This window comes from Pseudochaenichthys georgianus, chromosome 11 (assembly GCF_902827115.2).
Source record: "Pseudochaenichthys georgianus chromosome 11, fPseGeo1.2, whole genome shotgun sequence".
Classification (NCBI taxonomy): Eukaryota; Metazoa; Chordata; class Actinopteri; order Perciformes; family Channichthyidae; genus Pseudochaenichthys; species Pseudochaenichthys georgianus.
This window is the reverse complement of record NC_047513.1, coordinates 14953537-15024974: the sequence shown is the minus strand read 5'-3', so window position 1 is coordinate 15024974 and position 71438 is coordinate 14953537. Positions and strand designations below refer to the sequence as shown.

Here is a 71438-nt window from a genome sequence, read left to right as displayed (position 1 = left end):
CCAGTTTCACCCACTGTCTCTGCCACCTCCCCCCATGCCTGGCTCCTTCGGTTTGTATCCCTGTATGTAAATAAGGACTGGTCATATAGTACCAGGTGATTCCCTACCGCCACGATCATTTTCTCCTCCATTTTTTGACATATGGGAAATAACTGCGGTCTGGCTCTCCCAACATACACACCGTTTGATTGGCTAGCGATTGTACTGTCAGATTTGCATACGCAGGATTTGATTGGCTGACGCCTCCGTTGAGGCGGCAAAAGTAGAACATTGCTCTACTTTTGCAGCGAGCACCGCGAGAGAAGCTACGCTTTGCTCCCACAATGCAGTTCGGCGAATCGTGACGTCACCCCATTCAAAGTGAATGGGCAGAAGCGCTGAGGCGGCAACGCACGCCGCCGTGTGTAGGGGCCGTAAGTATGTAAATAGTGTTAACAAAAATGTGATCATGGCATTATTTACAAAGGCTTGCAAAGCTTTTTAGCAGTGTTCATTTATATTGAAATATGATGGGATTAGTTTTGTTTCATAAAGATAAAGCAACACTTTCTCAGAATCAAGCAAAACTAAGAGTTTAAGAGAAAAAAACCGAGTCAAGCTAAATTAATTATAAGTTGCAAACATTTGTGTAATCATGTAAACTATAAGTCTTTTTTCTTTGTTTTAACATGTCTTTTTGTTTGCAGTTCTTGTTTCTTCTTTCTCAATTATCAGACTTTTGCTCTCGCTGCAGCTCTCTCGTTTGCGCTCCCTCATTTTTTGTTTTCGATTTTGACACAAACGTCCCAGGTGGGCGGGACTTTCAGGGGTGCGTCCCCATTGGCTACTCAGTTTTTGAGTGACAGCCCACTACACCACAGATCATACAGTGCAACTCATGCAGCAAACTCTGGAGTCCACTCGGCCACGTTAGTGTGGGGCAGAAGTCGAATAGTCCATTTAGCTTAGGAACCTTCCTAACGGAGTGAAATTACCCGGAAGTCCCTCAGTGGCAGCCATGATAAGTGCCGTTCGAATTCTCTAGTCTAGATGATAGGAAAGGAGGTTTCAAACTTCCTTTATAACCTCCTTTAGCTTAGGAACCACTGGACCTCCCTAACCGAAAGGAGAGGCGAAAATGCTGCCCCACAATGCCTTGCAGCCGCAGCATTTGCGTCACACAACAGTCGGCCCTTCACGGAAACAAACGATTATGACAGAGAAATTATATCATGAAAGTTACGGTGCTTATTAAGCATTTTAAAACGTATGTGGTAAGTTGCTAAAGTGCTTTGTTTTGAACGTTCATCAGTATTATAATCAATAAGAGAAATATGAACGTTAGTTTTTACTGAAATGATAGTCAACATTTCACTGAACTGTGTGGGGTTTGTTCAACTTTTAAAAGATGTTTGAATGGTGATGTACACAGATAGGTGTTAAGGACTAACGTTTATAATAAATACATTTGTATTGATTTTAAGATATTTTCATATTTCACAATCATACGTATTGGGATCATTTGTATTAATGTGGACCGGAGGGAGAGGGTGACGAGCATAAGTTTCACTTTCAATTTTTATTTCAATTCCAACTTTGGTCATGAAGAATATGTTTCTCTGTTGTCCACGTTCATAAAGCAAAGCGACAGCATCAGAGCACGGTGCAGAGTCTCTAGATGAGTCCGTCGTTCTTATTAAACATCCATGTTGTAGTCCGCTGTATAGAAAACTGTAGTTTCCATAGTTTCCCCACAGCAGCAGACGCACAAAATGACGTCCGCTGGCGCATCATAAACACGTTGGATAGTGAAAGTGCATTCGGATTCTCTAAAGCAGTGGTTCCCAACCTTTTTTCCCAAGAGCCCCCCCCCCAATGACTCTTGTTGGAAGGGCCGCCCCCCCCCCCCCCCCACACACACACACACACACACACACACACACACACACACACACACACACACACACACTCACGGGGGGGAGGGAGCAACAGCAGTAATTAAAGTTTAAAAGTCTCAAAAATGCTACAACTACTGTCACAAACTGGATGAATGTGAAGTATTGTGTTAAAGGAGGATGAAAGCGTAATTAAGGAGCACTATTGGAGTGACTTTGATGGTTATGGACTCAGGATTAATTAATTTGGATTCCCGCTGTATGAAGAAATTAAAGTGGAAATGGATTAAACTGTTTAAAACACATGCTCAAAGTAAGCCGGATTTTGCCGATGTGTTTATGTGGATTCAAAATCGTAAATAATCTAAATGGAGGAGACCGATCTGATCGGAGCAACTGTGACAAATAATTCAACTGAAACCGGCATGGACAATGACTATGTTTTAAAAATGCGCTTATCCAGCAAAGCCTGGTTTGGACACTTTACGGGCAGAAGAAGAATTTCTATCAAAGAAAAAATTATACATTTTTGTATTTTTATGCCTTTAATAGCTACTAACTTGAATTTTTATTCAAATGAATTAATCAATTAGGGTTAGGGTTATTGTAATGAAGATTTGAGGCGAAATATCATATTTAGACTTTTTTTTTTTAATGCTGCATTGTTATGGATCTAAAGGTAGAGAAAGCTAACTTTCATAGCACAGCTTTTCTTTACTTAACACTTAACACAATAAAGAAACAGACCGTATAGTGCAGCACAAACAACACAAATGATCAATCACATATATTTTCACTTGTAGTATTATAATAATTGAAATGCTGGTTCTTCTGGGGGTGTTCAAGCCACGCTCAGCTACCGCACCGCAGCTGCACTGTACAATCAATGGAGGACTGGGCTGTCACTCAAAAACTGAGTAGCCAATGGGGACGTACCCCTGAAAGTCCCGCCCACCTGCACTGTAAGACCTAACAGTACAAGCTCCTTGAAGAATATGGGTTGTTTTAACCCAAACATTTATAAAAGTTATTTCACCGCAAATTTTCTGAAGACTATGAACTGATTTGTAATATTGTGTATACAGTATTCATCCACTTTGGGTCATATTGGGGATTGTACTCAAATGTTTTTACTGAATCTGTCTGACGTCATCACGTATGTGCTCCGCCCCCGACGTGCCTCACTGCCTCACTGCTCTCACCCGCGATCGTTCATTTGAGTCCGCCATTATAGCTCCTCTCGGATTAAATCACTCAAACTCAAACTTCCAGAAGTATACTTTGCCCACCGTGCCCTCGAGTCTCACTGCCGTAATTTGACCGCGCTACCGCGGTAAGTTACGTCTTGCCTTTGCACAGTATTTAAATGATTTGTTATTAATTTCTTCATCTAATGCTCTTTGTGTCGCATGGTGTGTTAGTTTGATTTGAGCTCTTGTTAGCTAGCCTAGATTTAATATCTGCCTCACTTGAAAAATGATTTAAACCTGTAAGACAGTATTTTATATTGCTTTAAGTTATATCTCAAAGTGGAACGTTTGTGTTGCAAAAGTTCTCCGGAAAATTCAAACCGCAAATGGCGGGAGTTTTTTTTTATTTGAGCTCTTGTTAGCTAGCCTAGATTTAATATCTGCCTCACTTGAAAAATGATTTAAACCTGTAAGACAGTATTTTATATTGCTTTAAAGAGCCTGTGACAGCATCCCAACAACTGTTGTGCAATGAAATATTGGGCTACTAGTAATCTCGAACCGTCAATTTAAAAAAGAAAAAGCAATACCATTCCGTTAAATATCAATAATTTCGAACATCGCGGGGAAATTCCTTCGACTCATTTTGAAGTTTTGGGGGAAGCCGGAAGTGACGTCAATGCGGGAACGCTTCGAGAGCCAAACACGGACAAAGTGTGTTGTCATGCGTAGAAATTGTGAATTACTGAGATTAGGCACGTTAATAACGTTTTAATGAAGTTGACTACAGTATATTCATATTTGTCAGTGCTTTCATGTCAATTCGGCGACATAAACATAAATGATCGTGGTGAAGATGATGATTACATTAGGATTAAAAATCGGTAGTGAGAGCTACTGAATTTCCTCCCATCGGATGTGATATAAAAACAAATCGATTATTTTTGTAGTTGTAAACTCAAGTGGATGAAACTACACTTATTAGTGCTTTCATGTCAATTCGGCGAACATATGATACATTAAATGATCATGAGAATGATGATTACAAATCGTTTGTTTGTGCCGGTCTGCATTTCCTGATGAGAAAACAAACCGATGCTTTTTGTAGTTGTAGTACACCAACATGGATTAAACGTGTGGTTTTTTTACCACAATGTTGGGGAAATTAATGGATAAAATGCACGGATTATTATTATTATTATTCCCACTCCGATCGGGACAATAGGTCCACCGTTTCCCCGCAGCGAGGCTCCCCCCGTTGACAGTTTACGTGAGCACATCCCCCATAGGCGGCGCGTGAGGCTCAGGTTTGAGAAGGCTAAATAACTTTTTTTACCTGACGCTGCCCGCCTCCGGCGTCTATAGAAAAGAGATCAACTCAGTGTGCGGAGTTTAAATCTCTCAAGTCATATTACAGGATAAAGGCAATACAGTTTAAACTGCCGTATGCAGAGAAGACGCCGACGTGTCGCACTTATCATTCATAGTACATCATCAATCAGATCATCGATCATATAATATCATAATATATAATATATTTTCTTATCTGAGTCAGCTTCTCCAGCCGTATCTGGCCGTGCAACACTTACAGTGTCACATACTGTATGCAGAAGTATTATTTTAAGCAACACATTATGTTGACGAAACACTCGAGACAAATGTAATTAAAGTCAGATCCACTCGTGTCTTAGACGTGAACGCGCTCTCAGCTGGAGAGAGAAACCCTGGCTTGATTTACCGAGTTGATAACCAGCGTCGTAGGACCGCTTAGCGAGATCTCGTTTGTTAGTTTGTTGTTGTTAGTTTGTTTGTTACTCAAACATATCCAGGGTATGTTGAACTGGCTTCGTAGTACAGGGCACAGGTGACTAGCAGCGCTAATGTTAAAGACACAGACATTATACATTATATTTGTATTTTACCAGGATGCAGTGACACAAATATTTACATATTTACATTTACTATCTACAGCACCCGCCGCCCCTGACATCCCCCACTCCCCCCGTTGACAATTTACTAGCGGTACCGAAGTGGGCCGGTCGAGAGTCCCGGGATGATTTTTAGTCCCATCCCACCACTGGCTACATGACCATATGATCGCCCATATTGACGCACCTCATTCCTAAACTTCTAACAGATACAACATAAACCGATCCTTCAGCCTCATATGAGCTCTCAGATACATTCAAAAGTAAACTGTCATCGCTGTCTGAGCTTGCTGCTGTGTGCGCCATCGTGCGTTTACATGCAGATGCTGGGATCCTGAACGGTGCAGCTGGAGCGCCGTGCCCGCAATGACGTCACACATCATTTGGCGGGATTTGAAGAATCCCAGAGAAGATCCAGAAAATTGTCAACATTGAAGGGCAGATTAATGGTTATCAAAGTACAAATATCCAAAATCAGTTCAGTAACGGTTTTCAAGGCGACAATATTTACTCAAATTGATGGGTTTGGATGATGGGGGAAACTCGTGTCACAGGCTCTTTAAGTTATATCTCAAAGTGGAACGTTTTTTTTCTTCTCTTGTTACTGCATGCAATGTATGGTCATATTTTATTAACTTAGAGGCATAGAGAATTTAAGTTCATTTCATCCACTACAATTACCATAACCGTGCGTTCTGCATGTTTGTAAAAGCAAGCTAACTTGAAATACTAGACTATTCATTTTACAATGGGTTTCAAGTTAGCTTGCTTTTACAAAACATGCAGAACGCACGGTTATGGTACAACGTTAGTGGAAAAAAAGCGCGCCGCCTGCCGCCATTTTATGCTCGAAAATAGTGTTTCTCTGATCATTTTGTGAAAACTTTGCAACCCAGCTAACCTTCCATGTTTTTTCTCTTTAGGAGCAACTGGCAGATAAAGGGCTTCTTCAGCCTGGTAAGCCTTGCAGTGGATAAAGTGTAACGTGCTTTGGGGGGGTGCTAGTGGAGCTAGTGGAGCTAGTGGAGCTAGTGGAGCAGCGAAACGGGTGCGCTTAGGAGGAGGAGGGGGGTGAGGGGAGGGGGAGTGTGTGGATAACACTATGGCTTGGAGATGCAAACTTTGTGCTGCTGTCTTTAATATAAGGGCACAGTTAATTGAACATTATCGCTTGAATCATAGCAACTGTTCCTCGGTAACTCCATTGCCTTGTTTCTATGATGACTGTATCTGCACATTTCAGTCAGTAAATGCATTGAAAATACATTTAACACGGTTGCATACAGTTGAGCCTAGTGAAAATCAGATGGTTTTGATTGATTGCAAAATCAATGCAGACTACCTTTGCCCTGCGGCGCAATGAAATCATAAATGAAGAGTTACCTGTTGGAGAGATCCTGGAACGCTGGCCTGCCTTGAGAATGGAGTCACAGGTGAAAATATTTTATTTGTTACAACTATATAATTATTTTGTTGTGCCTTTGACATGTTTACTCAGATGTAGCATGTCATGTTTCTGTTTATCTCTGCTGCCTTCAGTCCACATATACATTGTACTCTGAATTAAATAGTCATTTTATATTTTGGCAGATTTGTGCAGAGTTTCATAGAATAACGAACTTCAACCTGAAGAACCACTTTTACGCGGAGTTGGATCGGCATGCCCCCCGTCTGTTGAGCTTGTTCAGGAAGAAGGCGGCACGCAAAGGCAAAGTGTCTGAAGTTCTGGATCAGCTCTTCACCGCCTATGACCTCCAGGTGAGTCGGTTAAGCCTCTTGGTGTTTTATCATACTAGAGTGGATTTTCTGTGTGTGTGTTGGGGGGCGGGGGTCAGCCTGATAGATTTAGATTTATTATTAAGATACTTGTGTTTGGGGAGGGAACAGCAGTGTTAATGTTATTGCACCTTGTTGTTGTGCTAATGAGATACAGGTGGGATCGCAGACGCCTCAATTGCTTCAAAATGTGAATCTCTTCAGTCATAGAAGAGCCCTTGTGATATCAATTGTTGTGTGGCTATGCTGTTTAGCATCCAAAGTAAAACAAAGATATGTTTTCGCACTCAAGGATCAAGGTGACGTCCATAGCCGACGTGCTGCTGTCCTCCGTGGTCTGCCTGGATTTCTGCATGAGGATGACTCCAGGGGCCTATACTACGAACCTGGTTCAACCTAACCTGGATATGTTTGAGTTAGCCGGTTGGCCTAATCCAAAACATACGCGCTCTCGCTAAACTGTACTACGACGCTGGTTATCAAGTGGATCGCTCAAGCCAGCCGTGTCCTATCTAGTTAGGTGCGCGTTCACATGAAAGGGGTGGTATTTGGAGCATTCGACCAATCACAAACATGGAGAAGCGTACTGACAGCACAGCGTCATACTTCCTGAATGAAAAGTGAACTTTAATACTAGTCAAAAATGAAGAAGTTAAACTTTAAACATCCATGACTTAAACACTTTATCCAGGATCAAAGCCACATAGCTGCACCTGCAAGGTGAATACAGCTGGTAAAAGAAAAAGTGTTTGAATGCGTACATTAACAGGTTTATGATATCACTGCCCCGTCTAAAACACGATCTGACTTCAATTACATTTGTCTCGAGTGTTTCGTCAACTTATGTGTTGCTTAAAATAATACTTCTGCATACAGTATGTGACACTGTGAGTGTTGCACGGCCAGATACGGCTCAGCTGACTCAGATAAGGAGATATATGATACATTATGAAGTGATATGCCGCGGACTGTACTTAATGTACTCTGATCCGGTTACTTATGTTGTGGCCGATATTTAAGTAAGCTTTCTTAACGCTAATGTTATAATAGGCAGATTGCTCTGAAGATGGAGGTGATATTCTATTCATGTTCACGTTCACACAGTCGGTGATTTTTGCCGGCCGTCTTTCCTGCGACGGCAGTTTTTCTGTATTTCCTTTCTCCTGTAATATGACTTGATCGCTTTAAACTCCGCACACTGAGCTCTGATTGGTCAGCAGGCGGTGCTTTCACTGAGTTGAGCTCTTAGCCTGCAACCTAACCTGGTCCCGACCAGGTTAGCTGCTTAGCATATATTACCATGGAGATCTAGCCTGCTAAAAAGAGAACCAGCTTCGGATGACCGGAAAGCCGGAGTTTTCCCTGAATTTAGCCGGCTAAGCGAAAATCCTGCTTCGCAGTATACCCCCCAGGTTTCTGAGACTGTGGCATGTAAGTCAGCATAATAACTGTTTTGAATGTATGTGACAGATCATCAAAAAATATAGTTTATCTTATAAATATACATACACACACACATGCACACAAACAGACACACACATATAGACACACACATACATAGACACACGAACAGACATACATGCATACACAGACACACACATACATAGACACACACACACACACACACACACACACACATACATAGACACACACAGACACACACACACACACACACACACACACACACACACACACACACACACATAGACACACGAACAGACACACATGCATACACACAGACATACATAGACACACACACAAACAGACACACACACACACACACACACACAATCAAGAGAGGGCTTTCTTTCCTGCAGCATCAGTGTTTAATACAAAATAATCTCTAGTGTTCCCCATATATTTTTGTATGTGTAGTAGGGAGAGATTATACTGTAAATACATATTCAGTTTCCAGTTTATTAGGTACAACTAGCTACTAGTAACACAGTCTAATACAGTGATGCAATAAATAATACCCTTATGAAGGTTATACATGTTTTTTCTGAAGAAAGAATTTATGTCAACTGATTGGTTATTTTAGAGGCTGAAGTTTCTGGTGCAATGCGAATAGGCGTTTCCTTAAACCCACGTTATGCACAAAACATTAGGTTATTTGATGTGATATGTCACTGATGTATTTTTCAGCAAACATATTTCTGAGATAGCTAAGGCAATTTGGGGTAATCGGTAACGTGTATCTGTTCTTGTCATCAGGTGGAGCAGTCTGAGGATCCAGAAGTAGATGACGTCGCGGTCGGACTTCTCCTGATCAGTGCCAGGTCGACAAATGCCATGCTCTTCTGCCCAGAGAAGATCGCTGTCGTCATAGAGGGGGACAAAGTTATGGAACTCCCCACACTAGCTGAGGCATTCATCCATCTTTTCGCACTGATCTATGCCCTCCATCTGAGTTACCCGAAAGAATTGGCAAACACTTTCGACTTCATCCAGAAAGTATTGATGGGCCTGGATGAAGGGAACATGAGGCCCAGGGTATTGAGCCTAAAAAATGAGCTTCTTACATTTTAGTCATCCTATAATATAACACACACACACACACCACACTCCCTTGTGGCTGGATGCTGGCATTGTGCCCCATACACACCACACTCCCTTGTGGCTGGACACTGGCGTTGTGCCCCACACACCACACTCCCTTGTGGCTGGACGCTGGCATTGTGCCCCACACACACACACACCACACTCCCTTGTGGCTGGACGCTGGCGTTGTGCCCCACACACACACACTCTTTAAATCTGAGATATGCATTGTAATATGTGTTACTGTTCAAGTTTGTTTGTTTGTTTGTAAATGTTAAAAAAGGATGGACAACATTTTGATACCTTACAATAGATATTTTACACACACACACACACACACACACACACACACACATTATGGCAAAAATCATAATCACGATTATTTGGGTCAATAATTGATATCACGATTATTTTGACGATTATTCATTGACCATTTATTGAACTTTAAAACAAATAATATTTTACCAATAAACAAGATCAACAAATATGTTGGAGCGCACTTCCAAAACCTTACTAAACATAAATTATTAATATGATAAGTACAAATAAATTAGACCAAAATTAATTAAATCAAATATGATGCAGTGTACTGTCACAACCTACTGAAAACTCCTTAACATATAGCCAACATTTTGGTAAAACATATTCAACATATTCCACTCAGTTAAACGTTGAAGGCTGGCCAACAGTCATGGTCCAGAAGTAACAGGAAATAAATGTTGAACTACAATTTAAGACCAAATAAAAATGTTTAGGCCACCATGGCAAATGCTGGTAGGGCTGCTCATGTCATCTCTTAAAGATTTTTTGCAAGAAACACCAGCCTGTTGACATGGTCTGGTTTCAGAGATGAGCGCACAGCGCAGGCAGGTGACAATACCTGTACTGAAGACCCTCAGCCACGCCCCGACACATGGGGTGACGCCGGCCAATCACAAAGCTTTGATGCGTTCAAGTGCATTATTCTGGCACAGGAAGATTATGTTACAGGACATTAACGATAAAACAGAATATTGTTGTTCTATTTTTAGACACATCTCGCGATCGACTGGTTGGGCACCCCTGGGCTAGACCATAGGTCTGTTGTGGTAGCAAAGTAGTCAGCTGAAGCCACATCTCTCTCAACTTCCCCACGGCATTTGTCATATAGTGCAGGCAGCGCAGACCTGCTGAAATAATACCGAGGCGGCATCGCGTAATGCTTGTCCAACGTGTTGACAAGTTGCTTGAAGCCCTGGTTGTTAACTGGGCACATATCTTTAGCGATGTGAAATGTAATGGCAAAGTACTTGCAAATAGTGTTACCCTTCTTTTTAACGAGTTGCTGCTCTTGTTCTGACAACTTCGCTCGCGCTGAATACTCACAAGTCAACCCATGTCACTCCCACGTGGCCGAGTGGGCTTTTAGGGAGGGGCGAAAGCGCACCCATCAAAATAATCGTATTTTGTCAATTATGCTGTTTTCATAATCGTCACAAGCCATAATCGTAATCGCGATTAAAATACGATGAATTGCACAGCCCTACATACAATACATATTACACACACACACAGTTCTCTGTTTACATCCTGCACTTTAAATATGTTCATTGAAAACTGTGTTACTGTTCAGCTTCAAGTTGAAGGACTGTTTCCCATTATTTTATACTTTTAAGAAAATATATCATAGATATTTGTCAAGGCCTTAGCACTGTTTAATTCTATTTTGTATTGAAAAGTTAGTTATTTGCTATAATTTATCTATATTGTTTGGTAAAGTTTGTCAATTAATAAAACAGTAATTTGCATTTAAATTGTCAGTGTTAAAGTGCTTTTTAATGTTTAGTCAAAATGTTAACTTAGGGATTTTGAGTTACAGTTAACTAAAAATGTCGATGTAATCGGTTTCAACAAATGTTTTAAGTATTCGACATTCCGTTTTGAGTACTACTCAATTGAAAATAGCTAGTTGAAGAGATATGAAAATGTTCAAGTTAAAGATAATTGATCTTTATATGTACAGTGTTAACAAAAATTATTAGTTTAAATAACTTAATATATCCATGTTTCTTTAACTTAAAACAATATGTTTGTGTCACTATTACTAGTAAATAGAACTCAATTGATAAGATTATACTTTAACTTAAAACATTTAAGTTAATGTACTCAAAAATGTCGATGTAATCGGTTTCAACAAAACGTTTGAGTTCTATTAACTTGTCAGGTTTTACAGTGTGGGATGTTTGTGTCGGAATCTTTATATATATACAGTCTATGGTCAGAATTGAACACAAAAAATGAGGGAACGCAAACGAGAGTAATCCGTGTATACCGTCCAATTGTTTTTCTTTATTAAACACGGAAACGGAAGAGTGTTTGAGAGGCCTTTTTGCTTTTCACCTTACTGAATGGTCTAATGGTCAGTGCAATGGGGGGCGGGGCGAAACTGACGGAAGTGATTTCAAAACAAAAGCGGTGATAATATTATATATATATTTTTGTATTCAAATTAATTAATCAATTAGGGTTAGGGTTATTGTAATGAAGATTTGAGGCCAAATATCATATTTAGACTTTTTTTTTTTTTAAAGACTTAAAAAAAAAAAAAGTCTAAATATGATATTTGGCCTCAAATCATCTGAGGCCTGGCGCGCCCCCCAGGTTGGGAACCACTGCTCTAAGGTACCGCAGTCTCTTCTCCTAAGTCCTTTCGAATTCTCCTATCCACTATCCGTGACGTTTCACTCAGAGGTCAAGGAATAGGAGATAGGGTTAGAATTTAGGAGCTGATTTTTAAACTATCCGACCGCAACCTCGGTGTCTCCTGGAGAGTTTTCATGAAAATATCGGACTTATTTTATGGATTGCTATGCATTATACTTGTGTTGTGTAGTTTATACTTTATTCCAACTTTAAATATGTTAATACCTGAACACACTTGCTGTTGCTGTAAAATAATTTCCAAATGTGTTTATTTATTTATTTTATAGATAAAAAAACACATCTATGTATGTTCAAGCTATAAGGTGATACACAATATAAACTGTATACTGTTATTTTTTCAAAGACATGTTACATTTCAAAAGCATATATTGCTATGTTTAGGACAAACAATTAAAGACTGCTTTAATTTACCAAATTCTACAATATAAAAGTGGCAGATTTGCTTTATTCAACAGAGCAGACCTGCATACCAACACAATTAGGAACATGCTCACATCTTACTATGTTGGTCTGACGAGCTGAAGCATTCATACATGATAAAAACGGTGTTGTCTCATTCTATATCATGTGAGAAAATGATATACATTTAGCATAAAAAATTCGACATACTATTCCTAGCCTGAGGAAGATATGAATAATCAACAGATTTGAATGGAATCTCTAACATTTTCATGTAGAATAAAGACAAAAGAGTGATTATACAAATTATATTTATTGAAATTTGAACCAGAAGATGAAGTCTCAAAGATTTTTTTAAATAAAGGACATAAAACAAAAAGGTGGATAATAATAACATATATTAAATGCATATGTAAAGACATTTGGTCAATTGAAATTACACTGAGCAAGTGATAACAGCAACGCCCAGCGTGGATGAAGCTGGTGCAGGTCTTTCTTCATGCCCCCCCTCCGTGTCCCCTCAGAGGAAGTGGGAAAACGGGATAAGACCTCTGGACACCACGCTGTCTCAATGATCCACACTGTTAATATGAGAGGAAAATAAATGTTATAGGAAATGAAAAATATGAAGTTAACAAATAAAACACAGCTCAGGGGCATCATGGACGGTAGGTTTTCCTACAAAGTTAACTCAGCCTCCATTGATTTTCATATCAAATTAGCATGTTAATAAAATAAGCTATAATGGCTTATACTTGCATATCTGAACAGAATCATGAAAGCCTGTTGGCACACGAGTCCGTTTGAGTGTGTGCGCCGGTGTCTGAACGCTCACTCACTGCTAGCTATGTACTGTACCTGCTGTTAGGCTACTTAGCCTGTTAACCCTCTGGAGTCTAAGGGTATTTTCTCGAATTTTTGATGTTTTCTTAAATCCCCTTTTAAATGTATTTCTTCTAACATGGCACCCCATGTGTTAAATATCAAAATGTTCAGGACAATCTCTGGTATTGCTATATATGCAAATTACTCACCTTAGAGCACTGTTTGATGAGATAAGTAGCTCAAAAGCTTAAAATGTTACATCCGATTTTCGGAAAATCTTCAAAACTCTTGTGAAAACACAAATTTACTCATGTGATCGAAATGTTTTGGTGTTTTAGATTTGGTTACCAAAGTCTTAGGATCACAAAAGCAGTGAAATATTTGAATTACACTGTATATAAATGTGTAATTCATGTCTAAAAGGAAAAAAATGTAATTCGAATTTTGAGTAAAACAAGTGTTTATCACTCTACTTTCACCACAGCAGGGACTGAGATACATTAGGACTGAATAATGACTTCATATTACATACCAAGGTTCATGTGATGTGTAAAAATACAAATTGAGCATTCAACCTTTTTTTTTCAACCAACAATTTATTATAAATATGTTTTTTTCAACCAACTATTGATTATATAAATATAAGAAACTGGAAAATCTAACTATTTACAATATTGAACATCAGAACTTTCAACCAACTATTCATTATAAATGTCAAGACAGTGTCAAGGTCTTTGTCTGTCTTCCAAGACAGTGGGTCTGGCTGCTGTGTAGGTGGGGGTGATGGTGCATGGGCTGCTGTGTAGGTGGGGTGTACAAGTGCTATACGAGACCTCCACGAGACCTCCTTGCTGGCTGGGTTGAAGGTGATGGCTGTGGTGGAGCCTTTGTGCTGAGGTGTATCTTGACCTGGTGGCAGCCGCAGATGGAGGTGGAGGCTGCTGTAGTGATGCTGGTCTGCTGGTCCTTGGTGGTGATGGCTCTGGTGAAGGCCCTTGAGCCACAGTAGATCTTGACCTGGGGGCCGGCACAGATGGATGTTCTGGCTGCTGGATAAACGCCGCCTGTAGGCCACTAGGCCCAGACAGCTGTGAAACATCTTTGTAAAACAAATAAAAATGTAGGACAATAATTACAACTAATTTCATTGAAATAAAGTTCAAGTAAAATGTTGCTCAAGCACAAATAACAATGCACACATAAAAAGAAAGTTTGGGAGGTTGGAGAAGGAGTCTCTCTCGATCACACACACACACACACACACACACACACACACACACACACACACACACACACACACACACACACACACACACATAGGTATTTCCAGTTACTTTACATTCAGTATAAAATCACAGACACACATATACATAGGCTATATCTGATTACAAAGTCTCATCTGTACAGGACGGTAAAATAATAACAGGCACACATAAATAAATCTATGACAAAGTCTCATCTGTACAGGACAGTATGATAAAATAATCGATGGCAAAAACATGTCACTGTAAATGTCTCCGTTGTGGGACGAATAAATGATTAATTTAATCATCTACACATGTAATCTCACTTTTACGCACCAAAATAACGTTAACACAGAGTAAACGTTTGCTAATGGAGTCTATTTTGTCCCAATAAAAAGTTCATGACTATCGATAAAAAATATATATCAATAATAATAATAATAATAATAATAACTGAGATTTCTATAGCGCCTTTCAGGGGATAGGGCAAGCACAAACAAAACAAAACAAAGGTCAGACAGACAAAACAACAGATCGATTTAAGGGCCGAAAGCCTTGATAAACAGATGGGACTTCAGGCGTCCAGTGTGGGGATGTTGCGAATCTCCGCAGGGAGAGCGTTCCAGAGGGTGGGGGCTGCCACACTGAAGGCTCTGTCCCTGAAGGTTCTCAGTTTGGTGCGGGGGGTGGTGAGCAGGCCAGAGTCTGAAGACCGCAGGTTCCGGGGTGGGGCATGTGGGTGGAGGATGTCCGATAGGTACTGGGGGGCAAGGGCATGGAGGGACTTGTAGGTCAGGAGGAGGACTTTATAAGTTATGCGGAACTTGACCGGCAACCAGTGGAGGTGGATGAGGGTGGGAGTGATGTGCTGCCACGGCTTTGTGTGTGTGAGGACCCGAGCTGCACAGTTTTGGACATACTGGAACCTGTCCAGGGTTTTGTTGGGAACCCCGAACAGGACACCATTGCAGTAGTCCAAGCGGGTGGTGACAAATGCATGCACCAGGGTCTCGGCAACCGACTCCGAGAGTGACGGTCGGAGTCTGGCAATGTTCCGCAGGTGGTAGAAAGCCGATTTGGTCACTGATTTGACATGGGAATGGTAGGAAAGGGTGGAGTCGAGGATCACACCCAGGTTGCGGGCTTCAGGAGATGGGGAGATGGAGCAGCCGTCGACCTCAAGGACGAAGTCACCAACCTTCTGGAGCAGTGCCTTGGGTGCCACAACCATGAGCTCTGTTTTACCGCTGTTCAGCTTCAGATAGTTTGAAGACATCCATGTCTTGATGTCATGCAGGCAGTTGATGAGAGACTGAGGGGGGAGCTGGGAGGATGGAGTGGTGCTGAGATAAAGTTGGGTATCATCAGCGTAGCATTGGAAGTTGAGTCCATGATGTCGGATGATCTGGCCGAGGGGGAGCATGTAAATGGTGAACAGGAGGGGGCCAAGCACAGAGCCCTGAGGTACACTGTGGTGGACTGGGGCCAGGGGTGAGTTTGAGCCACTGATGGAGACAAACTGTTTCCTGTTGTGGAGGTAGCATGTCAACCAGGACAGCGCTGTGCCAGTGACACCCAGGAGGTCTGAGAGGCGGGTGAGGAGGATGTTGTGAGAGATGGTGTCAAACGCTGCAGAGAGGTCCAGGAGGATGAGGATGCTGAGGCGGCCAGAGTCAGCAGCAATGAGGAGGTCGTTGGTGATCTTGATGAGGGCGGTCTCAGTGCTGTGTTGCTGTCTGAAGCCGGATTGGAAGGGCTCATCGAGCTCATGGTTGGACATGTACAGATGGAGTTGTACGGCGACCACTCTTTCCAGAGTTTTGCTGACGAAGGGAAGGTTGGAGATCGGCCGGTGGTTCTGGAGGTCGTCGGGGTCCAGGCCAGGTTTTTTGAGTATGGGGGTGACTGAGGCCATTTTGAAGCTGGTGGGGACTATACCAGAAGCCAGAGAAGCGTTGATGATGACCACCATGTAGGGACAGAGGGTGGGTAGGCAGTCCTTGACCATGGCTGTGGGCATGGGGTCCAGGGAGCAGGTGGAGGTCTTGGCCGAGTTGACCAGTTTGGCCACTTGGAGAGCATCCACAGGGGAGAAGGAGGAGAGGTTGGGGTGAGAGAGGCGCAGCGCTTGAGGTGCGTTACCAGGTGCCTGAGATGCAGGCAGGGGGGAAGGGCCAGTCACCAAGAGCTGCCGATGGATGTCCTCGACTTTCGCTTGGAAGAAGTCGAGGAATTTGGAGCACAGATCGGGAGCCCCTGAGGGCTGGGGGGCGTCAGGGGGCCGTAGTAGGCGGTTGATGGTGGGGAACAGTCTTCTGGGGTTGCTTTACTGAGCCCCAATGAGACGGGAGTAGTAGTGTGTCTTGGCATGGGAGAGAGCTTCCTTGTATGTTTTTATAATAAACCTATTGTTCATTTTCGCGGTATTCCCCACACATTGCCAGTACACTATTACTGTAATATTTACACTTACCCATGTCCAAATGGATCCTTGTTGTTGTCTTTGTGTTCTTCTTCTTCTTCTTCTTCTTCTTCTTCTTCTTCTTCTTCTTCTTCTTCTTCTTCTTCTTCTTCTTCTTCTTCTTCTTCTTCTTCAGAAGAGTCGAAGACTTCAGGTTCTGAACATCTGAGGCTCTATCTTCACTGCTGCTAGCGAAAAAAAATTCAGACCATGATGTCTGCCGGCTGAGATTTCCTTGACGGACACACGAATCCACCAATCCCACACAGTGTAAAGTCAAGCTGCTTTGAGCGGCCATATTGGCTATTGTGCCCTGGTTACAGTCTCACAGGAGATACCGCTGGAAAGCTACCCTTCCAGCGATTCCGCGGATATCTGAATCATGTTTCTACTCCTTATAATCGAAAATATATGATTAATTACGTAAAATTCTGCGCACCTGGACGCGCCGGCGCATCCACCGACTCCAGAGGGTTGTAGTAGTAGTAGTAGAACCTTTATTTATCCAGGAAAATCAATTAAGAAAAATTCTTATTTACAATGATGACCTGACAGGAGGCAAAGGCTTCCTGAGGGGATGGGGTTTGGGAGGAAATAAAAAGACACACTCCGGGCACTACAGAACCCAGGAGACAACACAAACACATAGAGCAAAGATGACAGGCATAGCAGTTAAACATATAAAAACTCTAAAACAATATTGCTGTGATTCAATCAGTCATTACAATCAGCATCAGGCAAAGCAGCTACATGTGTGCACCAGGGTGTCTATAATAGTGACATTGAAGGTGCGGGGGGAGACAAAGGTTTTCATTTTTAATGTTTTTTGAACGGTATTCCAGCTATCTGCCGCTGCAAACTGAAAGGCGGAGCGGCCAAAGGATGTATGGGCTTTAGGGATCTTTAGCAGGATGCTTGTAGCTGACCGGGTGTTGTGCGTTGGGGGTGTGCGGAGTTTCAGTAATTGTGTGAGGTAGAAGGGAGTGAGGCCTAGGAGCGTTTTGTAAACAAACATCAGCCAGTGGATGTTGCGTCTGGTCTCAAGAGAAGGCCAGTTAGCCAGAGAGTACAGGTCACAGTGGTGTGTCCTGTAGGGGGCATTGGTGGCGAAGCGGATGGCGGAGTGATACAGAACGTCTAAATGATCGAGAGCTCCTTTACACGCCGAGCGGTAGATGGTATCACCGTAGTCGAACAGAGGAAGGACAGTCATCTGGACCAGAGAGAGTTTAGCAGATGAAGTGAATGAGGAGCGATTCCTGTATAGAAAGCTGAGTCTAGCTTTAACCTTGGTCTGAATTTTGGAGAGATGTTCTTTGAATGACAGATTACTGTCAATCCAAAATCCAAGGTATTTATAAGATTTAACTATTTCGAGGTCCCGGCCATCGGCGGTCACAATAGTGCCAGTTTGGGAGGCACCACTGCGGCCAAACCACATGATCTTGGTTTTAGTGGTGTTCAGGACCAGGCCAAGGGCAGAGAGATGTGACTGGATTCTCTGAAAACTATCCTGAAGAGTTGTCAGGACAGTATCCGGGGAAGGGCCAGCAGTGTACAGAATCGTGTCATCAGCATATAGGTGGATAGAGGAGTTGCCCACTGATTTCTCCATGTCATTTATATATATTGAGAATAGGATGGGTGCTAGAATAGAGCCTTGTGGTACTCCCTTAGAGATGGATAGGGGCTGTGTCATCAGATTTTCAGATTTTACACACTGGGTGCGCATGGACAGGTAGTTTTCAAACCAGGCTATCGATTGGTTAGTGACACCAATGCTTCTAAGCTTTCCCAGAAGCAGTTGGTGATCTACAGTGTCGAAGGCTTTGGCAAGATCGATGAAAATGGCAGCACAGTATTGTCTGGAGTCAAGGGCATTGATGATATCATTTAGGACTTTGAGAGTCGCCGTCTCACACCCATGTCCTGCACGGAACCCAGACTGCATGTCAGATAGTATGTTGTAAGTCTTCAGAAACCATGTTAGCTGTTTGCAAACTAACTTTTCGAACACTTTCGCTATACAGGGTAGAATGGATATTGGACGATAGCAGTTGGGGTCAGCATGGTTTCCCCCTTTAAACAAAGGTTGCACTAAAGCTGCCTTCCAGGCAGAAGGTAGCACTGCTGTCTGTATGGACAGATTACAAAGGTGGGAGATAGCTTCTGCAATAATCGGGGCTGCAACTTTAAAAAAGAAGGGGTCTAGCCCATCAAGACCTGCAGGTTTGTTGGGGTCAAGTTTGCTAAGGACCTCCAGCACATCGTTCTCACTAACTTCCTGTAGGCAGAAGCTGTGACGTGGGGCTGCGCTAGAGGGGCTGGGTGGCGGAGTGTTGGTGGGGGGCTTAGGAGGCGCTATAGAGCCAAATAGGTTCCCACATTTAACAAAGTGCTGGTTAAAGAGCTCTGCTATGCGTTCATTACCGGTGACTACTGTGTCCTCAATAAAGAGGGAGTTAGGGAGATGAGAGGATGGGGTTTTATTCTCCATCTCTTTCACTGTTTTCCAGAATGTCTTTGGATTGGATCCACAGAGGTTGAATTGATTATGGAAGTAATCAACCTTGGCTTTGCGGATAGCCTGTATAGATGTATTTCTAATTTTCCTGAATGATAGCCAATCGTCGTGGGATTTTGAGTGACGAGCCCTGCGCCAGGTGGAGTTATTGAGGTGAAGCAGTTCAGCTAAATCACGGTTAAACCAAGGACTGCATCGGTTTTTTATCCTCATTTTTTTTATGGGAGCATGTTTATTGATTACCATACTAAAGGAGTCATAAAAGAAGGACCATGCAGCATCGATGTCAGGGATCAAGCTAATTCTGTCCCACTTGATAGCAGCCAGGTCGTAGAGGAAGGCTTGTTCGTCGACATTTTTCAGTATTCGTCTGTGAGTGGTAAGAACTGGCTGTTTAATTATGCCACCATTACGAATGCAGCCAATAAGACAGTGGTCACTGAGATCGCTACAGAAGACGCCAGTTTTGTACCTGTCAGGGTTATTTGTGAGGATGACATCAAGGAGGGTGGCTTTTTCTGGATTTTTGGTGTCATACCGTGTAGGAGTAAGGATAATCTGCGAGAGATTAAGAGAGTCCCATTGTTTTTGGACCTGCGCAGGAGGGTTGAGCATGTCCCAGTTTAGATCCCCCAGTAGTACAAACTCAGAATGAGTGTGGGGTGCCAGGAGGGTTAAACCCCAAAGACCCCGCCGGCGGGCCTTTTTTCACGACACTGTGTCTCAGGGCTTCTTAATATTTAAAAAACTATGAATGTGTCATCATGCCGTCCTAACGGGAAGAAACTCAGCTAACTGATGATACGAACCATTTTTACCGAGACAAAACACAAGTCTAAATGAGCCCTGAGCGAAAACGCACTTAGCACAAAACTCTACGTATAAATCGATCGATATACTTATCGGATCTGCACAAACAAGCTTAGCTAACATGCTGAGATTCCACAGATTATAGAAATATAAGTATCATCACTGAGCGATCAGAACTCGCTACAGGGGAAGCAAATACAGACAACACACAACGTAGCACGGAGATATGCTCACCTTTAGCTGTTATTCTGATATTAGCTGCTTATGGTAGCCACCAGAGTGTATCGCAGCTTCCGGTGTTGGCTACGCGTCACTCTCACTCCTTATTTGGTAACGTGTGGAACTTCCCCTCGATTCTATTGGCTCTAGCGGTTAAAAAGAGATGTCAATCATCAAAATCGACCAAGGGGGGCCAGAGATAGGTCAAATCCGCCCAAATGACCCCAGAAATGGTTTTTTTTGGTTAAATCTCTATATAAAGGTCAAATGTCACTTGTTTTGCATCAATCTTGATACAGAGTAGTTATTATATGTTATAGTTTGGATTCCTAAAGCTTTTAGTCTACTATCCCATTATTCAAGGGTGGTTTTCACTATAAGTAATGTTTTATCATTGCTTTGAGAAAAAAGATTATTAATTTACCCCTTTTAGAAGTGAAGTTATGGTCATTTGTTCTGGGAATGTCATTTTCGAGCCTGAGACCTGGAAAACAGGCTCGGGGTTTAACTGGCTTAGCTTGCATTGTTATGGATCTAAAGGTAGAGAAAGCTAACTTTCATAGCACAGCTTTTCTTTACTTCTCACTTAACACAATAAAGAAACAGACCGTATAGTGCAGCACAAACAACACAAATGATCAATCACATATATTTTCACTTATAGTATTATAATAATTGAAATGCTGGTTCTTCTGGGGGTGTTCAAGCCACGCTCAGCTACCGCACCGCAGCTGCACTGTACAATCAATGGAGGACTGGGCTGTCACTCAAAAACTGAGTAGCCAATGGGGACGCACCCCTGAAAGTCCCGCCCACCTGGGATGTTTGTGTCAGAATCTTTATATATACAGTCTATGGTCAGAATTGAACACAAAAAGCGGAGCGCAAACGAGAGTAATCCGTGTATACCGTCCAATTGTTTTTCTTTATTAAACACGGAAACGGAAGAGCGTTTGAGAGGCCTTTTTGCTTTTTGCTTTTCACCTTACTGAATGTTCTAATGGTCAGTGCAACGGGGGGCGGGGCGAAACTGACGGAAGTGATTTCAAAACAAAAGCGGTGATAATATTATAAACAAAAGGAAACAAGGTGAATTTAGCGATCACAACGAAAACGGCCAAGACACATATTGAGCCCAGAAAATGGATGTTATTAAGGGCTGTAAATATAATAAGCCTCTGTTTAAAATTGACAACATTGTTAGGAGATTTAAACTACAGCGATTCTGCACTGCGGTCACTCCGCCGCCTCTCGAGTTTGTTTTTTCAAATCAGCTGCTCTTCATTCCTGCTATATTTGACGAGTGATACAAATATGTTTTACCACAAGTTCTTAAGAAAACTGACACTGTTAGCTACTAGTTTGACTTCTACCAGAAATAAAATGAAGTACTTTACTGTGTACTTTGTGAGTAATCCTCTGTCAGAGTCCCCTCCTTAGTACATAATGCATGTTTTTCTGCTATCTTTGATGAATGATACAAATATAATTTTACCATTAGTTCCTAATGAAATTGATACTGTTTGACTTTGTATTAGTGAGCCTACTACTTTCAATACATTGAAGTACTTTTACTGTGTATTTTTTGAGAAATACAAAGTCCCCTGCTGAGAACAAAATCAAGCCACTTCTGCTAAGTTTGATGAGGGAATTCTTTTTGTTGCCATTAGTTCTTCGTGAGATTGATCCTGTTGGACTCAGTACTACTGAAACTACCCCCACAAGTACTATGAAGTACTTACTGTGTACTTTTCCAGTAGGCTACTCCTCTGTCAATGTCCCCTCCTGAGAACAAGAATGCATGTTTCTCTGCTATTTTGAATAAGCGTTAAAAAACCTTTCTTCATGAGACTGATATTGTTGGACAGAGTATTTTAAGAGGATGGTAGACTGCACACTGACCCACTCTGTCACTCTTGTTGGCCTCTTGATGATGCTGCTGTCTTTTAATATATGATTATTTCTCAGCCGCTAATTCGTCACAGATTCTTCAGTCTCATCAGCCTCATCCTTCCATCAGTCCCAGTCAACGCATCAGCCTCCAGCACACTTCCAGTGTCTGACTCCATATGATATTGTCCTGATGCTGTAAGGGTGATGCCCAATGGTGATGCCCCATGGTGATGCCCCATGGTGATGCCCCATGATCACACAATGACCCCTCTAGAGTCTGAGTGCCAAGGACCTCATATTATGTATGTCATTAATGTTACATCACCCATTATAACAATTTGCTTTCCTTTTTTCTCTTCTCTTAACTGAATAGCCCTGTCTTTAAGTATAATACAATGTAAAGTCCTTTTCCTGCACAATTTTAAGGCTTCAAAACAGGCATTTTTACTGTATGTGTTTGGAGAAATGACACAATCAATGGCCCAGAATTGTACTTTATAAACTCTGAATCTTGTGGTGCTTGAAAAAATACACACTGGCTAAGCCGGCCAGGTTATATATATGCCTTTTTTGGAGCCCTTTTTTGAAATATTTATTAAAATGTCAGTAGTTATTTAAACAAACCACTATCTGAGAATAATACAAGCAACCATAAAACACTCTTTACTAGAGCCATTGAAGCCCATGAAGAATTTATCCTTTCACAAATCTTTTCAACGTAAGTTAAAATTTAAAAAAAATTTGATATAGCTTTACGTTCAATTTCAACTATTTTAGGCAGAAAAACGTATATTGACTAACCCTTTTTTAATAATTTACTATAATTTAGAAGTAAACTTATTTTTCATTTTATATTTAAATTTGAAATGTTTACACACAATATTATTAATTTATACATTTTTATCAATTTTTTAAAATGATGAATCCATTTATATTTCCTTGAGGCTGGGGAAGATATCCAGCATGTAGTTCAACATGCAAATGTTCTAATGCAAGTAAGTATAAGTATAACATGGAAAAGTAAATAAAATACGTTTCATAGGAGGATGTGGATTTATTTTCTCTCACCTTGTAATTACACAATCAAACAATCTATAATTTAGTTGAATTGGACACATTTTTCGAAGGTCTATTGATTGACATGCAATGACTGGGACTGAAGGAAGAATCTGCGAGGAATGAACTAGGAGCGGGTGCGCTGCCAGAAGGGTGGCAGTGAAAGCGGAGGGTCTCGACGGACCAGACCCGGGCGACAGAAGCTGGCTTCTGTCGAAGCTTTTCGGGCATTCCTGTGAAGGATGGGGACATTGAACCAGAGTGGTCAGTGTTCAAAGCCTCTATTGCCGAAGCCGCGGCGGGGAGCTGTGGTCTCAAGGTCCTAGGTGCCTCAAGGGGCGGTAACCCTCGAACCTCCTGGTGGACACCGGTGGTCAGGGAAGCCGTCCGACTGAAGAAGGAGGCCTTCAGGGATTTGTTATCCCGGGGGACTCCCGAGGCAGTTGCAAGGTACCGACAGGCCCGAAGGGCAGCAGCCTCATCCGTGGCCGAGGCAAAGCAGCGGGTGTGGGAGAAGTTCGGAGAAGACATGGAGAAGGACTTTCGGGCAGCACCAAAGTTGTTCTGGAAAACTGTCCGACACCTCAGGAGGGGGAAGCAGGGAACCATCCAAGCTGTGTAAAGTAAGGATAGGACGTTGTTGACCTCAACTGATGGAGTGTTAGGGCGTTGGAAGGAACACTTTGAGGAACTCCTGAACCCGACAACTCCGCCCTCTATGTTAGAGGCAGAGCTGGAGTATGACGGGGGATCAACACCAATCTCCCGGGGGGAGGTCACTGAGGTCGTCAAACAACTCCACAGTGGCAAAGCCCCGGGGGTGGATGAGATCCGCCCGGAAATGCTGAAGGCTCTGGGTGTTGAGGGACTGTCATGGTTGACACGTCTCATCAACGTTGCGTGGAAGTCGGAAACAGTACCGAAGGAGTGGCAGACCGGGGTGGTGGTTCCCCTTTTTAAAAAGGGGGATCAGAGGGTGTGTGCCAATTACAGAGGCATCACACTACTCAGCCTCCCCGGGAAAGTTTACTCCAAGGTACTCGAAAGGAGGGTCAGGCCGATTGTCGAACCTCAGATTGAGGAGGAACAATGCGGATTCCGTCCTGGTCGTGGAACGACGGATCAGCTGTTTACTCTCGCAAGGATCCTGGAGGGGGCCTGGGAGTACGCTTATCCGGTCTACATGTGTTTTGTAGACTTGGAGAAGGCGTATGACCGAGTTCCCAGGGAGTTACTGCGGGAGGTGCTGCGGGAGTATGGGGTGAGGGGGTCTCTACTCAGGGCCATCCAATCTCTGTACTCCCAAAGCGAGAGCTGTGTCCGGGTCCTCGGCAGTAAGTCGGACCCATTTCCGGTGAGGGTTGGCCTCCGCCAGGGTTGCGCTTTGTCACCAATCCTGTTTGTAATATACATGGATCGGATTTCGAGGCGTAGTCGTGGGGGAGGGGGTCTGCAGTTCGGTGGACTAAGGATTGCACCACTGCTTTTTGCAGATGATGTGGTTCTAATGGCTTCCTCGGTCTGCGACCTTCAGCACTCACTGGATTGGTTCGCAACCGAGTGTGAAGCGGCTGGGATGAGGATCAGCACCTCCAAATCTGAGGCCATGGTTCTCAGCAGGAAACCGATGGACTGTCCACTCCAAGTAGGGAATGAGTCCTTACCCCAAGTGAAGGAGTTCAAGTATCTCAGGGTCTTGTTCTCGAGTGAGGGAACAATGGAGCGTGAGATGGGCCGGAGAATCGGAGCAGCGGGAGCGGTACTGCAGTCGCTTTACCGCACCGTTGTGACGAAAAGGGAGCTGAGCCAGAAGGCAAAGCTCTCTGTCTACCGGGCCATTTTCGTTCCTACCCTCACCTATGGTCATGAAGGATGGGTCATGACCGAAAGAACGAGATCGCGGATACAAGCGGCCGAGATGGGTTTTCTCCGCAGGGTGGCTGGTGTCTCCCTTAGGGATAAGGTGAGAAGTTCGGTCATCAGGGAGGGACTCGGAGTTGAGCCGCTCGGAGTTGAGCCGCTCCTCCTTCGCGTCGAAAGGAGCCAGTTGAGATGGTTCAAGCACCTAGTTAGGATGCCACCTGGGCGCCTCCCTAGGGAGGTGTTCCAGGCACGTCCAGCTGGGAAGAGACCAAGGGGTAGACCTAGGACCAGGTGGAGGGATTATATCTCTTCGCTGGCCTGGGAGCGCCTTGGGATCCCCCAGTCAGAGCTGGTTGATGTCGCCAGGGAAAAGAAAGTTTGGGGCTCTCTGCTGGAACTGCTACCCCCGCAACCTGACCACGGATAAGCGGGAGAAGATGGATGGATGGATGGATGGATGAACTAGGAGCAGAGAAATAATCATATATTAAAAGACAGCAGCATCATAAGAGGCCAACAAGAGTGACAGGGTGTGTCAGTGTGCTGAAGGATAGACTATCCAGGCCAGACTCTAAAGACTTTCCAAGGTGTAAAATGCTGCTGCCGGAGTACTGACTGGAAGTATTGCTGATATCATGTCTACCATCCCCTTAAAATACTCTGTCCAACAATATCAGTCTCAGGAAGAAAGGTTTTTTTTAACGCTTATTCAAAATAGCAGAGAAACATGCATTATTGTACTCAGGAGGGGACATTGACAGAGGAGTACTGGAACAGTACACAGTAAGTACTTCATAGTACTTGTGGGGGTAGTTTCACTAGTACTGAGTCCAACAGGATCAACCTCACGAAGAACTAATTGCAACAAAAAATAATTCCCTCATCAAACTTAGTGGCTTGATTTTGTTCTCAGCAGGGGACTTTGACAGAGTATTTCTCAAAAAATACACAGTAAAAGTACTTCAATGTATTGTAAGTAGTAGGCTAACTAAAACAAAGTCAAACAGTATCAATTTCATTAGGAACTAATGGTAACATTATATTCTTATCATTCATCAAAGATAGCAGAAAAACATGCATTATGTAGGCTACTAAGGAGGGGACTTTGACAGAGGATTACTCACAAAGTAGCTACACAGTAAAAGTAGGCTACTTTATTTCTGGTAGAAGTCAAACTAGAACCGAGTCCAACAGTGTCAGTTTCCTTAAGAACTTGTGGTAAAACATATTTGTATCACTCGTCAAATATAGCAGGAATGAAGAGCAGCTGATTTGAAAAAACTCGAGAGGCGGCGGAGTTGACCGCAGTGCAGAATCGCTGTAGCCAGGGCCGGCCCTCGGCATAGGCAGTATAGGTGAATGCTAAGGGCGCATCAACCCATAGGGGGCGCCGAAAATTGGGGAGAAAAAAAAGAAGTTAGAAATTAAAAATATTTTTTTTTTTTATTTCATAACAACACAATTTTCCGATTTTGGATCAACAAAGTACATCTTATTATCTTATACTAACAGAACTACGCCTATATTGCGTACAGCGCCCATAAACTATGGCACACCCCCCCCCCCCCAAATCAAGTTGAACTGCCCCAGCCCCAGTAAGAGGTTTATGTGAAATTGTTCTTTTTTTGAAATAATGGTTTTAGTGTGCAATTATAGGTTTTAATTTTATATTTGTGTTAATTTAAAATAAATCAAACTCCCAAAAAACGTACACAGCTTGTGTGTGCTTTTATTAACATTGGAATTTACTGTGTAAGCGGCCGTGGGGGGAGAGCTTTAGAGAGCTCTCTCCTGAAAGACTGAGAGGCTCTGATAACCTCAGCTCAGTGAGGTAAAGGCACACCTTTATATGATCATTATAGTTATAAACAAAGAGAATAGGTGTAAAACAGGTATAAAATACTATATGACAGTACAAAAAAGTTGTTATTAATAAACAAGAATACAGTTTGAAAGGGGAGTGATTTGTAAAATATCCATAAAGAAAAAGAAAATCTACTTACAGTTCTGTTTCATATGGGTGTTGAGAGATGTATCCATAGATTTCCTAATGTTGCTCTCAAAGTGCACCAGATTGATGCTTTCAACTTCAATATTACACAATATACACCACAACCATGCACGCGCGAGTCATATTAAGTGTAAGTAGGCTTGTTTGAGGCAAGCAAGACCTGCGCAGACCTGCGATCAGAGTTGCGATCAACGTCTTGCTAGTGCGTTGCATGATGGTTAGTCATTTTGTCCGACTTGGGCTGAAGTCGAATAGTCCATTTAGCTTAGGAACCTTCCTAAAGGAGTGAAATGACCCGGAAGTCCCTCAGTGGCAGCCATGATAAGTGCCGTTCGAATTCTCTAGAATGATGAGAATGATAGGAAAGGAGGTTTCAAACTTCCTTTATAACCTCCTTTAGCTTAGGAACCACTGGACCTCCCTAACTGACAGGAGAAGCGAAAATGCTGCCCCACAATGCCTTGCAGCCGCAGCATTTGCCGTCACTCAACAGTCGGCCGTTCACGGAAACAACCGATTATGACCGAGAAATGATATCATGAGAGTTACGGTGCTTATTAAGCTTTTTAAAACATAGGTGGTAAGTTGCCAAAGTGCTTTGTTTTGAACGTTCATCAGTATTATACTCAAAAAGAGAAATATGAACGTTAGTTTTCACTGAAATTATCAAATAAAGTCAACATTTCAGTCTTTACTGGGCTGTGTGGGGTTTGTTCAACTTTTAAAAGATGCTTGAATGGTGATATACACAGTGATAGATGTTAAGGACTAACGTTTATAATAAATACATCTGTATTGATTTTTAGATCTTTAGTTCATACAATCATACGTCGTATTGGGATCATTTGTATTAATGTGGACCGGAAGGAGAGGGTGACGAGCATAAGTTTCACTTTCCTTTTTTATTTCAATTCCAACTTTGGTCATGAAGAATATGTTTCTCTGTTGTCCACGTTCATAAAGCAAAGCAGCAGCATCAGAGCACGGTGCAGAGTCTCTAGATGAGTTTACATCAGTCCCTCGTTCTTATTAAACATCCATGTTGTAGTCCGCTGTATAGAAAACTGTGGTTTCCATAGTTTCCCCACAGCAGCAGACGCAGAAAATGACGTCCGCTGGCGCATCATAAACACGTCGGATAGTGAAAGTGCATTCGGATTCTCTAAAGTACCGCAGTCTCTTCTCCTAAGTCCTTTTTAATTCTCCTATCCACTATCCCTTAACCCCGTGACGTTTCACTCAGAGGTCAAGGAATAGACGATAGGGTTAGAACTTAGGAGCTGATTTTTAAACTATCCGACTGCAGCCCAGCTCTGGAGGCTCGCCCACATGAGACTTTGAAATCTCGCGGGACAAAGACGCCCGCAGCCTTGAGAGCGAGGCGAGGCGAGTTGGCGCAGTTGCTCTCCACGAAGCGGAAGCTAAATGCTTGATGGGAAACGGCTCGCTGGTATCTCGAGCTGAGCGCTCATTGGTGGTTTTTACCACGTGCTGCTGATGAAACTCTCCAATTGGCTGGCAAAAGTTTGTTGTTGTTTTGTGTCAGTTTTACGTCGCCACATCCATTCCCATTTTTCATCATTGTTCCACAATGTTTATCATCATGAAATTAATATCTATATATTTTATACTATACTGCTTACCGTTTTCATACTTTATATATCTTAGCATATTCATACACACTGTTCATACTGCTCACAGGCTGATATCTAGTGTATTCATACCCCACTGTTTATTCATCATTCAATTCATTCTATATGTTATTCTGTAGATTGTGTACATTACTTTCCACTTCACTGCTTGTTGCACCTGGTTAGAAGCTAAACTGCATTTCGTTGTCTCAGTACCTGTAATATGTGCAATAACAATAAAGTTTCTCTTTAAGTTAAACCAAATCATTAAAATAAAATATATTGTAATGTAATGATTTGGTTTAACCTTATTTATTGAATACATCATTTAAAATGGCAAGATTAAATCAATTTCCGCCATTGCAAACCCAGCCAGTCAAGCCGACTCCGAGTCCGAGCTGTCCGACTTAAGACGAGCTTTTTGACACCTCCCCCGGCTGTGATCGGCTACTCTCGTCTACTTTCGAGGCGAGCCGCAATGTGTCTCAAACAAGCCTGGGCTGCAGTCGGATAGTTTAAAAATCAGCTCCTAAATTCTAACCCTATCGTCTATTCCTTGACCTCTGAGTGAAACGTCACGGGGTTAAGGGATAGTGGATAGGAGAATTCAAAAGGACTTAGGAGAAGAGAGTGCAGTGCTTTAGAGAATCAGAATGCACTTTCACTATCCGACGTGTTTATGATGCGCCAGCGGACGTCATTTTGTGCGTCTGCTGCTGTGGGGAAACCGTGGAAACCACAGTTTTCTATACAGCGGACTACAACATGGATGTTTAATAAGAACGAGGGACTGCTGTGAACTCATCTAGAGACTCTGCACCGTGCTCTGAAGCTGCTGCTCTGCTTTATGAACGTGGACAACAGAGAAACATATTCTTCATGACCAAAGTTGGAATTGAAATAAAAAAGGAAAGTGAAACTTATGCTCGTCACCCTCTCCCTCCGGTCCACATTAATACTAATGATCCCAAAGATTGTATGAACTAAAGATCTTAAAATCAATACAGATGTATTTATTATATTATAAACGTTAGTCCTTAACATCTATCACTGTGTATATCACCATTCAAACATCTTTTAGAAGTTGAACAAACCCCACACAGCTCAGTGAAGACTGAAATGTTGACTTTATTTGATGATTTCAGTAAAAACTAACGTTCATATTTCTCTTTTTGATTATAATACTGATGAACGTTCAGAACAAAGCACTTTGGCAACTTACCACCTATGTTTTAAAAAGCTTAATAAGCACCGTAACGTTCATGATATAATTTTTCGGTCATAATCGGTTGTTTCCGTGAACGGCCGACTGTTGAGTGACGGCAAATGCTGCGGCTGCAAGGCATTGTGGGGCAGCATTTTCGCTTCTCCTGTCGGTTAGGGAGGTCCAGTGGTTCCTAAGCTAAAGGAGGTTATAAAGGAAGTTTGAAACCTCCTTTCCTATCATTCTCATCATTCTAGAGAATTCGAACGGCACTTATCATGGCTGCCACTGAGGGACTTCCGGGTCATTTCAGGAAGGTTCCTAAGCTAAATGGACTATTCGACTTCAGCCCTAGTGTCTGCAGTTGGGGGGGGGGGGGGCGTGCCTAGGGCAGCAAATTGGCTACTGGCTGTAGACTATAGTTTAAATCTCCTAACAACGTTGTCCATTTTAGACAGAGGCTTATTATATTTACAGCCCTTAATAACATCCATTTTCTGGGCTCAATATGTGTCTTGGCCGTTTTCGTTGTGATCGCTAAATTCACCTTGTTTCCCTTTGTTTATAATATTATCACCGCTTTTGTTTTTAAATCACTTCCGTGAGTTTCGCCCCGCCCCTCGCTCCAATGACCATTAGACCATTTAGTAAGGTAAAAAGCAAAAAGCAAAAAGGCCTCTCAAACGCTCTTCCGTTTACGTGTTTAGTGTTTAATAAAGAAAAACAATTGGACGGTAGATACACGGATTAATTAGGCCTCTTTTAATGTTTCTTTTATTATCTTTTCTTTTTAATGACTGTTTTTAAATGCCTTTGTCTGAATGTCTTTCATTTTGGAAAAGCAACTTGAATTGCCTTGTGTTGAAAGGTGCTATATAAACGTGCCTTGCTTGCCTTGCCTCGCCTTGCATTACTAGATTCAGATCACATACAACATGTAATCAACGATTTATGATATTATTACTGCATGGTAATTGTACTGCATTGATCCTCAGCAAAATCTACAATACCAATTGAATAAGGTTATAAAACATATCATATAAAAAAATCTATAAATCTAAACACATAAATAACACACTACAACTTTTGCACCAGCACACCTTCAGTGCAGGTTGCAAAATTGCCCACTTAATATTACATTTATGTAGTGGTGTAAAGTAATTAAGTAAATGTACTCAAGTACTGTACTTAAGATCAATGTTGACATACTTGTACTTTTTGAATTTTGGTAATTTTGTACTTCTACTCCACCACAATTCAGAGGTAAATTGTGTACTTTTACTCCTCAACATTTATGTAATACCTTTAGTTACTTTACATATTTGGATTAATGATGTGAAATATAACCAAGTCTTAAATCAGACTTTAGTTACACCTGGAGTAAATTCACAAGCTACCCTGCAGTATACAAAGTCATTCAAACTAGCTGCACCTACCAGCTTTGATATCACTTGACACTTTAATGCATCAATAATTATAATCAAAACATATGATATATATTATTCTGAAATGGGCCAATCTGCAGAAAGACTACTTTTACTTTTGATACTTTAAGTAGGCCTATATTTTGATGCTAATACTTTTGTACTTTTAATTGAGTAACTTTTTGAATGCAGGCATTTTACTTGTAGTATTCCAATACTTTTGTACGACGGAGTATAGGGCCACACTTAGAAAAAAAAACAGAGAGATTTCGAGAATAAAGTCGTAATAATACGAGAATAAAGTCATAGTTACGAGAATAAAGTCGTAATATTACAAGAATAAAGTCATAATTACGAGATTAAAGTCGTAGTTTCATAAGTGAGTTGAGAAGGAGACATCAGCGTCCTGCAATATAATGAGGAATGTGGAGCATCTTGTGAAGCAGTAGGCCTACTTTAGTTTAGGTTTCTCAAATAACGAAATACTTAAAGGTGGGGTAGTTAAGTTTCAGAAACCGGCTCGAGTGCACTAAAATTTGAAAGTACACAGCCGAAAAGAATCCGCCCCTTCCTTCAGACTTCCTTACAGAGCACCTCCTCCAACAAACATGAACGCGCAATGCACGCCCAATTACGGCACGCCCAGGGCACGAGATACATTTGTGCGTGCACGAGATGGAAGGCTGACAGACAGGGCGGCAAATCCCCTTGGTCATGCTTTTTACAGTATTACGGCTTCCACAGATGACATTTTTGCAGGGCCGGACTGGGACAATAAGTCAGGCCGGGAATTATACACCCAGCAGGCCACTATCAGTTTTTTGTGCCATTTTGCTGGATTTATTTGTCAATTTTTACAGCGTTGCTGCCCGTAGTGATAGCCCTCTACATCTACTACCCAAAAATAAACATATGGGCATGGGTTACTATTTAAAATGTGCAAATCTATTTAGGAACCTATGTGAACATATTTTAATTGTGGGTGGACCTCAAATCCTATAGGGGGGTCCGGGGGCATGCCCCCCCGGTAAGATTTTTTTTTTTTTAAATGTTGGACTTAAAGGTGGGGTAGGTACGTTTGAGAAACTGGCTCGAGATACACTTTTTGTTATATTTCATGGAATGCTCTTAACATCCCGATAGCAATGAATATCTTTTTTTTTTTTTTTAATAAACGTTTTATTTTTAACAATTTCACCCCAAACAACATTTTAAACAGAAACATCAAATATAAACAATCAACACAAAAAAAGGAACTATTTCAAAAAAAGGAACTAGGCAATGAATATCTTAAGTGCTTTGACAAAAAATCCATAAAAAAATGTCATCTGTGGAAGCCGTAGTACTGTAAAAAGTACAACCAATCATCTGAGCCAGCCCGGCAAAAATAACTGGATGGCCTACCTGCCTGTCAGCCTTCCATCGGGGCACAAACTTATCTCGTGCCCTCATTGGTCATGTGCACGTTCGTGTGTGTTGGAGGAGGAGGGGCTCTGTAAGGAAGTGGCAGATTTTTTCCGGCTGTGTATTTTCAAATTCTAGAGCACTCGAGCTGGTTTCTCCAAAATTACCTACCCCACCTTTAAATGCATCAATCTGGTGCATTTTGAGGGGGAAATAAAGAGACTACACCCATATGAAACAGAACTGTATACATTTAAATAATCATACAATCATAAAAACATGGCCATAACCAATAACATACCATATATCCAATATGAAAAAACATTGAAATGTGTTTATTTATTTGTTTTTGGTTCATTTATAGTTGTGAGTGTGTCTGTCTGTGCTCTTGAACCAGCCTCTCCTGTATCCCTCCTCTCCCCCTGCTCCACTTTGAGGCAGCAGCAAAGACTAGTTTTAGCTTTCAACAAGTTTTAATAGTTTATCTTGCCTTTTTTCACCTAGTTAACGTTTTTTTATTATTAATGCATATTTTACTAATCACTCCCCCCTCAAATGGAAATATGTGTTTACATAAATGGTGACCAAACCGTTTGAGACCCACTGAGATAACTAAAGGCCCTGACACACCAACCCGATTTTGGGAGTCAGAGGCCGTCAGAGGCTGTCGGGCATTCGCGGCGCCGTAGTCAGGTTGGTGTGTCCCGCACCGTCGACCGTGACACGCCTTATTTGGACCAAATAATCACTCTGATTGGCTGTTCAGCTAGCAAATCAGTGCATGAGAAGCGAAGCGGAAGTGAGGGACGTAAACAAACGATTTAAGAAGGCACACACAGACTGCTATTCATTTTCATCTCATCATGGCGATCTGGAATGATGCAAACGAAGACCTGCTCATCACCTTGATCCAGGAGAGGCCAGCTCTGTATGATATTACGGAGAAAAGATACTCTTCTTCTTCTCTGTCTTCCGGTTGTTGCCTCTTTTGAATGACGAATACACACTACCGCCGCCTGCTGGTAAGGAGAGTTATTGCCACTCACGCACTGAAGTCGGTGTGGTGTGTTCCCGTGCGACACATGGCCAAAACGCAGGAGAACACGGCCAGGCAACAGCCGACTTCAGCGTCGGCTAGTCCTCTGGTGACTGCTTGGTGTGTCAGGGCCTTTAGACTAAGTTAACTATCTAAACACTCAGAGAGTCCTTTACCTCACCTGTGTTGTAGTTAACAGCAGAGGACTCTCCCTCCACCTTGTTGTTGAAACAGCTCCTTATATCCGTTAGCGCAGCTAGCTAGCACCAGATGCTAACAACAATACACGTAACCGGTGCGCGCGCTTTATCTCACTCGCTTGCGCCCGAGTTTGAATGACACACAGAGACGAATCGAGGGCATTAGTGTATGATCTGTATGAAAGTGGCCATGTCGGCAGGCCACATCATGTAGACAGCCAGTCACCCTCTGTGAGGCAGAGTCAGACCCACTTTTGCGCAGCGTTGCGTTCACAATACATACATTAAAAAAAGAAATTCCTCAGGTCAGCAGGCCACTTAGCAGGCCAGGCCATCGGGAAACCTCCCGGTCCTCCCGATGGCCAGTCCGGGCCTGCATTTTTGTATGGATTTTTTGTCGAAGGACTTAAGATATTCATTGCTATCGGGATGTTAAGAGCATTCCATGGAATATAACAAAAAGTGTATCTCGAGCCGGTTTCTCAAATGTACCTACCCCAACTTTAATCTTTTGGCACATCAGCATCAGATTATCATAAATATTAGAACTTTTAAAATGTTGTGCAAGAAACTATGTCTATTATTTCGAAGAAAGAACCAAACGGACTTGGAGGAGATTGTCTCCTTTCTGCCGGAGGAAATGGCTGGTTCTGGCCGACTACAGGGCTATCGTTGGTTACATCTACGAGCTGGGGATTTGTTGTTTCACAAGAAACTATGAGACTTGTAATCAAGGCTTTGGATCCAGAAGGAGTCGAACGATAGCCTTGTAGTGGAATTGGAATGAGCTCCCCATTGAAATCAGGACAGCAGAAAGCTTATCTTCCGGCGCAGACTGAAAACTCATCTCTTTCGACTCCACTTCGAGCGATAGAATTACTAACAAATAATTGCTAACAAAGCACTTATACTAATAAAGGACTGGCTTATCTAAAGCAGTTGAGTTGCACCTGAAATGTTTTAGCTCTATGAAACCTGATAATATGATTCTGTTTTCTTCAAGTTTGTATCTTGTTGGTCGAATGCACTTATTGTAAGTCGCTTTGGATAAAAGCGTCAGCTAAATGCAATGTAATGTAATGTAGTCGGCCAGAACCAGCCATTTCCTCCTGCAGAAAGGAAACAATCTCCTCCAAGTCCGCTTCTCAAGTCACAAATGAAACTACGACTTTAATCTCGTAATTATTACTTTATTCTCGTAACATTACGACTTTATTCTCATAATATTACGACTTTATTCTCGTAATGTTACGACTTTATTCTCCTAACGATGACTTTATTCTCGTAATATTACGACATTATTCTCGTAACTATGACTTTATTCTCGTAATATTACGACTTTATTCTCGTAACTATGACTTTATTCTCGTATTATTACGACTTTATTCTCGAAATCTCTCTTTTTTTCTTCTAACCCCCTGATCCCACCGGAAGCGTCTGCGCCGCGCTGCGACCTCCTCCTGCGACCTCCTCCTGCGACCTCCTCCTGCGTCATAACCCACCAGGCGCGTTTCAAAACGTTGCGGAAGCGGAGCGTTGTGTGTGCAGCCTCACAGTTGTTGGATGAACGTTCCACTTCCTGCCTGCGCTGCGCCACGTCAAAAATAGGATTCATCCTATATTTTAGAAATTCCTTGCGGCGAGGAGCTTCTGGACGCTTCGAGCCGCGGCGCAGGGCGGCGCAGCGGGTCTGGTGGAATAGCACCCATTGACTAGAGTGGCCGCGATCGCTAAAAACGCCGCAGCCGCAGCGCAGCGCGGCGCAGACGCTCCTGGTGGGACCCCCTAAACCAGGGATGGGCAACTTTGATGGTGGTGGGGGCAACATCATTGATGTACTGGCCACCAGGGGGCCGCAGATTCACTTGGAACACACACACACACAAATTCCATGTGTTGTATGTAATTATTAACAAATATACTAAGTCTGACATCTTCATTGACATCTTCATTGACATTTTACAATCAAAGAGGATGTTCCCATAAGCTCACTAAACAAATATCAGTTCACAGAAATGTTATTTCATTTTTACAAGTGGCATGTTTGTATTGAACCGGTTATTAAACAGTGGAATAAAACTATTTTAAACTATTGGAAAGCACGGAAAATGTGTGTGTATTGAGATTAACCATTAGATGACATACACATTAAGTCATGAACACTAACCCAGACATTAGTTGTCTAACTTGAACCTAAAACACTTGTAGCCAGTCTCTGCATTCCCCTTATTCCACAATAAGGGGAATGTCGACACAGACACCTGTCAGCCCGCACTCTGCTGTTCCTCAGCACCACTCCCCCTCCCTCCCGCTGAAATTATGAATGAAAAGCGTAGTAATCATAGATAACATGGCAGGGTCCGTGACAGTTTGTTTTCATCTGATTTCAAATAAACAAAGTCTTGGTTTTAAGAATATTAAACTTGTTTCGCCAAATTCAGATGATAAAAACAACTTTTAAGCTTGTAAAGGCATAATTACAAGAGGCAATTTAACGTCACAGCAGGCATAACAACAGCCGGTGTTTCTTGTGAGGGTTTCCCCGGGAAACAAACACAATACACACATACACAATACACAATACACACATACCATATACATTTATGGGGATCTGGTCTATATGGGGATCTGGTCTATATGAATGCACCTGCCAATTGCCTGGTCAAATTAGATGCTGCGTATCACAGTGCACTGAGATTTGTGACAAACTGTAAAGCATTAACCCATCACTGTACCCTGTATGCAAGGGCTGGTTTGCTTTCACTAACTGTACGGAGGCTCAGTCACTGTACATTTTTATATACAAAGCCATGTTAGGGAAACTTCCATCTTATATCTGCTCCCTGATCTCACGGAGAATTGTAAGTGGCTACTGCCTGAGATCGAATGCTGTGGTTTTATTAAATGTGCCAACTGCTAGGACTGTCGTTAGGGAAGACAGCTTTTAGATGCGCAGCTCCTCTGTCTTGGAATAGTCTGCAAATTAAATGGAAACTGAACAATCTGGTGCCACTAAATGTTTTTAAAGCTCGGTTGGATGCTACTCAATCGGAAGCTATTGGTACCTGTTTATGTGGATCATTTTGTAAATGATGCTGTATGATGTCCTTTTGTTGTTCTATTTATGTTTTTATGTTTCATGTCGAACTTGAGCAGGTCTCCCTTGGAAAAGAGATCAATGATCTCAATGGGATTTTATCTGTATAAATAAAGGTTTGAAATGAAATGAAATGAAAATGCGTCACAGATTATTTTGCGTTATTTGAAATCATCTACACAGCTCGCGACGTAACTAGGAGTCTAATGGACGGTATCAGTACTACAAGTAAAACGTTTTTTTTAATTAATTGCGTTGTTTATAAATTAATCTGAGGGCCGCAAAAAGAGGAGGTGGGGGCCGCATCCCTGCCCTAAACGCACCAGGAGCGTCTGCGCTGCGTTACGGCCGCGCCGCGGCGTTCGCAAAGATTGCGGCCACTCTAGTCAATGGGTGCTATTCCACCAGACGCGCCGCTGCGTGAAGCGTCCCAGAAGCTCCTCGCCGCAAGGAATGTCTAAAATATAGGATGAATCCTATTTTTGACGTGGCGCAGCGCGGCGCAGGTAGGAAGTGATGAAAATCACCTTGTTGTCTGCTTTGCTGGTTGAGGGGGTGCACCCAAAACCGGCTCCTTCTCCTCCCCACCACCACCGTCTTTCAAGTAGGAGAATACATGCCAGCGTTCTCCTCCGGTTTACAGGCACTGTAAATTATATATATATACAATAATTATGATGATGAATGCATATTTTTTTACCACTAAAATACAGCAACACATCTTTGATTCATGTCGTCTATAACTGGAATATTACAATTATTATTAACTGTGTCTGTAGTCTACAACACAATAGGAAATTATATTGTTATATTATATATATATATATATTGTTAAATTATATATGTTGTTATAGGAAATAACAACAATAAACACGATTTAAACAGACACAAACATAAACCATTTAACTACGTAGCCTACTACTTGTAGAAGTACAAATGTCCAGGAAATATTTCAAAATCAACAACAACTGCGAGGCTGCACACACGACGCTCCGCTTCCTACTTGTTCCACCTCTGCATTTATGTAAGCGAAGAAAATATACGAGCTACTTGCATAGTTTAGTCCTGGCCATCTGTATATTTAAAGGTCCTGGCCCACTGTACATACCTTCTGCATTCTTACCCCTCGCCGCCTGGTGGCAGCAAGAAAGCAAACATGTATCAGAGGTGCCCCTTTATGAGGCGTTTCCCACCTTCAAGTGTCCCCGTTTTCTTTATCTGCCCTGTTGCAGTTTTACATATAAAGAAATGGCACGATTTCTCCTCAGAGCAGACCTCCGGAGGTGCGTCGCCTCTCAGATACGGATGGCATCTGATCAGGTACTGTCACACTGCGGTGGACTGGTGACAGATGTTGACTTTCTGTTAGCATTAGCTTGCTCAGATCAGCAGGAGTAGTTGTTTTCGGACTAAGTTAGCAAGGCTAGCTACTTGCTTAGTTATATTTAGGGATCAACTATATTGTGCGGGTCGTCAAGACTCAAGTCAAGACTGCAGCATGTTGCTTATGGCTACGATTTAATGTTGCTAATCTTGAACTCTGAAATATATCAATCCTGTTTAACTGGCAGGGCTTGAATCGAAGGAAGAACATTTTACTAAATTGATGTTACTATTTAATTAGATGCCACTTAACACTTGTGTTTTTCCTTATGATATTGCCAGTGAGTAAATCATCTTAGTACTTTCCCCACATCTTGTGACACAGTCATAGCATACATTTAGGTTTTTCCAAAAATACACACGTCTGCATAGACAGCAAGTAGGTTAAGGAGCAAGGAGTTACAGGTGTGTCACCTTTCGCAGTGAGAGTATAGAAACATACATTAAATGTGCTTTGCCATGTCTTGCAAAAACAGAATGAACTGCCTGTGCCTTTGCTGAGATTGTTAAAGGGTTATGTAATATGTTTTATCAATCATTGTGTTGTTCTTGATTTATGGCTATTATCTTTCCCTTACAGATAAAGACATTGATTGTATTGTAGTTCAGTTCACACAATGAGCAATAGGAGGAAGACCTTAATTGAGTTATTTGTTAGATATGTTATTCAAATATTTTAAGCAACCTAATTTGATTTACAAACAAGAGGATCCTTTAAATGTGTATTTTTGATATCTAACAAATACAATTCTGTTGACCACCAGCTTGGAGAGTTGGGCAAGGGAGCGGGGAAAGGTGGAGGTGGAGGAGGCTCTGTGAGGGAGGCAGGGGGTGCATTTGGAAAGAGACAAGCACAAGAGGAGCATTACTTCAGGTGAGAAAGACGCCGGTATATTTGTTATCACATTGTAATATGCTCATGCCTGTGGCCATGGTTTCACACATGATTTTAACCCAGCCACTTCTAACCTGCAGGCAAAAGGAGAAGGCGCAGATGGAGGCACTGAGGAAGCATAATTCAGAGGAGATTGAGCACCACAAAACGGAGATTGAGCGCCTACAAAGGGAGATTGACCGCCACAAGGGCAAAATTAGAAAACTGAACCATGACGACTAAAGCCAGTTATCATCATCTGATTCCAAAGTCAATCAATATCTGCTATTGATTGGTTTGCTGCTGGCCAAGGCAGGTCCACTTTGAACTGCCTTAATTAATACCAATAAAGCACTTAATTTTTGTATTTCATTAAAGCTTTTGTATGTCCTTTGTTTATTTCCAAAATGTCAGCTTTGGGTCAACTGTGTTTATTCGAAAATAAGGTTTAACCTGTTTTAGGTCTTCACAAAACAGATGAAGAATATCATTGGGCTGAAGTCGTGTCAGTCAAAGTTCATCCTCTGTGGTTTGGTAGTTGATGATGAAGCACTTGTTTTTAAGTCTCCTTGTTGCCCGATTACGTGCTGAATATCTTTGCTACTTCAATTGGATGTAACTGTAGCCTCTAATCTTGTGTGTGGAATGAAATCTTCTTCCCTAATTTGTGTCAAGTATTATTTCATACTTTTCACAAGATACAGGAATGATACTAAAGGATATAATACATCTGTGACATTGCAGTTGGCGAGGACTATGCATGCATGTATAATAAGAAGGGACTATGCTGCAAATCGCCATGAAAAGTAGTCAAAACGAACACCTGCCCCACTGCGCGTTTCCCCACCAAATCTCGCGAGCGTTGCTGAGCGGTGGCGTTGTTCGGGCGAGCCGACGACGAGACCGTAGCTGTCTGGAAATTTGTCTCGTGGGTTGGACTCAAACGTATTCTTCATAATTGTCATTTTTTTTTTACGTGCGACAAGTTATTCGTCCCGCATTTTAACACACGCCATTGTTAGCGTCCCGAATCAGACTGGTGAGTTATGCTAACTATGTGTTGGCACCTTGTACAAAGCATGTGTCTGAAAACTGTCTTTCTGCACGCCGAGGCCTTCGCATAAGCTCGTTAGCTAGCCCGCTAAACATTAGCACTGTTGGCTCAAGATTATAATTTAACATATATTATGCTCTGAAAACTGCCCATGTTATGTGACTGTAAATATATAGCGTTCGCCCAGTGTATGACTGCATGTAAATATGAAAATAAAATGTGTCAACCTCTGTAGCTAGCAGGCTGCATGTGAAGGGGGCGGGACGGTGTCTTCCTAAGTAACCATGTTATGTTACCGTGCAATATCTTCTCCTTTTCACATGCATTTCATTTGTCTAACAGTGTTTATAATGCATGTAATTCATAGTTTGCTGATTTTACGGTTTTTAGAAATTCCTTGTATTAAATCAATAAAGTAACGTTTATGGTTCAAAGTCAGATCACAACATCCATCCGTTTGAAAACAAGTTGCTTAATAACAGTTTATTATTTATGAAATGTCTCAACTGTGAGACTAATAAAGGGTTATCTTATCCGTCTACAGGATAATGGCTGCCGCTGAGGTAAACGGTAGCTCTGCCCCGGTTAAGGAGGAAGAAGAGCCCATGGATGTGACAACAACACACACAGACAACTACCAGACGCTCATTGATGCTGGGCTGCCCCAGAAAGTTGCTGAAAGTTTGGATAACATTTTCCTGACAGGTGGGTGAGAGTTGTTTGTCTCTAAGAGCTTTGACATGTCATATTAAGAAGCTGGGCTGGAGTATAGCAGATGTCTACTGTAGCTTGTACTGACTGAACATGCTTTTTTAAATGTAGGCTTGGTCGCGTATGTTGACCTCGATGAAAGGGCCATTGATGCCCTGCGTGAGTTCAATGAGGAGGGGGCACTGACTGTGCTGCAGCAGTTCAAAGAGAGCGACCTGTCCCACGTACAGGTAAATACTTGAATGGATTACTGCCTTTCTGTCTTGGTGAGGAGTTTCATGTTATTGTAGACAAAATAATAACTTTTTTTCTGTTTGTTATATAGAATAAAAGTGCTTTCCTTTGTGGAGTCATGAAGACTTACAGACAGAGAGAAAAACAAGGAAGTAAAGTACAGGAATCCACAAAGGGTCCAGATGAGGCGAAAATCAAGGTAAACAAACTACTGTAGCAGAGCTTTGTTGCATAGATGGATTAGAATTAATGTCATTCAAACATTCCTGCGCAGTCATGCTGCTCAGTTAATGTTGTTTGTTGTTGTTGTTGTTTTTCAGACTCTGTTGGAGCGGACGGGATACACCCTGGATGTCACCACAGGGCAGAGAAAGTACGGAGGTCCCCCACCTGATGATGTGTTCAAAGGAATACAACCAGGGATTGGAACAGAGGTAGATTAGAGACGTCTCTAAAGCAGCCTCTCATCATTCAATGTCTCATATTTATGGGGGAAACTGTATTAGATCTGTGTTACAGCACCATTTATAATTCTGCAAAACATGATATGTATTTATGAACAAATCCTAACACTTGTCCACCTGTTTCTCCTTTCTTTTTCAGGTGTTTGTTGGGAAAATCCCAAGGGATTTGTATGAAGATGAGCTGGTGCCTCTCTTTGAGTCGGCCGGTTCTATCTGGGACCTTAGGCTAATGATGGACCCTCTCTCTGGTCAGAACAGGGGTTACGCCTTCATCACCTACTGCAATAAGGATGATGCACAAAAGGCTGTGAAGCTTGTAAGTAGCATGGTATAGCCTTTTGAAGAAATGCATCAAATTATATAACAACTGAGTTAGTTTTAAAAGGAATGCTAGAGACAGTTTGAAATAGTCGTATTTGATATATGGAGTATTATTTAAAAGGATACAAGCTTAAAATGGCCTAATTCTTAAAGTTGGTGTTCATTTATAATGAGTTTCACATGATTTCATTTTCAGTGTGATAACCATGAAATCCGCCCTGGCAAGTACTTGGGAGTCTGTATATCTGTTGCAAACAATCGCCTGTTTGTCGGATCAATTCCAAAGAACAAGACGAGGGAAAGTATATTGGAAGACTTTGGCAAAGTTACAGGTCAGTCCCAAAGCAAGGAGGGATATTTTTGTCAGTAACTTCTTTTAAAATAAATTAATTTAGGATTATAGACAGGACAACTGTTTTGGAAGTTAGAGATGTTATTGTCTATCTCACAGAAGGTCTCCAAGAGGTCATATTGTACCACCAGCCGGATGACAAGAAGAAGAACCGCGGCTTCTGTTTCCTGGAGTACGAAGATCACAAGTCTGCAGCGCAGGCTCGCCGCCGCCTGATGAGCGGCAAAGTGAAGGTGTGGGGGAACCCGGTCACTGTGGAGTGGGCCGACCCTGTTGCTGAGCCAGACGCCGAGGTCATGGCCAAGGTTGGTTCCATATCTTTTCTCTTTAAAACACAAACATGCATTTTCTACAGGGCAACAAACTGTCTTTTGTTTTTGATTTCATAGGTCAAGGTGCTCTTTGTAAGAAAGCTGGCCACATCAGTGACTGAAGAGCTTCTTGAAAAGACCTTCTCTCAGTTTGGAAAGCTGGAGCGAGTGAAGAAATTGAAAGATTATGCTTTTGTCCATTTTGAGGAGAGGGATGCTGCTGTAAAGGTGTGTTTTTCATTCAAGTTGTGTTGCATGTCTGATTATCGCCATGTATGTTACAGTAATTTATCGTTTTATTTGGTTAGGCAATGGATGAGATGAACGGGAAGGAGCTAGGAGGAGAGGAAATTGAGATCGTCCTGGCAAAGCCGCCAGATAAAAAGAGGAAAGAGCGACAAGCAGCTCGCCAGACCACTAGGAATTCTGGGTGAGTAACAGAGACATGGGACTCCAGTGTTTTCCCTGAAAGCTCAGTATGTGAGTTAATACACATTTTACTGTTGAGGTAGTTTCTCTCTCTTCGCTGAACTCTGTTTTTCCCAGAGGGTTGGGCTTTGCAAACACACTCTGTATTGAGCAGAGACATAATTCAAACACTTGGCAGTACGCCGACTTGTTGTTCTTTCTAGCAATATTAGCTGCTGTGTTTCAGCAAAATTCGAAAAAAACTAAAAGCCAAACTGCGATGCTCTGTTCTGTCGGAGAGTGACTTAAACTAAGTAAGAGTAAAAGAGATATGAACAAAGTTAAGTTTAGCTGCTTAACTTTGTTAGTTGCTTGGCTAATTTACAGTTTAAAATGCTTTAGGCATAAGTGTATTATCTTATAAGGAATCATTAAATTAACTTGTCCTCCCCTCTGCAGGTATGATGACTATTACTACTACCCCCCTCCACGCATGCCACCACCAGGCCGAGGCAGGGGTCGCGGTGGCCGGGGGGGCTATTCCTATCCCCCTGATTACTATGGGTATGACGACTACTATGATGACTACTATGGCTACGACTATCATGACTACCGCGGTGGCTATGAAGACCCTTACTACGGCTATGAAGATGTCTACAGCATGAGAGGCCGTGGTACTCGTCCTAGCAGGGGGGGGCCTCCTCCACCTAGAGCTCGTGGGGCACCCCCGGCACGAGGCCGTGGGGGCTATGCCCAAAGGGGACCCCCCCTCGGTGGTCCTAGGGGTGGCCGCGGGGGGCGGGGAGCCCCTTTCCAGCCGCAGAGAGGCCGCGGGCCACGCGGGGCCAGAGGAAACCGCGGGGGGAATGTCGGCGGGAAGAGGAAGGCAGATGTGTTCAACCAGCCTGACTCCAAGCGCCGCCAGACCAACAACCAGCAGAACTGGGGGTCCCAGCCCATCGCCCAGCAGCCCCTGCAGCAGGGGGCCGACTATTCCGGTAACTATGGTTACAGTAATGACACCATGGAGTTTTCACAGGATTCTTATGGGCAGCAGTGGAAGTAGATGCACCCAAAGGTATTTGGCAAAGTGACAACAAAAAAAGAGAAAAACAACAATAAAAAGGAACAAAAATTACAGGAGATTGGCCACAATTTTTTGATTGACTTTTTATTCTTCACCCCTCATGAAAAAAAAATATCTGTACATATGTCAGAAAAAAATGGACAGACCCCAGAATTGGCTCGAAGTGATTGGCTGGAAAGCCTTTTGGCTGAAGAAGTGAACGTAACCGTTGTGGTGAATCATTTCTTACTCTTACATTGGGACATTTTTAAAAATACACGAAACACTTTTATCGTTACATTTTGTTCCTGATTCATTTAAAGCCAACAATGAACATTTACAAAGTGGACATTGATTCCCAAAAGTCTGAGAGGACATTAAATAATGATATTGCCTTGTAGGAAGTTTTTGTCCATGCCCCTTCCCCCCTTCCCTTCTTGTACTCCCTTTATTTGTGGTTTCTCATAGTTGCTTAGGGACTTGCTTGTAAATAAATGCATATGGTTAGAGCTTCATACTTCATTTTTTGCAATGGTGGAGAAAAGAATCCACAGGAAGGAAGAAATCAAAGTTTTGTAATGTTCAAAATGTATGCCTAGCATTTCTAGCGGTAGACAAATTGTGTTTTTTTTTTTAAACTGATACCATAACTTCCTATGTTTTCTTTGAACTTGCCCAATAGAATTTGGTTTGGCTTACCTTAAGAGCCTTAGCAGTTTGTTCTGATGTTCTTTGTATTTATAACTTTTACGTTTGTTCCGTTTCAATAAAACTCAGCTGAGCATCAGTCAATTGTCAGATACTCAAATTCAGTGTTGTCAGTATTTGATTTGATTTTACCTCAATTCTCTCATTTGGATGAAGATCTTCTTTCCAAGTCAAATTTCTTGCCTCAAAGGAATAATACAAATACTGAAAAGAGGATGATAACAGGATTTTAACCCTTTTTAATTTTCAGTGCATGTTACGTCGGACTACAGTCATTTCCTGCACTCAATTTTATTTACAGAATATCACAGAAATACCAACAACTGCAAATGTGACTTATTGCTGTTACTCAAGATTGTACCCGTCACAGTTTGTTTGCACAGGTAAATAGTGTATGCCTCACTAAATCCACTTATCTGCCATTCATGAAGAAAAGGAAAACACTGAGTGCTTCATATAGGTACATTTATCTTTGTGAAAATTGTGGGTGCCAAATGAGCTTAACAATCGTTAAATTAGAACTGTCCTTTTTCTTTCCATTTGACCTCTTCTGCGCCATCCAAATACATATTTTTGGGATACGGCTAAGGAACCAATTTCATGTGCAGAACATTATCAGAGATTTAACAATGTTGTGCATGTTATTATGGGATGAAGTTTAGTCGCGCTCCAATGGCAGGTGAACATTTATTGAAGCGTATACCTTGTATACCTGTGCAAACAAACGTTACTGACGGGCAATCTTGAATAATGGTGGAATGTCACTTGCTCTGGTATGATCCTGATACTGACACCTTTTACAACAGCTGGAACGTCATATTTAACTCTGAATGGATTTGTACGTGTATGCTGAGTTTTCTCAATTTCGTTTTTAATCATCTGAACCATCTCTGCTCCCTTTTTTGAAGACACCAAGGATCTGACCATCCAAAGGGTTACAATTCTAAAACGTGCCTTCTGCCATAACAAGTGACCACCTAATTTGTTTACCATAGAAAGTGTTTTTAGCATCTGCCTTGTGGTTCCATGGTATCATTGTATTTTGTTTCATGTGTCTGTCCTCTTATTCCAACCTGCCTAGGTGGTGAAGCATTGAGAGCCGCAGCGCTAGAATGAGGAACTCCCCTGAACGGTACTGGAGGGTGAGCTAGCCTTGCACAGAGTACTGTCTCCTCTCCTAGCTAATGTAATCACTGGAGAAACACTAGCCGTAATTATGCTTTATTCTTTTAATTGTTTTCTTACTAATATACTGCACTATGAATCAAGCTTCTGTTAATTCAGTAGGAGAGTCAATTGTTATTTTCCAGGCTATGACGAACCTAAGTCATAAAAGTTGACTGAAGAATCATTGGGAATATTACAATTAATGTTAGCAGTATGTTTCTGGGGCTTAAACCCATGAGGAATATGTATTTCCTTCAGACATAGTGAATATGTTCCCCCTTAGGCAAAATGAAAAGTCCTGCACAAGCCGGAAGATCTGGAAAGTGCTGTGAACCCTTAAACCCTGCAAACACCTGTTGCTTGTCTTGGCTTCCTGCACCAAAATCTTCTCAGCTGTCTACACACACACATACACACACACACACACACACACACACACACACACACACACACACACACACTCTGAAAGGGAGGGTGGTGGTGGTGAATGTTTCCCTTCCCACACCACTAGAGGCAGCAGTTTCACACCAGCACGAATAATGATCCATTGTTTTTTTTATCCGACGCTGCATTTGTTGGGCATTTCCTGAGCTGGAAATGCATTGAGTAAAATGTAGATAACACTTTAGAAGCTATTGTTTAAATGTATTTAACTAGCAGGGGGGATCCGAATGAAATACTGATTAAATTGGCTGATGTTGGAACAATGGCCGTGCCTCTAAACAGATGTCTGTACATCATAACTCCACAAGATGGCAGTAGATAGGCCACAGTATTTATATTGCACAGGTAAGGATGAAAAAGGGAGCACATGGTAACATCAGGAAGCTCATTGTTTCACACGTTTTGTTTTGCATTAAAGTGCCATCAAATGCTGGAGTTTCCTTTACAGTTTCTCACATCAGAACTGTATCTCTATATGTTGCCTCTTGTCACCAGGCAGTAAAGGAGCTGCCCCATCCTGAATGGGTTCATACAAATGGAAGGGATGGATTGGTAAGATTGTTCATTATCTGTACTAATGCTCAGAAAGTTGCACTATATTTCTGCCTCTTTGAAATGACTAGTATTTTGGAGCATGTTTGATTTCGTTGTCTATTAAGTTGAAATGTATTATGGCAAAGTTATTTGTATTTTTACCTCCAAACACACAGAAACAGATATACACAGAGCCACCACACATTGCAGCACCTAACAACATACAAATATTGACAGTACACAAGAAAGTAATGTATGCATTCAATGAATTATCCTTGCAAAAAGGAACAATTGTTCACCTTTTTATGATCTTACTTCCCAGAGCAAATATATTCTGTAACTTTTTTTAAAGATACGACCCAGCTTCATGTTACATATCTGGCATATACTTTTTTTCAGATGTTTTAGCTATTATTGCATCATTTTGAAGATAATGGAGTTATCCTGTGTTTTGATGGTGGTGATGGTCATGTTGATGCTTAGGAATGGATTAACCATAGTTGGTTAACATGTCCTTTTCTGTGTGGTCCTTTTCTAGCGCCGAGTCAGGAGACTGCTCGCTGTGAGCCAGATGGTTTCACAGCGCTCAGGATGAACTGCAGGCTGGACCGGGGCCAGAACTCGTTGGAACATGAGCTGAATGCCCTTTTTCCAGGTCAGCTGCCGACACAGGTGAGAAATAATTGTGGATTAAAGCATCAACTCTTGTATTGGATTAAGTTTTGGCTTGGGGTCTTTATATTGCTCAAATCAACTTCTTGGTGTCCTCAGGTTAATGACAAGTCTTTATTGGATCAAAGACTAGTGCATATAAATCTATTTATATATATATATGTATGTATATAGTACATATATATGTAATACAGCAGTCTTGAGTAATGTCATAGATCTCACGGATCCTTGGAAGTCTTTACATTTGTGAGGTAAAACTTGAACGTTTTAGTAAATAGACATTGGTTATTAAAAATGCTTGAATTTATATATGTGCAAAATAAAGACTTTTATCAACTCTGTAAATATGTCTCTGTCTTTGTCGCTATACTTACACATATTATTGTGCGGTGTCAAACCTCTTTTTAATTGTGTCCGTGAGCCTGCTACTTCTCATTCTAGCCGTTAATTAACCTTGACCCTTGTCTCAAGCTATACCGTGTTCTGTCCTTGAATTTTAAGAAATTGGTAATGGAAAGTCATTGGATTTGATATTCAGAGCTGTTCTATTGTTATACCCAAATTGTACTTCTAGCACTTTATCCACTCCGCTTAACATCAACAGTGAGGAGCAACCAATAACAAGTGGTATCCATGTTGGTAGGTCATTTTTCTTAATTTTTTATAACAATTGAAATATTGTTCAGAAGTTGCCTTTAGTATTTTTTTTAGCTTTTTGTGAAGTTGTTTAACTTATTATTTATATTAAAACAATTATTTATTACATATTTTTTAAGATATATCTGATTTTCACTTAAAACGGATGGTTGTTTTTTATTGTGCAAATACAAATAAATTATAATATTGAATGTTGCATGAATCGTATTCAAGGCAAGGCAACTTTATTAACAACGCATTAAAGTAGTAAATTCACTGAAAAAGCAGAGGGACGTTGCTCCACCATAAGGTTTACATTAGGAATCATTGACACAAAGTCTGTAATGAGAGCATTATAGTGATGCTTATCCTATTCCACACAGGAAATTAGAATATATTAGTGGGATGTCTAACCGTGGGGCATGTACACACAATGGGTGGAACACTGTCAGTTTTTCACTATGCTGCAAAATCGAGATTAAAGGTAGGGTGGTTTATGCCAAACCCGTTGTGGAGGAGCAGGGTTTTTAACCATGATATAGATTACGTAATTCAGAAAATGTACAACCGTTTTAGTCCATCGTTCTTAAATATGGGGTTTTAATTGAGCTCATGCAGGAGTTGTAGATTACTGATTTTCACGAGATGCATTCACGTAACTTTACAGGAAATGTAAAGGCTGGTAACGACCATGGACTGTATACTGTCCTGGTTCTTGGTGTAATGTGTGCGATAGAGCAGGGGTTCCCAACCCCCGGTCCGCGGACCGGTACCGGGCCGCGGAGGTGTTACTGCCGGGCCGTGAAATAGCTGTGAGTTTATCGTAATATTTGCAGAATTATAAATATATAAAAATATTTTAACATATTTTTTTCAAAAAGTGTTTAATTTTTGCACCTATACCAGTCATATTATTTCATCCAGTAGCCTGGTTAAACTTTCACTAGAAAACTGTTAAAAATGCCATGGCTTTTATGATGTTCCGAGGGATTCGACGGATCAGCCTGGTCTCAGCCTCTCGTGCGCATGAGAAAGTTACCGGTACGCCAAGTAGGAAGAGGAGCGCACAGGAGACGACTGTTTAATTTCAGACTGTTATGTTTATCTGGGGAAATGGCAGTGCATACATTATTTGAGATATATTTCAAACTCGGACTTCGTTTTAAGGACATGTCGGCCAGGGGTGTAGAGCTATTTGTTTAAGCACCGGATTGGCAAAACAGGAGAGTAAACCAGTCTGCCTTGATCTATGAATTCATGTCCGGGACTCTCGCGGTATCTGCTGCCCGCAGCTGTTTTATAGAAGGAAAACCTCCTTCACTTCATGAAATGGCTGCAGCATCAGGAGGCAGCGGGACGTATACTCCGCCTCTGAGAAGTGCAGCACCAGCGCGCCAAGAGCTGTGCCTTTTTACGCACCGCCTTCGCTGTGTTTACCTTCATCAGAACAGCTTAGTGACTGCAGGCTGCTACGTGCAGTGGCGGTTGTAGACCAATTTGACTGGGGGGCCAGTTATTTTCTGAGGGGGGCACAATAAATGCAGGACGAAAAAGAGAACTAGACAGTATGAAGTAATTGCGCATAAGAAAACAATGCAATACAGTTATTGGTATTTGTTTCAGTACACTTATTTATTTCAGATAGATCTTATAGTTATTACTGTTAGCTTCAGCTTAAGTTATAGTGCAATGTTAGCACTAACACCATATTTATATAAAAATAAAGGCAATGACCAGTTACATCTCTACTTTACATAAGGGTGTCTGCACAATCTCACATTACAGCAACAAAATCCTGCGGTTTTTGGCAAACCGAGTACCAGAAAATATACATTTAAAAAAAAAAAAATCATTGTTAGGGGGGTCAGAGGTCAGTGTTAGGGGGGCACTGGCCCCCCCTAGAACCGCCCCTGGCTACGTGTTAACCACACACACCTCTACACACATCAAACTGCCCGATTACTCCCCCTTTTATTAGTTTTATGAAGGAGATGTCCAGTTACCAAGGCGCATGGTGGGGGTGTGTGTAGAGGCTTCTCAATACTCAAATGTCCCCTCCTCGACTCCCCTCCTCGATACTTAGACCCGCCCACAGGAGATGCGAGCGGAGGACCGAGGAGAGAGGAGGGGAAGCAGCAGACGTTTAAATAAATGAGAACTCCTCTCCTCTGAGCGGTCATATTAAAGCGACGTCCGTTCATTATTACGTGGCAACAGCTGCATCAGCTGGAGTGTTTTGTCATATTTTATAATCTCTGTTAGATCAGCTGAACATTGTTCCCCCACATATTTACTTTGAATGCATTGAGAGTGCGGTATAATGAGGCAATACCAGGCTACAGATGCGGGGACACACACACACACAAATATATTTATATAAATATATGCAATTTAAAGTATGAGAGCACTCTCATAATAACGTAACACAATCAGAGACTGGATATATCCCCCCCCCCCCTCTCTGGTCGCTGAAATGGGGAATTGAAATTACAGGCCAAAAGTTGTATTTGCAAGTATTAAAAGTAAGCAGAGGACACCAAACCAACTGAGACCTGTCTGTCCGCCGCATCTGCGCACTGTACAACACACACCGACACACTGTACAACACGCACCTACACACTGTAACCTACCACACACACACCTACACACTGTACCACACACACCTACAGCTCCTAAAGCATAATCAGGCTACAGCCGTTGTGTATTTTATTATGTGAAGCACTAAATGGTTTTAGAAAAATATCGACTCTTTGTTTGTAGATATCTACTAAACTAAAGCAAATAAAGAGAGTAGGCCTGTTATACTGAGTGATATATATTTTACACACTGCTCTGCTTTCTGCAGGACCTCACAGCTGTTCTCACTGTAAACATCGCGTTGCGATGAGAGCAGTTTCTAAAATAATATCCAGGGGATGCATGCAGAGCTGTCATTGGCTGAGATAAGTCCGGCCGTGCGTCACGCCTCCACCATTCCCGGAAATGCATCCGCGGAGGAGCCGTGGAGGAACCATCAGTGTATCCTCGGTTATAGCTCCTCCAGAGAGCCTCCTCGACGCTCGATCCTCGGTGTGCATTTAGAGAAATGAGACGTCCTTCAAAATGGCGCGCTGAAATTCATTTCCGGGTCACTACCGGAGGACCGAGGAGTCGAGGAGTCGAGGAGGGGAAATTTGAGTATTGAGAAGCCTCTTGTGTGTGTGCTCTGCGTGTTCGTGTCTGTCTGACACCGGCATTTGTTTTCAAATGACCATGAACAGTAATTTACACACATCTGGCTAACTCCATAGGTAGCCTATATGCGGGTGTTCCCAAAATAAATTAGTTTAATCTTAATCTCGATGTTGTGGTGACCACTCATTAATACACTGGGGATCATAATTCACACATGGAACTACAGTTGGGGTTTTGTTTCCACACGGACATGTTAGGTGTTGTCTATATATGTTGTGTGCCCTCCTGGCTTCTCTCTCTTGTCGACCCGGGCTGCGACCCGACAACATGTCCTTTGCAGCTTGTGATTAAAGTTCCCTTTTGTACCTTCGATGCACCGCCTCTGACTCCATATCTCTCGGCACTACACTGGTGACCCTGATACGTCTTGAGAAGTTTCCGGGACGGAGCCGAACACGGCAAAAGGAACTCGAGTTCCTTTCTCGAAATGCCGGGGTTTGATTGGAGACGTCCGTGGCTGCCACCGGCACGCGGACTGAGGCTCTGTGCGCGCTCCGCAGAAGGCTGGAGACTTTGCTCGCCGTTCCCGCATCGGCTTTCTATCCAACGGGGGGACGATGCACGACCTGCTGGGTCGACCAGCAACCCCATTGCTACCTCGTGGGCTTGTTTCTTCGGGGCGTGCGGCTGCACGTCCTGGCTGCGCTAGCTGACGGCGACTAGCGGCTAACCACGAGGGGATAACGGCTAGCAGCTACCGACGACAGCTAACAGCTAACAACGGCTAACAGCTAACGACAACTAGCAGTGGCAGCTAACGGCTAGCAACAACAGCTAACGGCTAACGACGGCTAGCAGCTAACGGCTAGCAACTAACGACATGTTGACATCTGACTGTTAACAATTTTTTTTTCGGTGCCGGAGAGGAGGTTCGACCAGCCGGTTGACCTCATGTGGACACTCTCATTTTTTTCACCACCTCGACGGCGGTTCCAGACGCCACTCACGGTGTCATCGACGCTTGGGTGGTGCACTCCTGGACCCCGTCTCGCCTCAACGGTTTTGGACGTCGCCCATGCTGCCATCGGCCCGTGGGTGGCGCGCTCCGGAGCCTGTTTGGCCTCTCCTGCCTTCCGGGGATATCCAGACGCCACTCACGTTCATCGACGCATGGGTGGCACACTCCTGGACCCCCTCTCGCCTCGACAGTTCCGGACGTCGCCCATGGGTGGCGCGCTCCGGGACCCTGTCTGGCCTCTCCTGCTTCCCGGTGATGCCTCAGCACCTGCTGAGGACTTCATGCCCGCCGCCGCGGCACGTCTGCCTGCGGCCGGGTTGTGCTCCTTCCTCCCGGGGGGACTGCTCCTCTCTTCCGGGGATACCTCGACGCCTGCCGAGGACTTCATGCCCGCCGCCGTTGTGCGTCTGCCTGCGGCCGGGTTGCCCTCTCTTCCGGGGATACCTCGACGCCTGCCGAGGACTTCATGCCCGCCGCCGTTGTGCGTCTGCCTGCGGCCGGGTTGCCCTCTCTTCCGGGGATACCTCGACGCCTGCTGAGGACTTCATGCCCGCCGCCGTTGTGCGTCTGCCTGCGGCCGGGTTGCCCTCTTTCCTGCTGGGTTCTCCGCAACACCTAGTGCGGCCCCCTTACGACGGCCCGCCCTCGGTGTGGGTGCCCTCGCCCTCGTTAGGGCCCCTGCCCTCTCCTGCGGCCCCCTTTCGTGGCCCGTTCCATGGCCCGGTCCTCACCTGCGGCCCCACCCTCCTCTGCCCTTGTGATGTTTCCTCCACGGACGTGGGGATATATATTTTTTTTTTTTTTTTTGCCATGTTTGAATTCTGGGGGGGCTTGTGTGGTGACCACTCATTAATACACTGGGGATCATAATTCACACATGGAACTACAGTTGGGGTTTTGTTTCCACACGGACATGTTAGGTGTTGTCTATATATGTTGTGTGCCCTCCTGGCTTCTCTCTCTTGTCGACCCGGGCTGCGACCCGACAACATGTCCTTTGCAGCTTGTGATTAAAGTTCCCTTTTGTACCTTCGATGCACCGCCTCTGACTCCATATCTCTCGGCACTACAATGTAGTGCTAAATGCTTTCGGACGTGCACCGGAACGAACGTCACTATCATAATATCTTCTGAAAACAAATGCCAGTCACACACACACACACACACACACACACACACACACCCCTCCTTCATAATGCGCCTTCTCCTTGTTTTCCCATGATTATCCGTAAATCATACAAACAAAACCAAAACGTTGATTTATCTGTTTTCCCGTTTGGTTTAAAAACTGAATAACGTCACCGGTTCTTTTTTAAACATTAATATGTTTTGGATGCATATGGTTCTAGTATTTGTTCAGGCTGATACATACAATTAGCCTCTGTTGCCTGCTGGTGGTGAGTAAATATTAAAATCAGTTCAAATTGACAACCGGTCCGCGATTTTCTTTTTAATGTATGCCGGTCCTTGGCACAATAAAGGTTGGGAACCCCTGCGATAGAGAACCAATGCAAGGCTCTGTTGAATGGTCTCAAGTGAATCTAAACAAAAAAAGGTGAAGGAGTCGAGATACCTTTGTTAAATGTCATTGGGTAATTTTTCAAGTGTTGTCATATTGCACACAATAACACTGATTATCCTGCATTTCCCCAATTTGACACACGGGCCGTTTCTCAATCTTGAGGATACTGGCTTCCAAGCCAATATTTCAAGGATGCTACGTCATCGAGTGCCGCTGAAGGACTGTTCCAATGTCCAGCATACTTTAAATTCTACCGAGGCCGGCGTACTTCGAGTTCGTAGCGAGAAATTTCGAGGCTGCACATGTGCACAGTTTCCAAATCTTTGGCGGAAATCGCGCTCCATTTAAGGCGGGGCCTCGCATATGACGCACACCTGCTCCACCAGAGAGTGGCGAAGTCACGCCCATCTACTTCCGCCCCATGGGACCTTATTTCTGAAAAATTATGTATTGAAGTCAATGGGGAGAGAAAGATTATCTTTTGATCCCGTTTGAATTGTGCCACGAATTACACATATGATGTTTGTCAATCTTAAAAAATCATTTCCATGTCAAAAAAGTCACAGTTTGTCTTAAAACTGTTGAAATATAAGACTATGAAAAATACGCAACTAGAAAGCTATGACTAACCATCATGCAACGCACGAGGAAGACGTTGATCGAAATTGAGCAGGGCTCGCTTGTCTCAAACAAGCCTATTTCGTCCGACTTGCTCTGGAGGCTCGCCTACATGAGACGTTGAAATCTCGCGGGACAAAGACGCCCGCAGCCTTGAGAGCGAGGCGCGGCGAGGCGGCGCAGTTCCTCTCCACGGGCTGCGGAAGCGAAATGCTTGATGGGAAACGACTCGCTGGTATCTCGAGCTGAGCGCTCATTGGTGGTTTTTACCACGTGCTGGTGATGAAACTCTCCAATTGGCTCAGCAAAAGTTTGTTGTTGTTTTGTGTCAGTTTTACGTCGCCACATCCATTCCCATTTTTCATCATTGTTCCACAATGTTTATCATCATTATCCATATATGTTATACTATACTTGCACTGCTTACCGTTTTCATACTTTATATATCTTAGCATATTCATACACACTGTTCATACTGCTCACAGGCTGATATCTAGTGTATTCATACCCCTCACTGTTTATTCATCATTCAATTCATTCTATATTTTATTCTGTCGTGTAGATTACTTTTCACTTTACTGCTTGTTGCACCTGGTTAGAAGCTAAACTGCATTTCGTTGTCTCAGTACCTGTAATATGTGCAATAACAATAAAGTTGAATCTAATCTTGAGCAGGAACAAATGTATTTACTTAGTACATATCTGACATTAACGATTAAACACATGTGTGCATTCTTTATAAATACAAACCGAGTCAAGCCGACTCCGGAGGTGGCGGTATGCACCTTAAAGTTGTTTGCAATCCGCCAAAAAACCGAGAGAAGAAGACGAAGCCGACTCCGAGCTGTCCGACTTCAGGCGAGCTTTTTGAGACCTCCCCCAGGCAGCTGCGATCGGCTATTCTCGTCTACTTTCGAGGCGAGCCGCAACGCGTCTCAAACAAGCCTCTTAATTTTCCGAGGCTAGGAAGGATTCTTGCCTCGTTTCTGAAGCAAGTGACTCGGAGGTACATGTGCTACCAAGCAAGCGTCCTCGACATTGAGAAACACCCACGGATATATTTGCTTGAGTCAAAGCGGAAGTACCTGCATTTTCAAAATAAGGCAAGGATATATCTATTTATTTATTAAATAAATTAAGACCACGTGTCCTTTTACTAATGAAATGTTTTGTATTTTCCGTGCTAATAACAGGTTATTAATAATAGGGAAAAAAGCAGTTTCGAAATAAGCAGCGCTATTATATAAGTTGTTTTTTAATATGCATTCTAAAATAACCATATCCTTTCAATTTATATAATTTAATTCATTATTATTGACGTACATTTATTGTTGTTGTCGAAAGCAGATAAACTTTGAACGACTTGCTGTAAATAAACTGCATGGTCACGTGGTTCCTCTACGTCACATAAGCCAGGGGGAAGATGGCGGCCGCCGGAGGAGAGTCTTCTACCACGAATGTGTCGGATGAATTATTTCAAAACTTTTACACGGAGGTATGATAAAGCTAATGAGACTTTGTGTTTTTTGAAAGTGTTGCTCGTTGTCTCTTCATCGGCTGAAGCCGGCTACTCAAAAGCTCTCGTGTTTATTAGCTAACAGGCCTCAGACATGAACACAAGCTAACGATGAGAAGCTAACGATAATATTCACAGAGGTGTTTTCTTTCTGGTGTTCAGGACACCCCCCTCATGCTTATTTTTTCCATTTTTTGAACTACCACAAGTCACTTAATCTTTATCACATTTGGATAACTATAATTATCCTCAATGCAGTTGCTGTTAGCCTACTATCTAGCAGCTTTATCAATCGCAGTGCAGTGTAAACACGTTTTGACCAGTAACATCATATCAAATGAATGAGGTCAGGCTCCCAAAAAAGCTGCAGAGGATCCTCCTGTCCACCACTAACAGTCCTGCATGCTGGCTGTGATCACAGAACCCCCCAGAAGAGAAAAATACTCAGAACATCCCCAGAAAGTGCAGCTTCCGATGGACGCTGCAGTTCGACTTCGAACTAATCTTTATTTATATTGCATCTTTCTTACAAGCATGTATCCAAAAGAGTTTAACATAGAGATAAAACAAGAAGTTGGCAATGTAAAGGCAAAAATCACAACAACATATTAAGAATAAGCCAATAGAATAAAAATATAGACCAGGATTAAAAATAATGTAGAAAATGGATTCAAGAGGGAGAGGTTTCCCATTAACATTTTGAAACGCAGAGCAAACTTGGATATCTTTCAGCATTAAACCACCATACAGTTTCCTTTTCTTTTTACAAACTGCTACTTTGTTTGTGAAGGAATTGTTCATGATCATAATGTGTTTTTCTTTTTACAGGTGAAGCAGATTGAGAAGAGAGACTCTGTGCTGACCAACAAGCAGCAGATTGACAGACTGCTCAGACCTGGCTCTTCCTACTTCAATCTCAATCCCTTTGAGGTGAGTACACCACCAATGAAGTATGTTGCTGAGGTTTGTTTTGATTAGTTTAATGGTTAATACATTTAAATATATAAAAACGTTAACTGCCAATCATCAAGTTATGAGACATTAACATATATCTGATTAAATCGCTAGTCAACTCAAGTGTTGATTTCTAATAACATAACTGTTAGGGAATCATTTGCTTAGGTATTCAACCTTCGACACAGTTCATCGTTTTCTCTTTCTTCTGTCTCCTTTCCCGTGGCATAGGTCTACGGCCTTGGGTATTGCTGCTATCTCTCTTAAGGAGGAGCAGCTTGGGCGCATTGTTGTTGCCACTCTATGACAGAGCACAAGCTGCCATGAGGTAGTTTACTGTTCAGGGACGTAGGTTCCCTGGTGCACATTCTTTCTAGTTAGATTCAGGGTCCATATTTGTTTAGTCTCGCTGATGAAGAATGTTGATTTTTTACACTCCGAACTAGTTAAAGCCTCGAGCTGCAGAAGAGTTCTTCAGAGTTGGTTTGGCAACCGCTGTGTCAACTCGTGACACACCACCCGTCTTGTCAATTCTCCAGTCGTAACTCCAAATAAACCGTCAGTGTTTGCCATCAAAGCTCCAGCTCTCCTCGTGTCTCTCTGAGTCCTGAATCCATTGCTTCAGAAGTTTCCATCACAATAACATTTTGGGGAATCAGATCTTGAAATGTATAAAAATGTCCTTTTTTCTTTACTTAATGACTAGCCATTTCTAATCAATGTAATACAAATCCAATCTGTGACATAAAATCTTACTCCCTACTTTATAGTTTTTTTTTTATTATTCCCCCCTCCCAAAAGAATCAGAAAAATGACCCCATGTGTTAAACTTTTGGGTGAATTTTATTATCTCAATAGGCTGAAAAATCTGCTGTCGTCAAGCCCTCATCAGAATGAGCCACCAATTACTGTCTTAACAATATGATCACAGCAGAAATATTCCTCTTGTGTTGACACTTTGGTTAAGATCTCGATGTGATATAAACTTACCAATGTTCACCTCATGCTCAGGTGCTCCAAATTGATCCTGAGGCAACAGATGATCAATTGAAGAAAAGATTTCGGGCGGTAAGAATACAACAAAACAAAAAAAATTGTCAGCGCTCTCCACTGTGACTAGCTGTGGATGTGGTGCCATGATGTTTTTTGTAACTACTTTTCTAATATTTGCTCTCTTTAATCTGCAGTTATCCATCTTGGTCCATCCAGACAAAAATCAGGATGAACAAGACAGATCGCAGAAAGCCTTTGAAGGTCAAATCTTTACCACCCTGTATGTTTTGTAAATTCAGAGGCTTTATCTGTCACATGCACAGAAGCTACAGGGTAGTTGTTGGCAATACAAATGTTTAGTCGTCGGCTCCTCCAACAATGCAACATACTTAAAGGTGGGGTATGTAATTTCTTTCAGAAACACTTTTTGTTGTATTCCATGGAATGCTCTTAACATCCCGATAGCAATAAATATATTAAATGCTTTGACAATAAATACATTAAAAAAAGTTCATCTGTGGAAGCCGTAGCGCTGCCAAAAGCATGACCAATCATTTTACCCGGCCCGGCTAACTTCTTTTAAATAACTGGATGGCCTACCTGCCTGTCAGCCTTCCATCTGTGCACAAACTTATCTCGTGCCCTCATTGGTCATGTGCACGTTCGTGTGTGTTGGAGGAGGGGCTCTTAGGAAGTGGCAGACTTTTTCCGGTCGTGTATTTTCAAATTCTAGCGCACTCGAGCTGGTTTCTCCAAAATTACCAACCCCACCTTTAAGACATAAGTACTTCTATATATTAATGTTAGCTTATTCGGTATTATTGCATGCCACTTTTGCTGTAACAATGTACATTTCCCCGCTGTGGGACTAATAAAGGATTTCTGACCTGAGAACGAAAAAAGACAAAATATCGCAAACTATATAATGGTGCAAGTAGGAATAAGCAGGAAAAAGTCAACTATATATGTGTAAATTCAATGGAGATAAAACAGAATGCAAAAATAAAGTATTTCCAGTAGAATACAATCCTGTATTTTTAATAATGTTATAATAACTATTTTGACTAAAAATGTATGTAGGTGAATACACGTCACAGACCTCAGGGGAATGAATATGCTCTAAATTGGCTGTAATTTAAATTGATAAATGTTTCTCATCTTAGCCGTTGACAAGGCGTACAAGCTCCTCCTGGAACCAGACCAGAGGAAGAGAGCGTTGGACGTGATCCACGCAGGACAGGAATATGTGGAGCATCATGTGAGTTTTCAACACATCTCTTACTGTTCAAACACTCAAGGCATTTTGCCTGCATGTTACTCAGCTCTCCTGGTCTTTATTTGTTTGGTGACATTTTCCCTGCCACCCTGTGCTCCCAACAGGTAAAGGAGAAAAAGAAACAGCTGAAGAAGGACGGGAAGTCGTTGGATATGGAGGAGGACAACCCTGAAGTGGTAAGTGAAAGTTACAAATATATCTTGCATACAATATAGCTGTCATAAAAATGAAATGGAGTCATTGTGATTACATGCACTCTCTGTCTATTAGTCTATTAGTGAATTACTTAATTCAAACTAATAGGATTTTCACAAAGTTGAAATAGCGTATATTTGTAATGTTACCAAATATAAGTTTACTTGTCTTTCTACAGTTCAAGCAAGCCGTGTACAAACAGACCATGAAGCTGTTTGCAGAGCTCGAAATCAAGAGGAAGGAAAGGGAAGCAAAGGACATGCACGAAAGGTAAATCACACACTATGTTTATAACCCCTTTTTCTTTTTTAACGGTATCCTACCTAAACCTCTTTTTAATGTAAATCATTTTGATTCTAAATGTTATCACGGACTTTCTAACACAGATTGTCATTACCTCTTTCTCTCAATTCACCAGAAAAAGGGCAAGAGAGGAAGAAATCGAGGTGGCAGACAAAGCAAAGCGGGACCGAGAATGGCAGAAAAACTTTGAGGTGAGTTCCTCCAACAATGCGGTCACTCTCTTATAAATAGAACCACGGCTGCTTTTGGCATTCAAAGGAAAATGTTCACCCACTTTTTTATGTGGATGCCTTATCGGAGTTAATGGTAAATGTTGTCAACTGCAGCAACAAATTATCCAGTGTGTGTTGTATTGACAGAAAAAGTTATTCAAAGTTTTTCTGAACTTCTTATTTGTGACTTAAGCCTTTTATATTATTAATACGTGATCTTTAGGACATACTATGACTTTTAATTACATTTTATGAGATGCTTAACTCATCTTGTTTTATGACACACATTTCTCCCTTTTTTTTTTTTAATGATTATTTCTGTAACACATTTTCAGGAAACAAGAGATGGGCGTGTGGACAGTTGGAGGACCTTCCAGGCTAAAGGAAAGAAGAGCAAGGAGAAAAAGCCCAGGTCCTTCCTCAAGCCCCCTAAAGTCAAGATGGAACAGAGGGAATGATGCTGAAAAATGGGACTTTATTAGATTAACATCCTCTGTTCTAAAAACCCTAGTTCTGTGTCATCACCTCGTCGTCTGCAGTCAACTGTGAAGTCTTCTCTCGGATACTTCGTACAACAATTCCCTCATCCGACCCTGACAAACATAGTTTTGTACTTGGTTTTCTAATGTACATATTTGTGATCTGGACCCGGAGATCATACCTGCCTCATGAAAGAGAAAACGATGTATCTTCCACTTCTGTCACTGATGAGAAAAATGTGCTCTGTCATTGTTGTTGTCCTTTTTCTTTTTTACTAAATAAAGCTTGGTCCTAACAAGCCTACATTACAGCGTGCTACGAAGATGAGTCTCAAATATGCACCAACAAAAAGGTATTAAAAAAACAAGTTTTGAGGTACTTGTTGGACACTTTACTAAGCCAAAATACTGACTGGATTCACACCAACCTTAAAACATGCTGTTGGATCAAAGCAGAACAGAATATGATCTGGAAACTTGACAGAAATATGTTCAGTTGTCCGCAATGTCTTAAGATATTCATTAAGATGCTGTCAATAAAGGTATCTGACTGGTGTCTGCTGCACATACTTTTATATTTATATTGAATAAAATCCCCTTTAGTTTCTGCTTTTGTATTTTAAATGATTCCACCAAAAAAAACAGTCCAGGAGTGAGAACACCAGATCAGTAAAATGGTAGTCATTCAAGGTCAAAGTGTCAGAAATTTACTCAATATCAACATATTCCATTTTCACAAGTGGCTACAGAGTTCAATGCTAAACAACCATCATGAACAATTAATATCAACTGAAAGAAACAAAGACAGACGAATATATTGGCCTTATCCCCTCTTCCTGGGTTAAGGTGCGAGCCTCTGCCTTTCCTCCGTGAGCTGTCTGTCCTTTCAGTCTCTTGAGGACCATTTGATTGTCGTGCAGTCAGGTGTGACATGACTTTACACTGATCCCCCGCAGCAGCAGAGGACCGGCTGCTCACCAGCAGCTCGTCCAGACTGAGGCCCTGAAACGCTCCGAAGAACGAGTCATCCTTCACCGAGGCCGGCTTCCTGGGGGACTTGGTCTGCTGCAGGTGGGAGAGGGTGGAGACTGTTAGACGTATACTGACAACTAGGGCTGCAACCAACACTTATTGTTCTATTAAATGTCAGAAAATATTGCCCTTTGACCCTAAAATGTCCATCCCAGATTAGATTAGATTAGGGGTACTTGGTAGGTAATGTACATCAAGAGTAGAAAGAGATAGCCATAGAGTACCCAATACACAAATATACAGTTTGAATACACTACCACAGACCAACTTACTACTTAAAAATGTAAATAAAGGATAGTATATAGGCTACATATATAAGTGTGCAAATAGCAACATAACAATTTAAATGTCTTGTGTCAATCCAAAACCCAAAGATATTCAGTAGTTAAAAGTTAAAACAAGAAATGTCAACATTTGAGCGCGGGAAAACTGCCAATTCTGCATGAAAAATTACTTACAAAAAATTAAAATGGCAAAGTCAGCCTTGACAAACTAATATATTTTTGATTTGTTTTGTTCACCTACCCTTGGGAGGCAGTGGTGGCTCCTGAATTGAGTTCTCCTGACCGTCCTCTGTGCGTTCTTCTTGGCAAGTTTGGCCTGCTGTTGTTTCCTTTGGCAAACAGCACAGAGCCACATTAGGAACAGCACAGGGGCGAGCAGTTTACTCATGTGAGGAACAGCCTTATCCTCATTAAACCATGTTTGTGTAGCCAAGCTGGATAACAAACCCCATCAGAAACTAAAATTCTGAATGAGTCACTACACTTTCAGAAATCAATGAACACAATTTTGGGATAAATAACTCATACAGGATATAAGAGATGGCCTGTTTGAGAACTAGTGACGTGTTCCCCTACCTCTCCCTCTTCAGCTCCTCTTGTAGTAACAGCAACAAGTCAAGACATAATCGTCTAATTAATTCACGAAGTAGGGTTCTGTTCAATACATATCCATACATTTTCACAGATTATTCATTCTCTTAAAAAGACAATAACTGTTAGAAAAAAGCTTAACGAAGATTGGCTACACCAAAGTATTTCAATGGAAATACATATTCTGTCTTGTAAGAGGTCTTCTGCTGAATACATTACTGTTCTACACAGTAGATCTGTCTTTTTTAACACAATATACTTTGTATTAAATAATCAACATTAGTCACCTGCAGGTATCTCCTGTAGACACAATCAGCTGATGGTAGGATATGTTAAAGCTGTAGAGTACTCTCGTTGCTTCCACTACCTCAGTGTGTGTACTTATTAGGGGTGTTGAAAATAATCGTTTCTACGATGCATTGCGATGCGGACGTGGACGATTCGGTCTCGATGCAGTGACGGAAGATAATCGGTTATAGAGTAGTAACGTTGCTTCCTGATTTTCCGGCCGCGGCTTTACTATAACGTTTTTTCTGTCACTTTAATATCAAATCGGTCGGTGACGCAGAGATCAGGGAACATACGTGACAGCGGCACAGCAACACCGAACACGGAGCAGTCTGCTTTATCCACCAACACAAGAACACCAGTCCAGAACCCACAGCAGAAGGACCCGCTCTGAATCACTCCGTGTTGCTGCGGCTCAGAGACACAGACAGGGATTTATGTTTTTCAAAAATAATCGCGTTACAATCATGTCAGGTTTTTGGTGGATTTAATTAAGTCTTGGATTGCAGAGTATGAATGTCCTCTAGCAATTTTCAGATGATATATACGTGTGTAAAGTTTGTGAAGGCAGGAGGAAAAAAGCTTCCGCGATCACCGTCTCCTCTCCGTTCCTCCAAGCCCCGCCCCCTCCCTGAAAATAATGAGTGACATGCTGATAGTGACCCGATAGAAACTTTATTATTCACTTAATCACTGAGATATAATGAAGCTAATTTTATCTTTCATTCATTGGATTTATGTAACAGTAAAACAGAGAATGTAAGTGTGCACCCACATGCAGTATTTTAGTTTGTATATGCTGTTGTAAATACTCCTGTTGTCTGCTGTGTTCAGACTCACGTCCTGTGTGTGATGCCTCATTCAGGACATTCAGTGTCCTTTCTTAACAGAAGGCCGTGGCTAGAAGCTGCAGCTAGACTGCAGAAGCATTAGCTTTTTGTTTTTGAGGATGGAACAACTTCACACACGGAGGCTAGACCTATACAATTCATTTATTTTGGTTTATAAATGAATGTCAAGACATTTATGTTATTGATTTCTGAAGCACTTTCTAAATAATAAAAAGAGAGTTCATATGTATTGACTGCATGTATGCATTGATGAAAAATAAGCCATGTGCAGTAATCTAGAAAATTGAGGATGCAACGCATTGGTATGAATCGAGATGCACCGGGATGCACCGGGATATCGAACCGAATCGAATCGTTGACAGGATAATCGTAATCGAATCGAATCGTGAGACCAGTGAAGATGCACAGCCCTAGTACTTATACACTTCTGCTCTGTCACAGAGTGCTCTTATGGGGATTTACCTGATGACCTCACTGGACCTCAAATCGGATTACCTGAAGATGCAGGAGTCTCATTAACAAGGGAGTAGAACAAACAAGCAGCTTCTATTTAACATTTGATCACTGAAGCAGTAATAGATAGAATCGAAGGGATGAAACCCTCTTTAATGGTCACACATGCAGAGCACACAGCACCCACAGTGAAATGTATTCTCTGCATCTAACCCAAACTAGTAGGTACTAGGAGCAGTGGGCAGCTATTGTACAGCGCCCGGGTAGCAATGGGAGTGTGGGGGGGCGTGTATGGTGCCTTTCTCAAGGGCGGCAGGGCAGGAGGTGAACTGAGCAGGGGCGGTTCTAGGCCCCCCTAACACTGACCTCTGACTCCCGTGGCCCCCCTAAAAATGAAAAGTGAAAAATGTATGATTTATCACACGATTTATTGAATGACGGAATAGGCAGAACTAACGTTATTCGCCATTCTAGTTGGACCCATTAGAGCGGTGCACTCACTTTCACTGTCCGGCTGAAGCACGCGAAAAACAAACACTTTTCATCTCGGATCATCAGAGGCTGTTGCATCCAAGAAAGACTGATTGAAACCTACATTTCGAGAGACTACCACGATAATTGAAGGTGAGTTAAACTATTGTATCCGTGTAATTGTAGATGTAAAGTAGAGATGTAACTGTTCATTGCCTTTATTTTTATATAAATATGCAGAGTTGGGTGTAACGCGTTACTGTAATAATATTACTTTTGTCGGTAACGGAGTAGTGTAACGCGCTACTTTTATAATTCAGTAATCACACTACAGTTACTAACATTGCTCCGACACGCGTTACTTCGTTACTTACTAAACTCAGTCATAATCAAACCTCAACAAACACCTGCAAAGAACACATGCTAAGGTGAAGCTAACGCACAGCTATTTGTTGTTTGTTTATATCACATAGTCTGTTCTTCTTCTCTGTTTTCCGGTTGTTGCCTGTTTTGAATGACGAATACACACTACCGCCGCCTGCTGGTAAGGAGAGTTATTGCCACTCACGCATGCGCAGTTCGTACGTGCTCGGCTGAAGTCTTTGCGGTGTCTGGTTCCAGTGCAATACATGGCCAACATGCAGGAGAACACGCCGACGCAACAGCGTGAGCAGAGATAGACTGCGCAAAATATACAGATAGCAGGAGACAGAGGACAGCCACGGTCAGATAGGAAAACATTCAGGATCTGGATCAGTCTTATGTGACAATGGAAACTGAACTAAAGAGAACATTTGAAACGTTAGCAGTCTGCGTGATCTGCCTGCAGGGAGGGGCGGGCCGGCCCTGCGAGTAAAGTAACGAGTAAAGTAACGAGTTACTTTATGTAGATATGTTATATAATATATATATATAATATGTAATATGTTATATGTTACTTTTTTTTAGTAACGACCCCATCTCTGTAAATATGATATGGTGTTAGTGCAACACTAACTTTTACTATAACTTAAGCTGAAGCTAACAGTAATAACTATAAGATATATCTGAAATAAATAAGTGTACTGAAACAAATACCAATAACTGTATGGCATTGTTTTCTTATGCGCAATTACTTCATACTGTCTAGTTCTCTTTTTCGTCCTGCATTTATTGTGCCCCCCTCAGAAAATAAATGGCCCCCCCCAGTCAAATTGGTCTAGAACCGCCACTGGAACTGAGTCCAGTGGCACTCCATATTTTAAGTCTGTGCGGGGACTTGAACCGGCGACCCTACAGCTCCCAGTCCAAGCCCCTACTTGAGCCACTGCCGGAGTAACGTGACTTGCATCGCAGTTCAGTGTTAGACTTCCAAGTAGGTTGGTTTTCATTAAAACAACTTATAGTAATGAACACCTCTACAGTTTGTTTCGAAGTAACAAGATGAGATCATTTGCTGATAGTTTGTCCTACCTAGAGTGAGCCGGACTGACGACATGGAAGGCGGTGAGAGGATTTCTTCGCTTGATGCCAGGAAATATTGAACACCTGAAGGTCTCATTTCATTTATTCAATGGTTTAGTATAAAAAAAACTTCTTTAAGTAATGAAAAAATTAAAATATACTATAGATAAGGTGATAGTATAGGATTCAAAAGTTATGTCGTAAAAAATCAAAGTAAAATAAATTCTGACAGAAATGACACAAAAAATGTATACTTTTTAGCTTTATATTTATTTATTTTAAGGCTATCTTTTTGGTACGTTTCTTTTCCATTTTGATTCCCTTTTACTATGTTAACGTTTTGCACCAATACCAAAGCAAATTCCTTGTACTTCTTAAATGAGTCATCATATATCACTTCCTCCTTCTCTGACCATGTCAGGCGATGGGACCAAGGTTGAGTTACAGAGGCCAGCTGACCTCAGTGACCCAGAGATCTGACCTCAAGGGTCCCAGCCTTTCTGTGGGACATGTTAAGCACACAGTGGTAAGACCCTATTGAGTTTATTTTACACTCTTGTGTAGCAGGGTCATTTGCTAATATCTGGTCTTGACGCCCCCATTATATAGTCGGCTGTAGAGCATTTTAATCACTTAATTTACAGTACAAATGTGGAGTGAGAGAGAACGGGACATCGAAGCAGGTTATTAGATCAGCACTGCGTCACCTTCAGCTTGCACGACGCAGCATCCGTGCACCTGTTGCAGCCGTCCTGTGTTCCCTGACAGCTGAGCTCTGCGTTTGGAAAGAAGTCAGAGAGATTAGTTTCCAACAGACATTGGCTGACAAGAAATTAAAGGTAAAATGAGGCATACATTACAAGTTCAGTCGAGCACCAGGAGGACAAAATGAGTTCTAACTAATATTTAAAGGTCCTGCAGGCAGCGGGAAATAAGAAGTTAAGTCAGCTACTAAGATAAAGATAGTGATAAGGGTCTGCTACTGGTGAACTACTTTCTAGGAAAACTATTAAGTGAGAAATTACACACTTGTAAAGGTTATGCTGTGTTATTACTTTCCAGCAAGAAGTAAGTGTATCTTTATTTCTAGGAGTTCCCTGAAAACAGAACAATGCAGACTCCATGTTGACCTTCAGTTCAGACGTCTGACTTGAACATCGGTGGCGGCTTTAGTGAGAGGTAAAGATGGACTCAGACGCAGGGCTGGTATTTAAAGACGCGATGCCTCCCTTCAGCTACCAGAGGCCTGAACCCATACTGAGAGCACCATAAGCCTTTGGTAAGGAGGACTTAACTTTAATTCTACACAATCGTACATATATACAGTTTTATACGCTTTAATTTCTTACAAAAAAACAAGTAATATACAGTTGGGGGGTGGGGACTATGACCTATATGAACTCAAAATAAATACCGGCAACAGGAGTTGTGTGTGGCTCGTTGGCTACTTCCTATGTGCTTTACCTCGATGGAGACTTCAGGTCTGACCGAATCACACGTGAAAAAAGGCAGTTTATGTTTTTCGGGTTTAAAAGAATGCAAGAATGTTCCCATGACTAATGCTGAACTACTAACAAGTCACTGCGCAAACATAATATGACACACACACACACACACACACACACACACACACACACACACACACACACACGTGTGTGGAGTGCCCACCATTATCATCTCACTGGCGAAAAATAACAGGCCTATAGATCTGTCTCCATATAGGGGAAAATCTTTTAGATGTATAAAAATAAACATGAAAAACGATATGCAACGCAATAACTCACTTGACCAAGACGTAAACATAAAACTTGAGACACTTGTCTCTTCTGGAGATAATTGCAATTTCCAAAGAAATATATATTCAATTTGAATTAATTGTTTCTAGCATAATATAATATTACACGTCTCCATGTTAAGAGTGATGTGGGTGAGGACTTGTAATGCATACACAGCTCTATCTCCTTTTAAACCTTTCCTTAGACTTCAGAATCGGAAGACATTTCTTCCCTTAAACTGAGTGATTGGGTCACCTGTAGTGTATATTTCCTTCTAAGACGGTGAATTATTTTCTTTACATGCTAATGAAAAGAATATACGGATGGACGGAAGGAATAGTCAAAAGGAAGACAGGAGCTGCATAGAGCGCTACTTTGGGTACAAACAATCTTCCACCAAAGACCTTTGTCCTCTGTGGAGGGCAGAAAAGATTCATTCTTTTCAATTTGTCCAGTCTTTGTGTTACTTTGGTCTCTGCTGCAGAAACATGCCTCATGTGGCTGCAGAGGTGGATGTCCGATGGGCAGGGTGGTGGAGCAAGAGGAAGTTAAGGTGTCCATGCTTTATTGACAAACGACAGAAAAACATCCAGAGCCCCGATTAATTTAACAGTTCGCCTGCTCCACGATAAAAAAACGCTTGATCTTCTGTGTCATTCAGTCTCTGGAGGTTCAAGGGTCACCGGCTGATGTCCCGGTTGCCCTCCCAGCTCTTGCTGCTCCCCGCCTCTGCGGCCGCCCCGTTCTCAAAGAAGGGGTGTTTGAGGGAGTCGGCCAGCGCCAGCCTCTTGGTGGGCTCGTACTCCAACATGCTTTCTATCAGGTCGAACAGCTGGTGGTGCTCCTCCGCCTCCGACAGCAAGTACCGCTGAGAAAGAGAGTAATGAGACACTGTCAAGGTACAGCAGTACACAACAGTTAATTTTCACTTTTTTTTACTTTCAACCCTGCGAATAAACATCAATCCTTATTTCCTTTTCTACTCCCCATCCGCTCGTCTTACCCGTAAGGGTTTGCAGTTTTCTCTGACGTATTTCCCCGCTGAGGAGCTCTCGTCCCAGTCCAGACGGCCACGGTAGAAATACTTCTGCTTCCTGAGAGTTGAGACGTGACAGCGTGAGTGATGTGTAACTTTTATAAATAAAATATGTATGCATGCGTGTTGTAGGCACCTCGTTTTACGAATCATTCTGGAGGGCACTGGTCCCAGGATCCTCTCCATCATGGCCAAATGCTCCCTGTTGTCGTGAGTCTGAAAGAAATATGAGTAAGGGATTCATGACTCAGCATTAAGAGGGATAAACTGATTCAGACTGAGTGTTGAACTGCTGCTGGTTCTGCTACATGAAGAGTAAAGGACACAGTCAGAGCTAAAAAAATGGTGTTAGTTTGGCTATTTGGTGAGATACAGGCTATATTGTCTACGGCGTTCGCAAATATCGCGGCCACTCTAGTCAATGGGTGCTATTCCACCAGACGCGCCGCGTTACGGCTCAGAAGCGTCCCAGAAGCGTGTCGGCGCTGGGCTCCGCTCAAAATAGGATTCAAGTCTATTTTTCGGCGCGAGGCGTTGCATAGCGTCGGGCAGGAAGTGGACCGGTCAGAGCATCCGGCCCATCCCCAAAATAAACTAATTTTGCAGACCCTATCCCTCCGTAGTCTTTCAAGTAGGAGGAGAAATGCCGGCGTCAGTGCTGCACGATTTTGAAGGAAAAAAAAAAATCTAATTGCGATTTTTCTGACAAATATTGCGATTGCGACTTGCGATATTTATTTTTAAGCGACCCAACGGAAGTGTATTGTAAAATGCGGCCATAACTCCGGCTAGGAAGGTCGTATCAACGTACTCCCGTCTCTAGCACCCCCGCAGCCCGAGCTACGAGTGAAAGAACTAAACTTACATGAAACCTCCGTTGGGTTCCTTTAAAGTCAAGCTTCAGTGTAAGATTCACCCTTTTAGATATAGAACATGTGATGGAGCATTACTAACCTGACCCAGATGGTTTGTTTCACCAAACCATCTAGGAAAGCTCCATTGGAAGCCATTTGGAAAGGGCAGGCACTTTCAAAAATACTTGGCAGGTGATTGGATCAATCTGTCTATCACCTTCTATCATGGGCCACTTCTGATTGGTTAACAATGGTTGGTACATGTGGAGCACAGCACTTCTGATTGGTGTGGATGACTGACACACAATAAGAAAAGAAAAGAAAAAAAAAATGAAGAAAAAAAAAAAAAGTTAAAAAAAATCGCAGGCTTTGCGATTTGATAATCGCATCATTTAAAATCACGATTTCGATTTAAAATCGATTAATCGTTCAGCCCTACCCAGCGTTCTCCTCCGGTTTACAGGCACTGTGTAAATTATATATATAGAATAATTATGATGATGAATGCATTTTTGTACCACTAAAATACAGCAAAACATCTTTGATTCACGTCGTTTATAACTGGGATATTAATTATTATTAACTTTGTCTGTACAAAGTAGCCTGTCCAGGAAATATGCCCAAATCAACAAAAACTGCGAGCCGGCAGGCAAGACAATCCGCTTCTGAAATGCTCCTGATACGCGCCCGGTAGGGTGTGACGCAGACGGACCCGGTGGAATCGAGGGGTTAGGTTCCAGCAGTGGGCTGTCATTGTACCTGAAACAAGGTGAAGCCCAGGTAGTACTCAAACAGGATACAGCCGATGCTCCACACGTCACAGGGATGGCTCCAGCCCAGCTCTAAAGAACAAAAACATGCATCCAATTAATGAAAACATCTAAACAAATGTGTAAATGTTCAGTCTTCTTAAAGCTGGTTAACTGCTCGCTATCATTACACAAAAATGGTCAAATGACTCAAAAGCATTTCAGTTACATAGGGCAATCCAGTTCATGGAACAAATATCATGAGGCTTCAGGAAAAGATTGCAATCTAGGAGGCAACGGCTCATTGACTTTAATTGTGTGATTATTTCTACATTAATTGTTTAATCGGATTGACCACTGCTCCCTGGCAGAAGTATTGTTGTTGCTGTTGATAATATAGGAATGTAAGATAGATACAAACCGGGCTTAATTAGAAGAGGCTTTTAAAACAGAGGAATGCTGAGCTGTGCTTGTTTTGGGGGGGGGGGGGGGGGGGCAGTGGGTGTGTGTGTCTACAGATGCTCCAGTTGTGAAAGACACGGTTCGCCACTGACTCTTAAGTGTAAAGATGAGAGGAGGAACAACAATTGGCAGAAACAGCTGTTGATCTCTAAACTAATTTCCCCATGACCCCATTTTATTTGGATCTGCGATAGGTTTAAAGGTGGGGTAGGTAAGTTGCACTAAAATTTGAAAGT

The 71438-nt window shown here is 42.2% G+C and overlaps 4 protein-coding genes and 1 long non-coding RNA gene across 12 annotated transcripts in view; 3 read left to right on the top strand and 2 right to left on the bottom strand.

The window, feature by feature from the left end:
• Positions 1 to 38452: 38452 nt before the first annotated feature.
• On the top strand, positions 38453 to 40202 carry LOC117454971 (ATPase inhibitor A, mitochondrial-like). The gene is made up of 3 exons (XM_034094285.2): positions 38453 to 38633; positions 39461 to 39570; positions 39672 to 40202. Exons 1-3 carry the CDS (start codon positions 38562 to 38564, stop codon positions 39811 to 39813), a joined length of 324 nt encoding a protein of 107 aa, XP_033950176.1. The 5' UTR covers positions 38453 to 38561; the 3' UTR covers positions 39814 to 40202.
• Positions 40203 to 40365: 163 nt separating this feature from the next.
• Positions 40366 to 48361, top strand: LOC117454970 (heterogeneous nuclear ribonucleoprotein R). Of its 6 annotated transcripts, XR_004553043.2 has the most exons (14): positions 40366 to 40609; positions 41169 to 41329; positions 41447 to 41565; positions 41661 to 41768; positions 41890 to 42003; positions 42173 to 42349; positions 42551 to 42686; positions 42806 to 43011; positions 43096 to 43245; positions 43326 to 43447; positions 43885 to 44423; positions 46281 to 46341; positions 47306 to 47362; positions 47883 to 48361. XR_004553043.2 is itself a non-coding variant. In XM_034094284.2 (13 exons), exons 2-12 carry the CDS (start codon positions 41173 to 41175, stop codon positions 46313 to 46315), a joined length of 1863 nt encoding a protein of 620 aa, XP_033950175.1. In that variant the 5' UTR covers positions 40366 to 40609; positions 41169 to 41172; the 3' UTR covers positions 46316 to 46331; positions 47306 to 48361. The 6 variants fall into 6 exon arrangements, 4 of the variants coding, with proteins under 4 accessions (XP_033950175.1, XP_033950174.1, XP_033950173.1 ...); XR_004553042.2 differs by having other exon boundaries at positions 46281 to 47362; XM_034094284.2 differs by having other exon boundaries at positions 46281 to 46331; positions 47306 to 48361.
• Positions 48362 to 55845: 7484 nt separating this feature from the next.
• Positions 55846 to 61222, top strand: dnajc8 (DnaJ (Hsp40) homolog, subfamily C, member 8). The gene is made up of 10 exons (XM_034095211.2): positions 55846 to 56088; positions 56402 to 56480; positions 57330 to 57431; positions 58467 to 58523; positions 58643 to 58709; positions 59612 to 59706; positions 59829 to 59900; positions 60098 to 60189; positions 60338 to 60413; positions 60770 to 61222. Exons 2-10 carry the CDS (start codon positions 56409 to 56411, stop codon positions 60890 to 60892), a joined length of 756 nt encoding a protein of 251 aa, XP_033951102.1. The 5' UTR covers positions 55846 to 56088; positions 56402 to 56408; the 3' UTR covers positions 60893 to 61222.
• A 382-nt stretch (positions 61223 to 61604) lies between these two features.
• On the bottom strand, positions 61605 to 63912 carry LOC139434769 (uncharacterized). Its single transcript, XR_011644074.1, has 3 exons — positions 63108 to 63912; positions 62471 to 62558; positions 61605 to 61978 (listed from the first exon to the last, which is right to left on the bottom strand). It is a non-coding gene; the product is annotated as an uncharacterized lncRNA (long non-coding RNA).
• A 3452-nt stretch (positions 63913 to 67364) lies between these two features.
• clk2a (CDC-like kinase 2a) overlaps positions 67365 to 71438 on the bottom strand; it is a 13209-nt gene continuing 9135 nt past the window's right edge. For all 3 annotated transcript variants that reach the window (XM_034094306.1, XM_071204808.1, XM_034094307.2), the window contains 4 exons: positions 70751 to 70833; positions 69274 to 69353; positions 69105 to 69195; positions 67365 to 68969 (listed from right to left, as the gene is read on the bottom strand). In XM_034094306.1, the coding sequence (XP_033950197.1) occupies positions 68781 to 68969; positions 69105 to 69195; positions 69274 to 69353; positions 70751 to 70833 (443 nt within the window). In that variant the 3' untranslated portion in view covers positions 67365 to 68780. The remainder of the gene's footprint in view (positions 68970 to 69104; positions 69196 to 69273; positions 69354 to 70750; positions 70834 to 71438) is intronic.

Bases quoted from the DNA above. Each gene is read 5' to 3' on its own strand.
- LOC117454971 (XM_034094285.2), top strand. From the start codon at position 38,562: ATGGCACGATTTCTCCTCAGAGCAGACCTCCGGAGGTGCGTCGCCTCT. The intron at 38,634-39,460 runs GTACTGTCACAC...GTTGACCACCAG, and splicing joins TACGGATGGCATCTGATCAG to CTTGGAGAGTTGGGCAAGGG. The intron at 39,571-39,671 runs GTGAGAAAGACG...TCTAACCTGCAG, and splicing joins CAAGAGGAGCATTACTTCAG to GCAAAAGGAGAAGGCGCAGA.
- LOC117454970 (XM_034094279.2), top strand. From the start codon at position 41,173: ATGGCTGCCGCTGAGGTAAACGGTAGCTCTGCCCCGGTTAAGGAGGAA. The intron at 41,769-41,889 runs GTAAACAAACTA...GTTGTTTTTCAG, and splicing joins CAGATGAGGCGAAAATCAAG to ACTCTGTTGGAGCGGACGGG. The intron at 42,004-42,172 runs GTAGATTAGAGA...TTTCTTTTTCAG, and splicing joins AACCAGGGATTGGAACAGAG to GTGTTTGTTGGGAAAATCCC.
- dnajc8 (XM_034095211.2), top strand. From the start codon at position 56,409: ATGGCGGCCGCCGGAGGAGAGTCTTCTACCACGAATGTGTCGGATGAA. The intron at 58,710-59,611 runs GTCAAATCTTTA...TTCTCATCTTAG, and splicing joins ATCGCAGAAAGCCTTTGAAG to CCGTTGACAAGGCGTACAAG. The intron at 59,901-60,097 runs GTAAGTGAAAGT...GTCTTTCTACAG, and splicing joins AGGAGGACAACCCTGAAGTG to TTCAAGCAAGCCGTGTACAA.